The 72,089-nt window shown below is 35.1% G+C and overlaps 1 long non-coding RNA gene and 1 pseudogene across 2 annotated transcripts; one reads left to right on the top strand and one right to left on the bottom strand.

The window, feature by feature from the left end:
• Nucleotides 1–9,189: 9,189 nt before the first annotated feature.
• On the bottom strand, nucleotides 9,190–10,580 carry LOC117718229 (KAT8 regulatory NSL complex subunit 2 pseudogene; annotated as a pseudogene).
• Nucleotides 10,581–13,507: 2,927 nt separating this feature from the next.
• On the top strand, nucleotides 13,508–69,038 carry LOC143444064 (uncharacterized). 2 transcript variants are annotated; one of them, XR_013113598.1, is made up of 7 exons: nucleotides 13,508–17,125; nucleotides 30,119–30,210; nucleotides 30,894–31,049; nucleotides 33,337–33,467; nucleotides 36,823–36,907; nucleotides 59,582–59,716; nucleotides 68,505–69,038. It is a non-coding gene; the product is annotated as an uncharacterized LOC143444064 (long non-coding RNA). The 2 variants fall into 2 exon arrangements; XR_013113599.1 differs by lacking the exon at nucleotides 59,582–59,716.
• The last annotated feature ends 3,051 nt before the right edge of the window (nucleotides 69,039–72,089 follow it).

Below are 72,089 nucleotides of genomic sequence, written 5' to 3'. Positions count from 1 at the left end.
AACAGACAGAGCTACAGAGAAACCCTATCATGAAAAATCAAACAAACAAAACAAAACACCAACCAAAAATTAAATAGGCAAAAAATATCATACTTGAGACTATTATTTTTGTATGCTATCTTTAAAAATATTTAAAAGTAATAAAATTAGTAGCCAGCTATTCATACCTTTGAAAAGGATTGTAAAGGTTATCAAATGATAAAGTTTACAAATAGAAAATAATCTATAAATTAAAGGCTTAGAAAATTAATAACAATGAAGCCAATGATTAGAGGTTTGTAATTATTCATCATAAATATTTCTAATTTTCCCTTAACTATATTAAATTGTACATGTAACTACTAAATAAAAAATAAGAAAAATGTAAACGAATATAGATTGGCAACATGTGAATGTTACCTAAACATATTTTGAAGGGTTAATACTGTATCAACAGAGTTTAAGGTTTTAATAAGCAACAAACATTTTAGTCTGTTATGCTCAGTTATGGTGTGAACTGACTATCTAGAGATAATGCCAGGCTTATTTCTCCTCTGTTGTTTTCTTTCAGTTATTCTCTGTTTTCTGCAATGTTGTGGGCTTTCTTCTTCTCAAAGTATACTAGGCACCAGATGTATATGTAACTTTTGGGGGCAAGATGTAATTGGTTTCAGAGGCTTACTATGTTCTACTTTGATCTTAACTCTGGCTGACTCATTCAACTCAGCTGTTATGGTTCAAATTTCTCTCCAAGCTGACTGATTCAGTCTGGCTTTTCTCATCATCTAAAAGAGAGAGTAGAAATCTCGAATTGAGAGACATTTGAGTGATGGTATAAAAACATAGTGCAGAGGAAAGTTCCTAAAATATATGAAGAAGATCCCAAGAAATTCCCTAAATAATGAGGAAGATGCATTTCCAGATGATCATCTACTTTTTACCAAATGAAACTTCTAGTGCCAGAATTGGGTTGCACTCAATTGAGTTGTTGGGCAAAGAGATCTCATAGAAATCCCCAAATAACACAGGATCCCACAAAAGTAACAGCAAGTTCACATCACAGAAGACAACATCCACACAACTCATTGAACATGAAGGGGCTTATCTAAGAGATACATAAAACTGCAACCCTAATGTTTTACTGTCTTTGCGATAGGAAGGTGCTCTGCAGACTCCAAAAAGGAAATATAAACACCAAACCAGGTACACATTTTTTTATTTATAATCTGCCCTCTCTGGAAAAAATATTGGGACAATGGCAGCACAAAGTTGGTTGGACTAACCAACCAATGTGTGATTTGACTTAAGGCAAATTCTATGTGATTGAACCAATACCCAAAAGTTCTTGAGTGACCAAGAATCAGAGACTAGAGAGACAAGAGATGTAAAGTAAAACAAAATACTACTTGTCTAAAGAAAAAGTATGCCTGCCCCCAGATCCCAAAGCCTGCCTGTCTGTCAGGAGGTCTGTCTTAACCAAGCATACAGGTGAGAGCCCCACCACAATACCCACATCAGATGAAACCTCCCACAGAGAACACCAAAGCTGGGGTCTATTACACTCTGCCTGAGTCCAATTTTTCCATCTTCTGAGGTCTTCTTGGATTTTTTTTCTTGGATTTTTTTCTATGGGAACATGAAGTTCTTGTCATACAGACCTTTCACTTGCTTGTATAGTTACACGAAGATATTTTATATTATTTTTGGATATTTTGAAGGGTTTTGTTTCCCAATTTTTTTCTCAACCTGTTTATCATTTATATGAAAGAAGGCTACTCATTTCTTTGAATTAATTTTCTACCCAGCCGACTTTGCTGAAGTTGTTTATCAGCTGTAGGAGTTCTCTAATGGAAATTTTGGGGTTGCTTATGTATAGTATCATATCATCTACAAATAGTGATAGCGTGCCTTCTTCCTTTGCTATTTATATCCCCTGTATCTACTTTTGTTGTCTAATTGCTCTAGCTAGAATGTATATTGAATATAGAGTTAGCACAGTCCTCCTGTCCCTGATTTTACTGGGATTGCTTCAAGCTTCTCTCATTTTAATTTGATGTTGACTATTGGTTTACTGTATATTGTTTTTATTATGTTTAGGTGTTGTGGAATGCTGTTTGTATTTTCTGCTCCCTTAAGAGGGGTGCCATGATGTGGAGTAGATCACTTCTCAGGTGATGTCAGATGAAATCTTAATTGATTAGCTAAGGCTAGAGCCTGGGATTGGGCAATGGAAGGAAAGGGTAGAGCTGAAAGTTGTACAGAAGGGAGAGAAGGAGGAGAATTTGTGGCAGGGTCCAAGGAACAGTCATGGAGAACATTTTGTATAGGCTATTCTCAAGAGCCTATTTGTACTCAGCCATCTATCTTATGGTCAGCCAAGTTCCTGAAACACAAAGCTCACGACCAAGCTGACCTGCACTCTTGGTTCTGCTCAGCTTGCTAGGAGTTTTTGAAAAATTTTAACCCTTTCACTAGCTGTTCACTGAACATGCTATAGAGCTCCAAGAATGGAAAATATGAGCTGCTATGTAGTATGGATTATTTTCTGAAATTAAAGTCTTTGTCTTTCATGATTTCTAAAAATCTCAGTAAAATACATGCTCAATATATTTACAAAAGTTTGTGGTAAATTAATTAAACTTTAATTTATTAATTTAATTAATTAATCTAATTTAGCAATTGAATTATCTATGCCTTGGTATATCATAAACTTCATTATTGTCCACTTGCTAATATTAGAACAAAAAGTATTCTGTGTTGAACTATATGAATTAATAACATTTAACTAGTTAAGTACTTAACATTTAGTTAAACTATCATATGGCAAGTATACTTTAATTTAAAAAAGGGGATATGTTTGTCCAAGAGAATGTCAACAAAGTTTTATGTATATATATATGTATATGTATATGTATATATACAATCAAATATATATATATATATATTCAATCTTTCAAATGATTACCACTTATTTAAAATATATGTGTAGTAGAGGTATGTGTGCTTTAGTGAAAATTATGGTATCTTTATAAAAACAGAAATGTTATGAAAGTATGTTTTCATTTTAATCTCAGGTGTGTGATATGAGGTTGCTTCAGAATACCCACAACACCTGACTATGATTTGCTTCTTGCTCTAAATAGAAGTATGATTTTGCCAACAGCAGAAAGTTTCTGTGATTTTGTGACTTTTGTAAGTGTAGGGACTCCTTAGAGGGTGTATAAATGCTAGGACCCTGAGAGGCAAGTTGAATTGTTGGTTCTTTGTTGACACTGAAATATATTTGATTCAAAGATAACTGGGCATACATAAATTATATATCTGATTTATTTTATCAATTTGTTTCATTGCAATTTGAACCTAGAGCCTTGCAGAAACTAGCCAACTGATATCCTTTTAGCTGCATCCTTAAGCATTAAACAAGCCTTCAGAATCATAGTTGGTTGGTTCTGTGATAAATGACGCCTTTGCTGGGTTAACACACAGTAGAACCAGGATAAGACAATATGTTGCACTGTCAATGAAAGCCTGTTTCTCATTATATAATCATAAACATTATGGTAAAATAAAAAATAAAACAAATTCTCTCATGGTAAGATTTCTCTTGTTAAACTTTAGTAAACCATTCTCCTGTAAACCCATGGACTTGAACCCTGATCAAGACAATTGCCATTTGGTACAGTTTGCTTCAATCTACACATTTCAACATTATTTTAAGTGAGATTTTTGTTTTATTTTATTTATTTATTTGGCTAAGTTCACTAAAATCTTATTCAGTATGTAGGTTTTTTTTATTGGATATTTTATTTATTTACATTTAAAAAGTTATCCTCTTTCCAGGTTTCCTTTCTGAAAATCCCCTATCCCATCCTCACTCCCTCTGTTTCTATGAGGGTACTTCCCCACCACTCCTGCCTCCCCACCCTGCTATTCCCCTAAATTGAGGTATCAAGCCTTCCCAGGACCAAGGGCTTCTCCTCACATTGATGTCCGAAAAGGCCATCCTCTGCTACATATGTGGCTGGAGCCATGGAACCATCCATGTGTACTCTTTGGTTGGTGGTTTAGTTCCTAGGAACTCTGGGGGGGGTCTGGTTGCTGGATATTGTTGTTCTTCATATGGTTTGCAAATTCCTTCAGCTCCTTCACTCCTTTCTCTAACTCCTCCGTTGGAGACCATGTGCTCAGTCCAATGGTTGATGCCAGCATCACCTCTGTATTTGTCAAGCTCTGGCAGAGCCTCTCAGGAGACAGCTATATAAGGCTCTCGTCAGCAAGCAATTTTTGGCATCCACACTAGTGTCTGGGTTTGGTGTCTGTATATGGAATGGATTCCCAGGTGGGGCAGTCTCTGGATGGCCTTTCTTTCAGTCTCTGCTCCACACTTTGTCTTTGTATTTCCTCCCTTGATTATTTTGTTACCCTTTCTAAGAAAAAATGAAGCATTCACACTTTTGTCTTCCTTCTTCTTGAGATTCTGTGAATTGTGTCTTGGGTATTCTGATCTTTAGGGCTAATATCCACTTTTCAGTGAGTGCATATTATGTGTGCTCTTTTGTGACTGGATTACCTTGCTCAGAATAATATTTTCTAATTCCATCCATTTGCTTAAGAATTTCATAAATTCATTTTTTGATAGCTGAGTAGTACTCCATTGTGTAAATGTACCATATTTTCTGTAACCATTCCTCTCTTGAAGGACACCTTCTTTCTTTCCAGCTACTCAAAGTCCTAGCCAGAGCCATTAGACAACAAAACGAGGTTAAAGAGATACAAATTTGAAAGAAAGAGGTCAAAATATGACTATTTGCGGATGATATGATAGTATACTTAAGTGACCCCAAAACTTCCATCAGAGAACTCCTAAACAACTGCAGCAAAGTGGCTGGATATAAAATTAACTCAAGCAAATCAGTAGCCTTCTTCTACTCAAAGGATAAATAGGCTGAGAAAGAAATTAGAAAAATGTCACTCTTTGCAATAGTCACAAATAATATAAAAAATACCTTGGTGTGAATCTAACCAAGCAAGTGAAAGATATGTATGACAAGAACTTAAAGCCTCTGAAGAAAGAAATCGAAGATCACCGAAGATGAAATCATCTCCCATGCTCATGAATTGGCAGGATTAATATAGTAAAAATGGCCATCTTGCCAAAAGCAATCTACAGATTCCATGCAATCCCCATCAAAATCCCAACTCAATTCTTCATAAAGTTACAAAGAGCAATTTGCAAATTGATCTGGAATAACAAAAAACAAAAACAACAACAACAAAAAAAAAAACAGGATAGCAAAACAGGATAGCAAAAGAAAACTATTCTCAACAATAAGAGAATATCTGGAGTAATCACCATCCCTGACTTCAAGCTGTATTACAGAGCAATAGTGATAAAAACTGCATGGTATTGGTACAGTGACAGGCAGGTAGATTAATGTAATAGAATTGAGGACCCAGAAATGAATCCAGACACCTATGGTCACTTATCTTTAACAAAGTAGTTAAAATCATCCAGTGGAAAAAAAGACAGTATTTTCAACAAATGGTGCTGGTTCAACTGGAGGCCAGCATGTAGAAAATTGCAAATTGATCCATTCTTACCTTTTACAAAGCTCAAGTCTAAGTGGATCAAGGACCTCCACATAAAACCAGATGCACTGAAACTAATAGAAGATAAAGTGAGGATGAGCCTCAAACACATGGGCACAGGGGAAAATTTCCTGAACAAAACACCAATGGCTTATGCTCTGAGATCAGTATGAGGTATCTTAAGACATCTAAAACATTTCTTTTTCTGTCAGAATTCCAGACTCTGTTCCATGCCCTTAGTGGAATGAGTGAAACAAATATCTCCAGTGAAGTCCAAGACGTATATGGCTTCTTGTTTTGTATGAATGTTTACTAATTCTGCAAAGCTGGAGCAAATTTCATGAACTTTTCCAGGTACATTTATTTATTTCACCAGAACATTTAGAAATTAATCAAGACAAGTTTTGGAAATAAGTATCATTATTTATGTTAAAACCTTGTGTTGGACCATGTTATTTTTAGGATTTTCAGAATTTTGTACTTTTTTTTTTTTCTGAATGAAAAGTCTTGATATTTTAGTGATGACAATTCTATCCTGTCAAAAATAAAGTGCCTTTCATTATAAAATTCTCTTTAGTTTCAGAGAAAAGAGCACAGAAAACCTCAGGTTAGAAATTTCTTTTATTCTCAGTGCATAAGCTTATTATTTAATTTAGCATACATAATGCTCCTTAAAGACCAATGTGCTTATATTTCCTTAGTATAGAAATTATGAACTTCATGGTAATGAAATATTTCAGTCTGTGTACTCCGCTTTATGAATTGCTCTGAACATACTCCTTGTCAATCATTGGACAAAGAGTAAATGACAGCACTTCAGTTTTCAGGCTGGATCATTTATTCGGAGCTCACTGATGTGTTCTTAATTCAACTGGATGTCTCTCCCCACCCACAGTTTGTGACGGGAAAGACACAAACATTTTTCTTCATTGGTAGTGGCTGGGGATACATCAACATGACAAATATTTTCCAGGAAAGAAAGAAAGTAAAAAAGAAAGAAACATGGTACAAAATCACAATCTTTCTCTCCCTCAAAGGAAAAAGAAGTAATCATAGTTTTATAACATTTCTTTTATCTCAAAGGTGTCTCCAAGTACTTTAAAATTTTTAAAAATGATGCATTCATCTGAATTCATACATTCAGTCACTGAAACAAAATCATTTTATTTAACAATTCACGAGGATAAGGGGCCCTCAGGCAAGCTGTGTTAGATCCAGGATTGCATCTGACATGCAGTAAAGGAGTCATGTTTATTCTAAAATGCTCGTGTCAACATGTGTATTTAAACATAGTCTCAGGCCTGGGCTGCCTTCATATGTCCAATATAATGGATACACAGATGAAAGTATTGATGAGGTATCAAAGGCTATAGAGCAAACACCTCTTGTTAATGGAAATTAACAGTATGCCTGTTAATAAGGACATTAATAATCACATGAATTTATTCACTGTGTTAAAATGAGTTTATATTCATTGCTGTTTGCATATTTTAAAATAACTGAATATTCACGATATTACATTATGCAACTATTGCATAAATAAGCATAATTATTATTTCCAAAATATCAATAAGCATTCACTTGTGCTCTCTCACAATTCTTTTTTTTTTTTTTTCGTTGAACTGCTGTGTTTATTGGTTTATTTACAGGAGCATGGATGACTCAAAGACAGGTCCATGACTGAAAACAGGTTCCTATCCCCCAAAATGGTGTTAACTCACAAAAGTTGCAATCCTGGAGCTTCCTACACAACTTGCTGAGAGCTGGTTTGCAGTTTGATAGTTTTAAAGTCTCCTCTCCCCAGAAGTTAATTACTGCATATGTATAATTGGGAAGGTGGGACTTGCGAATCTTGTAGGCTTCAGGAACCTGCTGAGATCTCTAAGTTTCACTTACTTCCTGACTCCTTAGGCAGCTAAGAGGACACTGATAAAGAAATGTTAGCTAAGTCCAAAACAGCAGCACAAAGCCCTCAGTGCTTGTATTCGTCTCAGTCAAAAAGACAATGTTGAGTATAGCCGCATGAATAGGAGCCACTATCCCACTGAAGCCAAAGTAATGGATACACAGATGAATGTATTGATTTCCCATCCTGAGGTACTGCTGTGGGACATCCATGTGTCTCAGCAGTGGGAGGATTACAGTGGCTCTAGTTTGCCCTCAGTGCTGTTTGAACCAATTCCCCTCCGAATAATTGGGTCCAGTACTGTGCTTTTGGGCTTTCTACTGGCCAAACCCAATGTGATTATTTGATTGAGAAATGCCCACCAGTCTCTGGCACTCGAACACTTAGTGCCCACTTGGTTGCAGTTTTGGGAGATCTAGGTGATGCAGAAATGCTGCAGGAAGTTATCACTGGGGTTGGACTTTCAGATGAAAAGCCGTGTACCACTTCCTGTTTGCTGTATCACATTAGTAGTTACGACGTGAGCTCACAGCTTCCTGATCCTGCCACCATGCCTTCCTGCCATGATGCTCTATTACCCCTCTGGAACAGTAAGTCTTAGTCATAAGCAACAGAAAAGCATAGAACATCGGACACCCGAAACGGGTCTGGGCTGAGCAAATGATCTTCACCCCAGCATACTTCCTTGCAGGGAGAAATGGACAGCTCATACAGTAAAGGGATAACTGCCCAACCCAAGGACAAGCTTAATCTTTTCCTTTGGTAGTTTTATTAGCTTCTTTCTGTGAACTGTTATTCACAATGAGTAGCTCATTATTTCTGTCTAATGTTCTCCTAGAAACAAATCTCACCACACTGTCTGCTTTGCCACTTGTTCATCATCTCTGGGGCTAAACCAAGGTCCTAAAGCTCCATGTCAGGTCTCAAGCCCCCTACTGAATTAACTGCTAGCTCTCCAATGAACACAAGTTTATCTGGCCCTGGGAACTAGGCACTAAGCACCACCTCTGTCATTAGTTTCTCCAGAGTGCCTGTCCTAGAATAATAGTATACACCTTTCCCATCAGACAGCACTCAAAGACCCAAAGACCCAGAAAATAATATAGACACTCTCAAAAAAATACAATCAATTTAGATTACTTTACACTTTCATAACATTTTAACATTTAATAGAAACTATATACAGTAATTTCACTCTATCTTACATGGAGGAGCCACCACAGACATTTACATAAGTTAAAAGCAAGAATAATGAAGGAGATCCCGGAGCTGTGAGCTGCCTTTCTCAGTCACAGGTCACTAGGAAAAGGGTTTATATTGCCCAGTTATGTGGAGCAAAGGGAAGGTTTAAATATAGGTCTTTAGATACAGCTAGCCAAACACTAAGAGCCAACACCTGAAGAGCACCGTTCTTGACAACAGCCCTGCCCAGACATCCATGTGGATTTCTGCCCATGGCTTAGAAAGTCCCATTACAGAAAGGTCTCTTTCCCAGGAAGTCTCCTATATGCATTGCACCCCAAAGGCAGGGATCACCTCATGCTCTTCCTTGCGAAAATTTCCCGAAACTTAAATACTAAATACCCATTCAACACAGACTTGGACTATGTTTGTCTATAGCACTCTAAAGCCCTGAAGGAAACAATATGGTCAGAGATATCCCTGTTCAGTGAGAGATAATCAAAGATATGCTTGTCTGAAGAATGCAATCCAAAGGCAAACAATTCCCAGAATGAACTGTCAACTGATAGAAGTGGGTTCTGGCTTTCCATTTGCAGTAGCCAATCCACGCTGAGGGAATGGCGTGCAGGTTTTCTCTACATTTCTCAAGGACCCTGGGATCTGCACCCATCCCCAGCCACCAGCCATCTATCCTGGGCCTCCGGCAATTTCTGTGACTGAATGATCTTCAAGAGTTAGTGAAGGATCAAAGAGCAATGGTGACGGAGGGCACGGCATCCCATCACCCATGACTTCCAAGTCATCACTGAACTCCAGTGGTAAACTCTCAGTGGGCTGAAGCTCGGCAGCACTCAAGTACAGATCCACGGGCCGGCTTCCAGACCGTCTGGCACAGACAGTACCTGCTTGGGCTTATACATCTGAAGAGACAACTGGAAATGCAGTGGGCAGCCGGGATTCTCAGAAAGGCTTACAGGAACTGCTTTGTTGCAGGGCACCTCTTCAGATCCCTGGCAGCATTTTAAGAGAACCTGATCTGTGTCCTGACAGATATGGTAAGGCAGTGTCTGGTCATCGGAAGAGACTGACTGGAGCAGCAAACATCATCCACAAAGGCTAAGCACCTCTGATTGGAGCAGTGGTATGAGGGTGTTGAGCAGCCACATCTGTGGCCAGCATTCTGCGTTCTTTCAGCTGCCGGTGTAGTAAGGCTTCTACTCCATAGCGTTGACGGTATTACCTAAGACATTTTAGCCGCTTTAAATTCTCTCTCTCTTTGGCCAAAAGTCCCTCAGGGCCAGTCAGGAGATTACTACCTAATGCTTTGTGTTCCACTTTCTGATTATGTAAATAACGGCGCGTCTTCTCTTTGAGCAGGTGCTGTAGTCCTTAAAACTGATCAATGTACAAAGATTGCAAACGAATGAGCCTTTCTTTCATAATAAGAGCTACTTCTTCAGCTGTATAGACACCAGAATGTCCAGTATCCTGCTCGCTTCACTTCGGCTACTCTCTGGGGTCTGTGCGCCCAGCTCTGATTTAGCATATGAGCTCAACTGGCACAAGAGGGCTTCACCCATAGGGCCTGGGTTGATCCTCTTCATTTGAGCATGAAGTGCTAGGGCATTCCTTCCAGCATGTTCGGCACAGAAAGACACCCCATCTTTCTTCTCCGGCTTTGGGGCAGCACTGAGGCACCTTTTCCCAGTCTTCGTTGAAATGTAACTACATTGTTTGAAGGGTGCAGTCTTGTCCTCCAGAAAATGCTTAAAGCAAAACTCCTGCCCCTCCAGACATGGCTGAGAGCACAGACATTGAGTCAACAAACAAGAAAGGGGCTCCTGAGATCTGGGCACTGGGGTGATCCTCCCCCCCGATTCGTTGGCAAGACGTGAATCCGAATCCTGTTCATACCAAAACCACGTTGGCCGAATTTTCACCACATCAGACCCGAAGAGTGGCACCTGTCCCACCACTGCAAGGCACGCCCCACCCCCACGCCCTGGCATGCCACCTTTGTCCCTGGCTGCCTCAGAGCTCACAGCCCTGGCCCGAGAGCCTAGGCCATCGTCCTGCAAGTGCCATCTTGTCCTACAGCTCCTGGTACCAGAGAACCTGGCTCCCGAGAGCCTAGCAATGAGAGTGACTAGACATACCACACTGAGCTGACAGAAAGGGGAAGCAGCAGCCTAACCGCAAAGGACAAGCGCCCGGCACTGATGCCATCTTACCTCTCTCACAATTCTTATGCATAGTACCTGGGTATCTCCAGCACTGATAACTTGAAATTCTACCATGAAAGCCAGTAATGTTGGCAGTATTACAGATGAAGTGAGAGTAACACTTTTTCTATTTTCAAAAATTTCCAAAACTTATTTATGTCCATTTACACAATTATGCATGGACATTTGTAGTTTCTCCATGATTCAACATAAATTATATGTCATTGTTTACCTAATGTATATATTTCCTACAATGTGTCATTATTGTTGTACTTATATTGTCATTCGTTTAACAGATGAGATTTTTTTTTAAAAGGTAACAAATTTTTTTTAAATATATTCCCCAGTCATTATTAGTTCCTTAATTTTTTATAATATTTTGTTCTTTACTCTTCTTTTTACAGTCCAGACCTTATCCCCTCCTGGTCCATTCTCCAGCTGTTCCACATCCCACACCTTCTCCCCCAGTTTCCCAGAGGATGTCCCCACCCCACCAGACCTCCACAGTCCCTGGGGCCCCAAGTATCTCAAGGGTTAGGTGTCTCTTCTATGACTGAGTCCAGACCTAGCAGTCCTCTGTTGTATATGTGTAGGGGGCCTCATATCAGCTGCTGTATGTTACCTGGTTGGTGGTCCAGTGTCTGAGAGATCCTGAGGGTCCAGATTAGTTGAGACTGCTGGTCCTCTTGTAGAAGTGTCCTCCTCCTCAGCTTCTTCCAGCTTTTCCCTAAACAACCACAAGGGTCAGCATTGGTTGGGTATAAATATCTGCATCTGACTCTTTCAGCTGCTTGTTGGGCCTTTCGGAGGGCAGTCGTGATAAGCTCCTGTTATAAGCACACTATAGCATCAGTAATAGCATCAGGCCTTGGGGCTTTCTCTTGAGCTGGATCCCATTTTGGACCTATCTGCTGACCTCCTTTTCCTCAGGCTCTGCTCCACTTTTGTCCCTGCAGTTATTTCAGACAGGAACAATTGTTTGTTAATATTTTCAACTATGGGATGGTAATCCTATTCCTCACTTAATGCCCTGTCTTTTTACAGGAGGTAGACTCTATAAGTTCCCTCTCCACACTAAAGGGCATTTAATTTAATGTCCTTCTCTTTGAGTCCTGAGAGTCTCTCACCTCCCAGGTCTCTGGTACATTCTAGAGTGTCACCTACCTACTACCTCCCAAGGTTGTCTTCTTAAGTTCTGTGAATGATATCTTGGGAATTCTGTACTTTTTTTTGGCTAATATCCACTTATTAGTGAGCACATAGCGGTATATCATTTTGGCTCTCAATTACCTCACTCAGGATGATGTTTTCTAGTTCCATCCATTTGCCTGCAAAGCTCAGGATGTCCTCATTCTTAATATCTGAGTAGTATCCCATTGTGTAAATCAACCACATTTTCTATATCCATTCTTCTGTTGTGGGACATCTGGGTTGACTCCAGCTTCTGAGCATCACAAATAAGGCTGCTATGAACATAGTGGACATGGAGCAGTATCTTTTGGGTATAGCTGGTTCTTCAGGTAAATCTATCACCAGTATTATGAGGAACTTCCAGATTGATTTCCAGAGTGGTTTATCAGTTTGAAATCCCCCAAGCAGTGAAGGAGTGTTCCTATTTCTCCAGTGCGTAATTCTACCAAACTTCAAAGAAGACCTAATACCAATATTCCTCAAACTATTCAAAAAAATTGAAACAGAAGGAATACTACCTAATTCATTCTACAAATCCACAATTACTCTGATACTGAAACCACACAAGAACCCAATAAAATAATTTTCCTAATTTTATAACTGATTTCATAACCAAGTTTAATTCATTCATTTCTTTTAATGAAACATTTATCATGTATTCATACGTTACTGTAGGAAGCCGTGGTCAGCGGTGATATATTCGCCATTCCAAGATGGCTCGGACATCGTGTCCTCTCCACTAGTAAACAATTAACTGCTCAGATGCAAAGGCAGAAAGTGCACCAAAGTCACTGGCCAGTCCTGAGGCGTAATATTGGGTGATGAGTGAACAGCCAATCAGAAGTGAACACATCACTCTAGGGTGTATTTAAGCTGTGCCTCTTCCTGTCTTTGGCCCTTCTGCAGTCTTTCACATTTGCTGATACAAGTAAAGCCTCGCTGTGGTGATACCCGAATTCTGCCTCTCTTGTTTCTCTTCCACAGGCGGAGGGGACACGGGAGGCAAGCGCAACAACTGGAGCCGAAACCCGAGAGTTTCAAGGTGAAGCGGAGGCCCCCAAGTTTTGGGGTGGGTTAAAAGATTACAGGATCGAGGTACACCTCTGGAAGATATGCCTGGGGTGGAAGCGTTTGTGGCAAGCGGATGTAAACTCACCGCTGCCGCTCCACTAGCTAGCCTCTTGCTTGCATTGCATTTGTTTTTAACTTATTTGTGTTGTGAGAAAGAGGGCCACTCTAGCGTACCAGAACCAGGGTGTATTAGCTGGCATCAGGCCAAAGAGCCTGGGGGTCAGGCCAAAGTGCCTGGGGAGAAAGAGTACTCAAAAGGAACAAGGGCTACTGCAGAGCTCATTAAGCTTATGGAACCTTCACTGGTGGGTGGAGAGAGAGTGGAGGACAAAAGGATCCTCCTTTATGACAGCGGCTTGCAGCAGAGCGAGAGCAAGAGAGCGTGGCACAAAAGACAGGTAGAGGAGGGAGACAGTCCTCTCTGGGAAACAGCATACCACCAGCAGACACACGGGGAGTGCCCCGCAAGCTTAGAGCAAACAATGCCAGTGATAGAACAGATGATCTTTGAAAATGCCACAGCTGAATGCCGTACAGCCATTGTCCCTTGTAAGAACAAGAGGCTACAAGATTGGCTGAGGGCCTGCTGTGGCCCGGGGTGGGAAGCTGTTTGTGCTTATTCCACAGGTGAAAACAATTCAATTTGGGTCCCTACGTGTCTGGTGCAGATTGTGAAGAATGAAGCTAGGTTGCAAGATTATGGCCCTGATTCTCCTGATACTGATGTTCGATTTGGGGATAAGTATACCACTATGGGACATAGTAAGATCTTGGCCTGTTCCCTTGCCAGTACATTCAAATGCTGAAGCACCTCAATTGTTTACAGCTATTGAGTGTTACTTGGTTGCCCCAGCCTCAGGCACACCCTCCAACAGCCTGAGTTATACAATGCTACAAGTTTCCCATTAAATTTTACACTTTGTTTCGTGGCAGCAAAACTTTATAGCATAAAGGTAATCTACTTGGTGTTGATTTGAGAAAAAATAGATTGCTTACATCGTTAAAGATTGTTTTTTTGATTTGCCTATGTTTATAGAGAAAAGATACAACACGTGTCTTTTAAGGTTTACAGTTTAAATTTAAGGTTCAAAGCTAAAGCCAAAATGCACAATTCAGCCTAGCCAAGCCTCAGAGAACAGGCCTGAGGGAGGTTAAGCACATTTACATTTGAATTAAGTCAATGCAGACTGAGCTACAGAAGCCCAGGTGCTAAGCATTCCCTTTTGTCCTAGGTCTTTACAACCAGGTCCTAGAAATGTGCTTACTGGAATTTGTCTCTTGTCTTCATTGTTTTAGTGAGAAGAGGGATAAATCTAAAAACCAAAGACTTTACAACAGTCTGTGGGCTAAAAGTTATGATTATGCTGGAGAAATTAGAATTATGTCTACTTCTCTCCATGAGTATAGCTGTACCTGCTGATAAAATATGGTTCAAATTGTTTTAATTCCTTTATATTTAAAAGTTGTAAAAATGAGATGCTTTAGTTCCTCTAATGTATGTAACAATTATTAGAGAATAACGTTGGCTTTTATCCGATATTCTCATTGGACAAAAAAGATTGGTTATTAAATTAATCCAAAATAAAGTTCAAATTTAAGATTTATACAGCCTAACTTGCCTACTCCAGCTGCCATTTCAGTAAATGCTTATAGAATTTTATAGATATAAAAGATGTTTTATACCATCCCTTTACGTTTCTGGTACAGGTGAGAGATTTGCAGTTTGTAAATTTATTCATAATTTTTAAGAGCCCATGAAGCGATATTTGTTAAAAATAATTGCTTCAGAAAATGGTTAATTGTTTTACATTTTATATATACAAATATTGTTGCTGCTTTAATACAAAAAATTAAGAGGTTAAATCTTTTGGTGTGTATTATTCATTGTGTGATACTTTATTAGTGAATTTCTCTAAAGAAGTTTTTTCTGCAAGCCATTGCTCCAATATAACGAGCTTTAAAAATTTTTAGAGTACTTGTTACTCCAAAAAAGGATTCAAAGACAGTGTCTTTCAATATTTGAGACCTCAGTTATATCCTAATCAGATGGGGCTAGAGAGATGGCTCAGCCATTAAAGGCTAGACTTTTAAAATATAAAGGCTGAACTCCCAGCAACCACATGGTGGCTTACAACCATTTGTGGTGGGGATCTAATGCCATCTTCTGGCTTGTGAGTGTACATACAAAAAGAAAATGGTTTATTTTTAATCTTGATTTCCTCTTAGTGATTTTAAAAAGTTGTTAAGAGATATTATTTGGCTAAAACCTCATCTTAAGCTTACCATAGGAGGATTTAAACCTCTGTTTGATATTTTCAAAGGGGTGCAAGTCCTAAATTAAATCATATGTGTATTTTCTTGAGTTTACCCTGCTTCAACACAATTAAATTATGTGTTGTAGCCACTGTTTAGAATGTTAAAAAAGAGTGTATCTGCCTTTGTCTTGTTGAATGGTGTGCTTCATGAAGTGCAGAATGTTTCGGCTACATGATCTAATGTCTCTAGCCATTTGAATAACATTAAAATTGATAAGGTATTTAGGAATGCATCTGCACAACCGGTGTCGGTGTGTGTGGACCCCCCATTTTTCTTTATGTTATCCAACTTTCAGAATAATTCTGATATCTTGGATTATAAGAATGTTACATGCCTTTTGGCTCAATGCTGGAATGGATCACTAGACCTAGCCATGGTTAATCAAGTACAGCAGCTACTGTTGTTAATCAAAACTCAGAAAAGACTTCTGAGGCTTTGACCATTTTATAGAAAGTGGATGCATATCAGGCATCCTGTTGGTCAATCAGAGAGTTGATTTGCTCCAAGCCCATGCGGAGCAGCTCACGGATGTGGTTCAAATGAGCTGCGTGTCAGCAACCCCATATCCAGGTATTACACCTCTGAGATTTGTGAATGATACATTTATTCAAAGCCATAATCTTTCTGCTTATTTAAAAGAGAATTGGACTGGGGAGCTGGACCTGGTGCAGCAGCAATTGCAAATCCGGATTTCAAGCCTTGATGGAGCATGGATGGACCCTGTTTCCCTTGGCGATTTTACTTCTTGAATTTCTTCTGTCTTTTCCTTCTTTCTTAAATGGTGGGGATAGGCCTGTTTGGTACAGCCCTATGTTGTGGATTGGTGTTCATGTATGGTTGGTCTGTAAGCTCAGAGCCCAACAAAAACGTGACAAGGCCACTATCGCCCAAGCAATCGCAGCCTTGGAGCAAGGATCTCCCCCTGAAATTTGACTATCTAGGCTAAGAAAGTAGCCGATGACTGAGACCCTCAGTCGATGCACCCCAAGGGTTCAACCCATTGCACTTGGTCGATGAGAGGTCTAAGTCCAACCAGCCCTTGCCTAAATAGCTGTGGTACCTGAATAGTAGGTTGACAGCCCTTGCACTCCTGGGAGCTATACTCCATTGCACAGGGACGGGTGTCAATTCCTCTTTACATCCCCTTAGCCCTTGCACCCAGAGGACTTGTTTCCATTGCACCTGGTAGGGTAAGGGAGAGTCTTTGGGCTGTAAGCTCTTGATCGCTTATTCCCCCAAGATGGAGTTTGCTTGATCGGGCTTGAGTTCGAATCTTGATTGGTGCTGCACTTAATAGGCAAAAGGCTGTTTCATTTAATAATTTAAACAGGGAGAGATGTAGGAAGCCGTGGTCAGCGGTGATATATTCGCCATTCCAAGATGGCTTGGACATCGTGTCCTCTCCACTAGTAAACAATTAACTGCTCAGCTGCAAAGGCAGAAAGTGCACCAAAGTCACTGGCCAATCCCGAGGCGTAATATTGGGTGATGAGTGAACAGCCAATCAGAAGTGAACACGTCACTCTAGGGTGTATTTAAGCTGTGCCTCTTCCTGTCTTTGGCCCTTCCGCGGTCTTTCACGTTTGCTGATACAAGTAAAGCCTCGCTGTGGTGATACCCGAATTCTGCCTCTCGTGTTTCTCTTCCACGGGCGGAGGGGACACAGGAGGTGCGTGGAACATATTACCACTCCTCTTACTAGACATTTTAAAGGCAGTGTGTTCCATATAGTTATGGAGGTCAGACTTCTGGGTTAGTTTTAAATATGAAAGTTGTGGATTTTAGTTATAGAGGTTTACATGGATATCAAACAGGCAGTTCATAACCCTAGAAGATAAGGTTGGAGCAATTAAAATGAAAAGACAACAACTAAGTTGAACCTGAAAATCTGAGTATGAGAAACAAAGCCAGGTGCATATATATATAGCTTATATCTGACTTAATATCTATTTCCAGGACTGACATACAGAAATAACAAATTCAAAGTATAAATTACAGTGTGAGTTTCAATGAAATGACAGTAAAGTAATTTTCTAATATGTACCATTCCCCATTCAGATGTAGCTAGCATTTGGCTACAAATTGGTTTTTCAGGACAGGGACCTCTGCTTTCAGAGTAATAGCATTTTCCAATCACAAACTCATTGACTTTTAGCTACCTCATAATAAGACTTCTATGATCCATTTTACTTTAGGATGACTTTCTTTATCTTTGGCCCTTGCCCTAACCTTGTGATGTAAAGTCCCTTGAACTACCATATTTCCTTATTCTTTCCTAGTATTCTTATTTTTTCAGTATTTCTGGCACTTTCATAGTCTTAATTTTCTTTTTTTATTGGATATTTTATTTGTTTACATTTCAAATGTTGTCTCCCTACCCAGTTTCCCCTCTGCAAACTCCCTAACCCATGCCTTTCCCTACTTCTATGAGGGGACTCACTCACCCAATTCTATGAGGGGCTCCCCGCCACCAACCCACTTCTGCTTCACTGACCTAGCATTACCCTATGCTGGGGCATTAAGCCAAGGGCCTTCTCTCTCTGCCCGAGCCTCATCAATAAAGATGTGGATGCTTGTAGTCTTAGTTTTCTTCACAGTTTCCACTAGCCAAAAGGAAAGTTTCACTAGAACTTATAATTCTCTACTTTGGATGAAATCAGTAATCACTATTTTTTTTTTATCATATGCTGTTCTTGAAACCTAAGAAAGCTTTCTGTTCTAATCTGCTTTAGTTTGTTTTGTGGTAAGAAGCTAAGCTCTTCTCTTTATGCCTGCTTTATTATCTTTGTTTATTTTGCTCTAAGAAATTCCCTATGTGAGCATATTATTTTCAGACCACAAACCAACCAAGCTTTTCCAGGGAGGAGTAGAATCCCAAAATAAATAGAAATAAAACATAGGCAGGTATTATGAGCTGACCTGTAATGTTCTTTATAACATATGCTGAAATGTTGACCTGCAGTACTTCATAATATGACTTTTCTTAGAAGCAGAATATTCTGAGAAGTGATTAAGTTGAAATGAGGTCCTTAGAGAAAATGCAGAAATGACAAATCTGAACCTCCAGACAGACATGCACAGAGGGACTGTAATAAGAGATGGGGTAAGAACAGTATATGAAAATAAAGGAAGAGATTGAAATGAAGGAAATTTACACCAAAAATTTTCAGTAAATCATTCAAAGCCAAGATGAAAGTACAGAACAAATTCTTCTCCAATATAGTTAGTAAAATCCTGGCTCTAAAACACTTTAACTTAAACTAGTCTCCAAACTGTTGAAAGAATAAAATTTTATGGCTCATGCCACTAGGCTTGTATTTCTTGTAGTGTAGGAAAATATTCAGAAGATACACTAACTTCCATTTCTTCTTATTTAATGTTGATTGCTATCCAATTTAGGAAAATAAATATATGCATTTTTCTCTCACCATAGATGTAAGGTTGACAATTTACATGTATCATTTCTTCTAGAAATGGTTCCAAACTTTGATTTACAATAATGATGATGTTTCAGTATTCCAATAATGGGATAGCATGGGTGTATAATCATTTTGCATTTCAAATTCGATAAAATCATCATGAAATCCTTTAGATATTTGTCACTCTATTATAAAATAAGCTTTGGTGAGTTGGTTTTTCTCAAGTGTAATGCTAGGATTCTAAGCATTCTGTTCCGTAAGTTGGGGGAATAAGTACATTGCTCTTGTTTGCAGCTGTGCTCATTGTTCTGCACCCTGAAAGGTTGATGTTATATTTTTGTTAAAATATAAAACATTCAAAACAGAAAATGCACTGAAACTATTTAATAAACAATTCCTTGTTTTATAGGAAAAGATGAACATAGAGCAATATATTGTAAATGTACAGGAAATGATATATTATTTTAATGAAATATATATCTTCATATATGCACATGTTTTTAAAAATATTATTAGCATTTATGACCATGAACTTTAAATGAAAGTAGATATATTCTACAGCAAACTACCAATGCCTATAAATTGCAATTTTATGACAGCTTGTATATTTCATGAATATTAATTGTGGTTCTAATCTCAGTTCACATTAATATTACTGAAAGCACAGTGCTGATTATCACATTGTTTTGTATTAGCTCATAAAACCTTCCTGGAAACAGTGAATTTAGCTTGTTTTAAAATATATTAATCTAACTAGGGCCACACATTAACTTAAAGGTTAGTAGTAAGAATATCAAAACTCCAAAATACTATACATAGAAACCCTCATATATTGTAATAGGGCCTATTATTATTATAGAGACTTCTATTTGCTCCCTCCGTAACTTACTTACATGACTAGTAAATTAATTTCATGTTAATCTATCAAGCTATTTGCTGTGGTTCAAGAAAAGTCATGTCATACAGGCACAGAGCCACTGTAAACAAAAGAAGTAGTTGTAATTAGTTTCTTATAAGAATTATAAAATAGTTTATAGAATAATAAGTATAAAAATCCATGTATATAACTATTACTGTCTATGAGAATAATAACATTGCTCAAATACGCCTTAATTCTTATCTGAACTAAGTATACTTATACAAAGATATGCTAGTGAATGTGAGTTTCAAATTGTTTAACAAACATTTGTTGCATTTACAGTTCTGACTTACATAGTGATTTTCAATATTATATAAAAGTAGGCGTGTTGCACAGAAATTTTAGGGCATAGTTAGATGAACATTCCACAGAGCTAAATCTTTACTCTGTAATCTGATTTCTCTTTTCATTAATTCAATATCAAATATTTGGTCACCTTTTGTGCATTTGAAGTTTGAAATAGTAAAAGTGGAACAATGACCTGTCCTGATTTGCACTAAAATATCCCTAAACCCCCAATCAATCAATTTACACATTCAAGCACATGTTATGGAGTGCATTTGAATTTTCAATGTATTGATTTTTTCAAAAATTATAACAACAATTTCCACAGCTCCACTTTCAATGAAATCTTTGACTAAAATGTACTGTCTTCTGGCAGTAATCAAGGGAAGAAATCAATTGAATGACCACTACTAGTTATTGAATGTTGATATATTTTATGACAAATTAATATAAACATAATTTTGATCAGAAGCCTACTTTGTAAAAAAATTCTGGTCATTTAGATATGTAATATGAGAAATTTAACTTAGATATTGAAACTTTTATTTTATTTTATCTAATTTCTATTTATGTTCAGAATGATAAGATGATGATCAGTAATTATTACAACAAAAATACTCCCATTTAGTTAAGTTCACTTAAAATGCAGTTACTGGAATTTAAAGAAATCTTTAAAAAATATGTTTAGTATAACAGTTATTATGACTGAAAAGAGAACAATGAAAGAGATAGGGAAAGCTCATTCATATTTTATGGTAAGTGGATAGCAAGAAGTTCTGTTGTTTCAGAACAGAGTGACTCTGGGTAAAAAAAAATATGTATGCATACTGCAAACAGCTAGAACAAGCAACTTAGAAGTTTTCAAAATTAAAGAATAATATATACTAAATGCTTTCTAAACTGTATGTAACATTATAAAACATGTACTGTGTCAAAACATCACATAGTACCCCATGAATATATGCAGTTTTATGTATCAGCTAAATTGCCTTAATTAAATGTACTTTCATTTGGATAGAAAAGCATTCATGTCAATGAAATCAATATAGGTTAAGGTGTCAGTGAGGTCAATTCAATCATCTGAATCTATTTTGTGAAATTAATATACTAAATAGCCACAACTGAAGTTTGCATTCATATTAAAATGATTCTCTTATATATAATTATATATTTGAGCTTATATCACTATTTACAGGCATTGTTTTTTTAAATGTACATCAACATCTTTGTAGGATGTTTAAAAGTAAAGAGTTAAGCAATTCGGCCACACCCACAGAAAGGGTGAAGAATATGAACGAGAAAGTTTGACTCCAGAACCTTTGAACTTCAATCATATTGCTTTTTATAACTATGAGTACCATAGCTATCAATTTCTTCTTGGTATAAAATAATATGTAGTTCAGTATGTAAATGCTTGGGAATAAGCACATTAGAAGACGCAGTGCAATAGCCAGAGCTTCTCTATGCCCTCCTTCTCTCCCTTCCTTCCTTCCTTCCTTCCTTCCTTCCTTCCTTCCTTCCTTCCTTCCTTCCTTCCTTTTTCCCTCCCTCCCTCCCACCCTCCTTTCCTCTCTCTCTGTCTCTCTCTCTCTCTGTCTCTCTCTTTCTTTCTTTCTTTCTTTCTTTCTTTCTTTCTTTCTTTCTTTCTTGTTTGTCCGTCTTTCTGCTTTTATTACTCTTTTGCTTTCTTCATTTATTTATTTCCTGATGAAAAATATTAAATTAATTTTTGTTTTTAATACATATCAACTGCAAGGTTTCCTCCCCATTCTCCTCCCAGCACCCCCATCAGATCTACTCCTTCACTCTAGATTCTGTTTTCAGCTTCTGAAAAGTCCATAGCTAATTTCAGCAACAATGCTACTACACTTTCCATTTGATCTCACATCCTGTCTTAAATATTTTTTTCATTTCCCATTTTCAGTAGCAAGTTTTTTGAGGGGGAGTTGTTTGGGTATAATAATAGAATACAAATATCAAAGAAACAGAAGAAAAAGAGACAAATCTGGAAGCTATGATACATACAATAGAACCTGTAGAATAACCAAAAATAAAAGAAACCTAAAATTTAAGATATATAAATAAATAAATAAATAAATAAATAAATAAATAAATAAAGGCACTGACGCTTCATTACTGGACAAGGAACCTCTAAAGATGCTCTTGAATTTATTTTCTGTTGGTCATTTATTTTTGGGTATGTGGTCTTAATAGTACCCTTATAGTAGTTTGTTTTGCCAGTGAGACTACCTTGAAAAAAATAAATTTTTCATTTGTATGGTAGCTTCTTGGTTACTGGTGAGGTGAGGGCATTTATCCACTTCTTTAAGCTCCAGGATGCCACCTGGTGCAGACACTTGTAGGCCATGAGCATCGTGTCACAATGTCTTATGAGTTCTTATGTGTGTAGGTCCTGGTATGGTTAGAAAACTTGTTTCCTTAATATTTCCTTCATTCCATCTATTACATGCTTTCTACCCCCTCATGTACATTTTCCCCTGAGCCCCGAGTTAAAAAATTTGATGCAGATCCCATTTAGGGCTAAGTGTCCCAAGGTCTCTGGATGTGACTTTCAGTATTTGTTCTCTTTTGGTGCAGGAGAGAGCTTCTTTTATGATGGTTGAAAAGGCAATGAACTATAAACACAGCAGCATGCTATTAGGAGTCATCTTATTGCTACTTTCCTTAGTAGAACAGTATTATTTTCTTTCCAGATAGTTTCCTAGACTATTTAGTCTTGGGTTCTATGTCATGAAGCACTGTCTGGCAAAGGCTCTATCTCATTGAGTGGCCTTAAATCGGATCAGATATTGATTAGTTACTCCCCAAACTGTGTGCCACCATTGTACCACTAGCATACCTTGTAGACCTAACACAGGTTTCTTTCTTTTGTTTTGTTCTTTTTTACTTTGTTGTTGTTGATTTGGTTTTGTTTGTTTTGTTTTGTTTGTTTGTTTGTTTGTTTTGTCAACTTGACATAGGCTGGAGGAATTTGAGTCAGTTGAGAAACCTCTCCCCAGCTGACATGTAGAAAAGGTTGTGGAACATTTTCTTTACTAGTGATTGATGTGGGTGTGCACAGTGAACAAGAGCAAATTGAATACCTGAGACTTTACTTCATCTTCCATTTACAGTTAACAGTCTATTTGTTAACTGAAGTTAGGACAGGAACCCAGGCAGGGGAAGGGATTGGATGAATGCAATGCAGCTTAGTAGCTTGCATTTTATGGTTTACTCAACTCACTTTTTTATAAATCACATGGCCCTCCTTCCCAGGAGTAGCTGCTCTCACAGAGGTCATTATATGTCATTACAAAATTACAAAAAAATAATACCTAAAAACAACATTGCCATTTATCACTTAAAGCATTTTTATCAATAAAATGGTAGGGAGATCTGTTCTATAATCATTCTATCTCACTCTCTAATCATGATTTCTTTACATGTTAAAAGACATAATTTTTCTGTTATTTTATTCTTTGACAGTAAATTGGGGATTTTGTGAGAAACTACTCCTCTTCCTCTTTCTCCTCTTCCTCCTCTCCTTCCTTCTCCTCCACCTCTACTTCCTCTTCCTCCTCCTTTTTCTCTTCCTCCTTCTTTTCCTTCCCTTTCTCTTTATTATAAACTCTGACAAATCTTCACTTTTTTTCTTTTTATAACTTTTAAATTATTTTTTCAATTTTTATTTATTTATTTATATTCCAGTCATGGCCTCCCTTGGTCTTCCCCCTCAGTTCTTTACTGCATTTCTCCTCTCCATTGCGACAAAAGTGTGCTCCCTCTGCCACCAGGTCTCTCCTTTCCTGGGGTCTCAAATCTCAAAAGAATTAAATGCATCTTCTCCCACTAAGGCCTGACCAGGCAAATTTATGCTTTATTTGTTTCAGGGGCCTTAGACAGGCCAGTGCATGCTCCTGGTTCCTGGCTCCATCTCTGTGAGCTCCCTCTGATATAAGTAAGTTGAGACTGACAGTCTTCTATGGCATACCTCTCCTTTTCTGCTTATTCAGTCCTTCCTGTAACTCAACCATAGAGGTCCCTGATTTATTTATTTATTTATTTATTTATTTATTTATTTAATTTATTATTTTTTACACTCTAAATTTTATTCCTCCACCCAGCTCCACTGTCCAACTGTTTCACATTCCATACCACCTCTCCACCTTTGTCTCTATGAGGATGTCCCCACATCCCACCCCATACCTCCCCTGACCTCCAGTCCCTTGAGGGTTAGGTGCATCATTTCTGATTGAACACAGACCCGGCAGTCCTCAGCTGTATATGTGTTGGGAGCCTCATATCAGCTGGTATATGTTGCCATTTTGGTGGTCTAGTGTTTGAGAGATCTCGGGGATTCAGATGAATGGAGACTACCAGGTTGCCCTCCTCCTCAGCTTTGTTCAGCCTTTCCCCAACTTAATCACAGAGGTCAGCAGCTTCTGTCGATTAGTTGGGTGCAAATATCTGGATCTGACTCTTTCAGCTGCTTGTTGGGTCTTCTGGAGGGCAATCATTCCAGTTTCCTTTTTGTGAGCGTTCCATAGCCTAAGTAATAGTGTCAGGCCTTGGGATCTCCCCTTGAGCTGGATCCCACTTTGGGTCTGTTGCTGGACCTTCTTTTCCTCAGGCTCCTCTCCATGTCCATCCTTGTAGTTCTTTCAGACAGGAACAATTATGGGTCAGAGTTTTGACTGTGGGATGACAACCCCTTTCTTCATTTGTTACCCTATCTTCCTCCTGGAGGTGGGCTCTATAAGTTCTTTCTCTCTACTGTTGGGCATTTCATCTGAGGTCCCTCACTTTGAGTCCTTAATATTTGGGTGTAAGTATCTGTTTCTGTCTCAGTCAGATGCTGGTAGGGACTCTCAGTGTATAGCCATGCCTGACTCCTGACTGTAAGCACATCTCCAGTAATAGTGACAGGCTTTGGTGTTCTTCCATGTGATAGATCCCAATTGGACAGGTCATTGGACTGCCTTTCCTTCATTCTCTTCTCCATTTTAGTCCCTGCAGTTCTTCTTAGACAGGAACAGTTCTGTGTCAGAAAACTGACTGTGGGTTAGTAACCCTGTCCCTCAGTTTGAGGCCCTGTCTATCTACTAGAGATGGGGAGGACTCTTCAAGTTCCCTCTCCCTAGTGTTGGATATTTGGCCAAGGTCACCCCCATTGAGTCCTTAGCATCTCTTACCTCTCTGGTCTCAGAAAATTGAAAATAGTTCTACCTGAAGGCACAACTATGCCACTCTTGATCATATACCCAAAAGATGCCTCATCATATCACAAGGACACATGCTCCACCATGTTCATAAAAGCCTTATTCATAATAGCAAGAAGCTGGAAATAATTCAGATACCCTTTGACTGAAAAATGAATACAGAAAATGTGGCTTATTTATGCAATGGAATGATATTCAGCTATTAAAAACAAGGACATCATGAATTTTTCAGGCAAATGGATGAAACTAGAAAATATCTTGAGTGAAATAACTCAGACCAAAGAGGAAGTACATGATATGTACTCACTAGTTAGTGGCTATTAACCGAAAAGTACAGAATACCTAGGATACAACCCACAGACCATAAGAAGTGTAAGGCCCAAGTGGGATATATGAATTAGAAGGGGGAATGAAATAATCACGGGAGTCAGATGGACCTTGGTGGGAAGAGGGAGAGGAAAGGGGAACAGGATCAGGTATGGGAAGTGGGTGTCAGAACCTAAGCCCAGAAGGCCAAGAGGATGAATGTGAGGAACTTCTCAATGTGGACATATTGATAACTTTATACTGGGTGAACCTACAAAACCTTGAAGATAACTGTAAAAGTAACTTGTATTCACCCGATATAATTGACATTTCAGAAGGTTACTGCTGAATAAACTCAACTGTTCAACTTCATTTTTAACGCTGGCTTGCAGGTTCAACTGAGATTTTCTGGCTCAAACTCCTCCAGGATGACTGATTAACTCTGGCTACTCTCGGCTACTCTTGGCTTCTCACTGAATTGTTCAGTTTGGCCTCAAACTAACTCTGGCAATCTGTTCTAACCTTCTGGCCACTTCTCATTTTGTGGCTATAACCTGGCTCTGAATTGAACCAACTGAACAAAAGTGATCTGACTGCTTCTGTTTTAAGTTGCTTTTCCTTCCTGACTTTTCTAATGAAGTTGGGCATATTCTATCTATGGCTCAATATGCCAAATCTTTTTCTGATTCATTACTTTGTGTGCCCCTCAATTAGATATCACTTTCAAACATGGCTACATTCTTCTACAAGTTAATCTTACCTACATTGTTTGGGATTAAAGGTATACACTTAGGGCATGTCTGTATTCTAGGCAGAAGAATTAAAAATAAGTATATGGCATGTCTGCATTCCAGCCAGATCACACAAATCTAGAAGGTATTTAGATGTGATCCCTTACCAAAGCAGCCATATTGCTGGAATAAAATGTCTTTAGAGATAACTCCATATCTCATTTTTTAAAGCTAGGACTATTGTGTGGTGGTTATTGCATACTTGCCTGGTTTGTATCTGTAGTTTCATATTTTTTAATTACTTGAAATGTTTATTGTCTTCAAGTGCTTTTCTGTTATTTTGGTTTGTTTTTCTCTTTTATGTTTCTTAATTTTTAGCTACATGTATACATCTATTCATCCTCTTTGGTTTTAGAAATTTTATGGTATTATAGAAATAATTACAATAAAAGGATAAATATATTAGTTTTTCATATAAAAACTTGAATATTTTTGAATTACATATCCCAAGAACAATGATATGATTCTCTAGTAACTTATACATTCATTTACTATACTTCATACTTTCCTTACAATATATTGATTTCATTTAAAGTAGAGTAGTTTTTATTATTATGTGCTTCAATATGTAATTTTATAGGACCCCAAAAATAGGTCTACTAAAAAAGAGGTAGTAAATCTATTAAGAAAAAAAAAAACCTTAAACATGTTTTATAATGCTTTTCAAATCATAAGTGTAAAAACTTAAACATGCTTTTCAAATCATTAGTGTAAGTCATGTATAAAGTTAAAGGAATAATGATGACTAAAATCAGAATGACCTCCAGGAGATGAAATATGAAAGAAAGCTAAATGAAATAGTAAAGAATATACTAACTGAAAAAAAAAATCACAATAGAGATTCCAAGAAAGAGTTTATTTAACAGGCCAAACAAAGACTTTGTTACTTGGAAGACAGGGCCATGAAAATTACCATGTCTGTCTGGAAAACAGAGGAAAAAATGCATAAACAAGAACAATAGCAACTTTTCCACTATCCAGGCATAGCTGTGTGAACTTGACACAATAATGTCTGCTTCAGAAAAAGGAATGGCTAAAATATACATTATAGGATTATTATTTAGAAGAAAGGGAGGAATAAGACTATTTGAGGAAGTGATAGCAGAAACATTCCCAAATTTTATGAAACACAGGAGGAGATATAAGTTAAGCAGCTCTGTAGTAGTATCACGGATATGTTGCTTTTAAGTGAATTTTTTTTCATAAATTTTCTTATCTGAAACTTTGCAGACCAGTAGGCAATGATCTCATATCCAAAGTATGATCCTATATTTGACTATGCTATTTTTCCAAATCTAGTGCATTCAGAGATGAACAACTGTAAACTTTAATTTCTTTATCTTTTTATTTTGAGGATTTCAGTACAAAAGTAAATGACTATGATATGTGTAATAGATTGCTGTGTCTGTCAATCAATCTCTTTCTGATTTTGTATATTTTCTATTCTCTTATTGTATGTGTAGCACAATTTATTTAGCAATATATTGCAATTGTATCTATAAATTAATTCTGGAAATTTAACTTCTTGGTTATTAATTTTTTGAGAAATCCATACACTGTGTTTTCATTATTTTTACCCTCAACTTATCAGCACCCATGTGCAGATCCTCCTTCCATATTCGCACAACTTGTGTCCTTATTTTTGGGGAGAGTAATAACTAACAATAGGAAATTTTGAAAAAGTCACATGAAAATCTTCTACTATAGAAATGTCCGTATATATTCATATATGTATATACCCAATTATTCATACATATATATTAGTATATATTATATAATATATCTATTAAATGGAGTTACTTTATAGTAGGTTGGAAATGCCTGTATTAGAAACCACAGACTAACAAAATAAAAATAAAAACAGTTCTAGTACTTGGTTATCTCTAATTGAGTATTAAGCCAGTGAGTTCCTAGAGATCATCAAATGATATAGATTATCAAAAATAATCTTGATTAACCAGCAGAGTCTAATACTAACCCTGTTTCCAAAGGCACCATACATTTGACACATAAAACCTGGAGAAATCATCCTGATACTGTTCTAGAAGCTTAATCTCTACTGTTTTGCTTTCAGAATGTTGAAAATTGTTATACACATTGCCAAAAAAAAAAAAAAAAAAAAACCCAAAAGAATAGTGTACCATATATAACTGTTGTCCATTTTAACATCAACACTGACTAGTCTGAAAAGACTTGCATATGAATTTGGTAACTGCTTTGTGGCTAGTGAATTAAACAAAATGATTTCTTAGGTTTTCATCTACACTGCACTATATACAAGGTTAGGGAAGGGGTATTTGGGAACAAAAAATAAAGTGTAATACTTGAATAAGATACCCTCCATATTCTTAGCCATTTGAATAGTTGATCCACAGTTAAGGGTAAAGTTTGGGGAAGGCTAGAAGGTATATCTTTGCTGAAGGGGTATGTCACTGGAGTAAGGCCTTGAAAGAAAAACAAACAAGCAAACAAAATACTACCATCGTTTTCTTTGTGTTCTCTTCTAGGGGTATAGGGTGTGGGCAAGCATCTTCTGTTATAGCCAAAATATCTGTTTGCTGCTTTCTGCCATGCCTCTCTACCATGAACCACTCACGTCTTTCAGAAATCACAAGACATAAAAGCATATAAGTTGCCTTGGTCATGATGTCTTAATCACAAAAAATTGAAAAAGAATGCATATATGGATCCATTTTTCTAACTTTTCTGATAACTGTGCAGCTTTTAGCCCACAAAATTAACCTTTTACCTACCAGGCATGCCATCCTATATATCCTGATAGTACCCTACATCCTTCCTTAAAATACCTTGTATATAGTAATTATGCTCCATTGTGGATACAGTGTTCCATATTTTCCATATTTCCTATGTCTACCAGAATTAAGAAGTTAAATTTGGGATCATGAATCCAAAACAAATAGCTAAAGAATACAAATCCATAGGAAGAAGCCACTATGCAAATGTCTTAGTACATGTTTTAGAACAATCTATAAGATATGTAAGAAAATATATGCTAATAAACTCAAATGAGAGATGGCAATTATGGATCACAGAGGATTAACTCGTGATTTCTGTTTCTTAATCTCTTCTTCCCGCAGCATCACTTGTGTGATACAATCAGAAAACCATTCCTCCTTCTGTAGCAAAACCTTTCAAAGACAGAAAAATAAAAGAGTTTTTCTCTTTTATAAAACTGCAGTTGTAAAGGATTAGGTCAGTCCTCACAGTGGTTTACACTGAGAAATTACAGATTGACTAAACAATACTATTAAGATCTTAAATAATTTTTCATAATTTTGTGTGATATATTAGAAGAAACATCCCATAAATAAGTGAACCAGCATTACTTCCTCTCTCCCATATTGACGAGTAATATCACTTCATTATATTCTAACTTCTTTCCAATATATGCTTTATTTCCTTAAATGTTCCCTGCTGCAGGATGTTTTTGTTAAGTTTTGTCTTGATATTCTCATGCTGCTGAGAGAAAACTTTTATAAACCCTGTAATATTTTCCCTTTAGAGTTCATAACCAGATTCAGTTTTATGAAAAGATATTTGTTCTTCCAATGATTAGGAATAAACATTCTGAAAAATATATAAGTCAAATAAAAGAATATGCAGAAATCTTAAATTGGTTTTGAAAAGCAGATCAGGGACTATACCAGTTTCTGAAGATAAGTCTCCGATTGTTGTAACTTTCATTTTGTTTTTCCTTTACAGTATGAATCTGCTGAGCATTTAACCCAGTGGCTTTCACATAAACCTCACAAGCTGATAGAAAACACATTTGAAGCAGATAAATGATAAAAGAGGTACATGTTTATTGCTGGTGCTGAAAAGACAGTGTATTCTCAAAGAATACAGGGAGTGGATAAAACTAAGTAATTATGTCTATACATTGTATCAAATATTTCTTTAAGAATATTTTGGGTTTTTTTCATGTTAACTACCCTTGTGTATAAAAAAGTCTGAAAGAAACACACAGATGTCATTTTCTGTTATAGATATTGATGACTGGATTTAGCTTGGCTCTTCTTTTTCTTTTTTTTTTTGCTGTTTAATTTTTATCTCATAAATCAGTGTGGAATGATTTATAGACAATATCGAAAGGCAATATTTTAAGCAAGTGATTTTTGTTTTCACATTTAAGCTAAGGATATGCAATTGCTAATTTCAGGTATCTTGGTACTTGGTACTTTTTTTCCATAACACAACTCAAAAAGTTTGAAAAGAAAATTAGTAATGTAACAATTGATTTAATACATACTTATTGCTCAAACTGAAGTTGGCACAAGTAAAAGATGTCCATGTCTTCCACAAGTGTTTTACTAAACTGTAAATCTTTCCTAATGATGGGTTTGCAGAAGCACACACAATTCATTTTATTTTATGAAATCATCTTGTAGGCAATGTTTCACTGAAGCAAACCTAAGCTTTTTCTTGTTTTTTTTTTCCTTGTTTGTTTATCCTCCATGTTAACTTCTGTTTTTCTCAGCAATTGCATGACCATGGAAAAGAATGTCCTGTGCAGCAGGATGCTGAATGGAAGGAAATGTCTGATTAAATTGTGCTGGATTTGTTTTCTTTACTGACTCTACTTTGGGTTGGAGTATGAATTCAAGCTGAATTGAAACCTGAAGGTAGTCACTAGGTAAATTTCAATCAAATGACTGTGTGACAGATGTGATGATGATTTACAGCCTTATGTTGCAAGCACTTCTTCCTATTGTAGATATGCCCGGGATGATGTCTTTTTCTTATTAGAGAGCCATCATTTTGTAGCAAAGATTTGCTCCCAAACAAGGTCTCCACAAAACATCTTCTCCACGCTTCTAGTTCTTGTGACAGGTGAAATAGAACATGGCTGTCTAAGGTAAATTTTTCTCCAAGATTTCCACCAGAGTTGAACCTGCTACTTACAGTTATATTCATAAAATATTAACATCATTAGAACTGTTTTAAACATACTGATATAATATGGTATATACATTATGGCCTAATATAAATCTAAAATATAGAAAATGTTACAAATGAATGTAAACCCATTTCATAAATCGTATTAAAATATATATATATCATAAAATAAAATTAGAACATATATTTAGTTCTATATTTATATAATACTGAAAATATGGAAGTAAATCTTCATTGCTATTATTTCCATGTTCTCCTAATCATCTATGTATTTTAAAATATTTGGAGAATTATCACATGTTTATAATAAATTATGATTATATATTATCAAAGTGAAAATATGTAGAGAATTTAGCCTTTGGAAATCTCCTTTATTAAAAAATACTTACTAGTCAGTGTTTGTGGATTATTGGTAAAATGTTTTTGCTGCAAATAGTACATAGTTAATCACACATAAAAATGTACAGAAAATTCTTAGTGAAGTAGCAGCAGTAAATAACGGAATTTATCATATAAACAAATTAGTCTGAAATAGTAACTGTGGGAAGGGGAACATAATACATTATAACTCTTAAACTGTAATAGTAAGTTTTTGAAAATTCACTTGGCATTTTCTAGTGTAGACAAGGAGAGTTGTTAAATCCACCATATCTAATCATAGAAGTTAAGTCAACTTTGAAATAACTTTATTATAGCAATTCTCAGTTAAAATACAAGGTTTAGCAATTCATTTGCCTCAATGTCTGAAATATTTTAAATGTGCAATAGTAGTGAAAGTGTTTACACTACATATACAACTTTCTTTATTTTTTACAGACTCAAATATAAGATTATTTATTTTGTACTTAGAACAGTTGTCAGAGCCAAACAACCAGTTAAGTGCTCAGTGGTCGTTTGTGGATACTTCTACTGACATGAAGACTACAAACAGTATTTTATTTATTCATTGGGAAACTAGTTTGGTTAGAATGGCCTATGTTTCACATAGCTAAGTCAACAACACAGAGCACATCTCAGTAGTTTTTAAGGAGAATGAGAAATCAAAGTAGATTAGAATATTGCAAGAAGCCATGACCTAATACAACCCATAGTCTATCAATATATGTGTACATATTATCAAAGTAAGAATATGTAGAGATTATATATATATTATATATATAATATATAATATATAATATATATAATATGATATATAATATATATTATATATATTATATATACATATATATGTATATGCATATATATACATATACATATATATATGTATATATTATATATATATGTATATGTATATATGCTCTACCTTCTCTTACTTCCTTTTTCCTAATACCTTTTCCCTCATTCTCTTTCTCTTTCTCCTTCCCACTCCCTCCCCCTTCCTCTCTCTCTCTCTCTCTCTCTCTCTCTCTCTCTCTCTCTGTCTCTCTCTCTTCCTCTCTTCACTTTAGAAAATAAAACTGCATTCACCATCCATAAGGAAAAAAATTCATCTACCCTTCAAATCCCAGACATAGTTCTCAGAATACAATCATTTGCACTTAGTTTTCAAACCTTGGTGCCATTGCATTCATAACACACATTGCCTAAAATATTCTTAACATTTGTGATCACAGACTGCATCCTCCAGTCTCAGCTAGAGTGAGCCTCATCAGAACAGGAGTGTGAGTGGCCATTCTAGAATGTTGTCTTAGATTTCAGCTTTTATACTATGTAGTAATAACTTTTAGGATAGATATTTTAATCATTTCCTTATTACCAGCTCCTGATACATTGTAGGTACTTGGTAAAGAATTCTTAAAGTATGAAATGAAAGCCTTAAAAATGCAGACATACTGTTAAAATTATTTGTTTGTGTGTTTTTCAAAATTATGTTATTCATAATCATAGGGACTATTTATAATAACATATCAAGAATAAGCTTTAGGGCTTCAAGAATAATGGCCACCATAATTTAAAATAATGCTAATTTCTAATTTTGCACATTTCCAACTGCATGATAATTACTCTTTGTGTTTTGTAAATAGTATAAACCAAAGGAAAATTTGAAAATGCAGTTTTTATGCAACTCACCAACAATAATGTGAAGAGATTGAAATTTACTTCCCATGTTGAAAATGCTTGAAAATTGAAAGGAGAGAGATAAATTATTGATTAAGTAAGTAAGAAACTGAATGTAGTTTTGAAATTTTAAATGACTGCATTTATTATGATATATAAATGACCTTTACTTGAAACTATGTATTTATTTTATCTAATTTCTAGAGAAAAATCTTTCAAAAAAGTGTAATATAACCTGAAATCTGACTCTTGAATTCACATAAGAGCAGAAGCCTAATGCAACGCATGTGTAATGTTTGAAAGAGAGGAAAATTATGTGCACATGAAACCTGCCAGTTTTACTGTTAATTACATTTGGGGTGCAGGATGACATTTTTTTTTACTTTCCTATTTTCACTTACAAATGAATATATTAATTCTTATTTTAAAAAATGTGACAAATATCAATACATCCATTACATCTATTTCTTTCCTAATATTCTTATGAATGTTCAATTTTAGAAAGATTAAGTTAAGGATAATTTACTATATGCTATTTTTGGAAAAATAAAATAATTTAGACTTAATGTTTTTACAAGCGTCTAAGTGTGTACATGTGTATGTATCTCTGTGTCCTTGCAGTGTGTGTGTGTGTGTGTGTGTGTGTGTGTGCATTTGTATTTTTCTGTGCATACACTCATGGTATTGAGTTTCATATAGGTAAGTGAGTTCAATTCTGAGCAGCTCAAGAAATTCTGATTTGTTGGTTATAGATAATATATAAAAAATTTTGTTTTTTAACTGAAAATAATAATTTGAAGAATGATGTTTTCTAACTTTAAATGTTTTTTTCTTCACATATCTCTCTCCAGTTTGAGAGTATCATGTTGCCATAAGATTTTTATTTTATTATATTTTACTAAATTATTATTCAACTTTCTTAAGTTTAAAAACATACTGTACAGTTGATTGTATTTTACCAAAATCATTCCAAAAACTCCATAGTTATGTTACCATTTTTATTTCTACACAGTGACTTCTGTCCATATAAAAAGGAATCTAGCTTATTGGCAATGTCACTGAGACCATAACTACATTTTTTATTTCACTATTAAATTTTATTAAATTTGTATGGGATTTTTAAACCTGCTATGGGCCTCATTCTCTGTGCTTCCCTTGCATTGTATGCAAAGCATTAATAATTACAATGGTAGCTAACACATAATGTCTCTTACCACATGTTGGACACAAAAATATTAAATCATTTTATTTTTAGAAGAAGAGGAACTTAAAGCAAAAAAAAAAAAAAAACCTCAGCAATTTCCTTGAAGTGTAGATCAATAAATTACTAATCATTTTTCTAATCGCTTTAATTTATACATTGTTTAATTAAACTTAAATATTAATTTTATATTTAAAATATTAAAAATAAAAACTCAGATTATTTTTAAAAATCTCTTAACACAATTTTAATCACCTATTACATTTAATTTATTCAGATTAAAGGAATCTAATTATAATACGAAAATTCTATAAACATAGAGAATTTTAAGGCAGGCTGCTAGGGATCCAGGACAATGATTTCAAAACTGAGGCTGATAATCTTAGGAATTAAGATCTTCTGACGTTTCATATCAAGCTTTCTGACACTTCAATACATTAAAGAGTTGATCAAAAATTTCAAAAGCATTGTTTTTTAATATTTCTTTTGTTCTTTTTAAATTTAATTTTGATTTGATGTCAAAATTGCATTAGTATGTGAATACATTTTTAAATTACTATTATTTTGAAGAATGGGGTCAATTGAAACCAATTATCTAAAAAAATGCACCTTGTACAAAATATAAACACACTTCTTTTAAAAATGTAGTCATCAATAGTCCAGGATAAAGCAGTTATTGGAAGGTTGCGAACTAGGAGAGAAACAAAGGCAGAGATAATATAAAAGTTTCAAGCAAGTGGTGCAGTTTTATTTTACAACATATAAAACTTCAGGACTGTGAGTCTACATAGAATATATTTTTGTCACCAGTTCTGCAGGTATCAAGCTGCAGAATTGGACAAAATTTATAATTCAACATGTACACAAAAGGAGGAATTAAATAAGCAAAAGAAAACTGGCTTTCCGAAAGAAATTGGCTAGTTTCTAAGCATGCTCCACTATTATTATATTTAAATCACTTGATCTGACCCCACGTGGTGTTCAGCAACTGCAGTTGAACACAGTATTTGAATGAGGATTATTATAGCTTACTAAGAGGTGCTGAAGGGGATTAGGAATCTGGAAAGCTAGCACTGCCCTTCTGTAACATACATCTCTGCCAGATAATTAACCTTGCTGTTTGTTTAGCATTCAGCGAATGCTTCATTACTGATTCAGTCAATTATCCCCTGGTAATGACCGCTACAGAAGGTAGAATTGCTTAATTAAAATTATTTAGACCAAGGAGGAACTTTGATTGGGCCATGCACATTAGAAAGGCTTGATTAATCCTGATGAGATACACAATCCATTTAAGGCATTACTTCATTATTTCAAAATGCCAAATTCACATTTTTCCAATCAAAAATGAATACAATATTTTTCTTTGCCAATTACCTTTTTTTAAAGAAGCACAAGTCGCCTTGGGCTGGTTGAAAATCTGTCTTTACAAGGTTAATTTTACCATATAAAGGGTTGAAGGATGAATATAAAATTCTAACCTATTTTACCAGATGCAATGGTTAAAAATTAGAAAGTTTCTTGTTACCTTAAAAAATGAAATATACCCAGTCAAGCCAACCTGGCAAATGTACATATGAGTTAAAAGTTACAATAGAATTTGTGATCTTTTTTTTTTTCTGTGAACACATTCACAAGGTTAGTTATCTAGGAGTTTATTCATATGCAAATTAACATTGTCAACTTTCTTACATATTCAAGAGAAAACAATTTGTATTTCTGTATTGGTATCTGTTATATGGTAATTACATATCTTCCCTTGAGAAAAATCTTATTATTTTAAAGAAAAGAAACATTATTATTTAAGTTTATACCTAGATGTAGTTAGATAATGGAATAGTATTGCATCTTACTGAGTTTTGACGATTGTTGTTTATAATTAAAATAAACCAGGGCGATAATTCTACAAATGACTATTTTTCTTTATAGAGTTGGTATTGTTGCAGCTATTTGCATACAAAATAGTAATTTCTAAGGTTCTAAAACTAGGTATGTGTGCAGTATTTGAACCCAAGTAGACTGTAGAAAATGTTTGCTGAAAAGCTATGGTAGAACATCTTAGCAGACCTTTTGTGTGATACTGACACCTCCACATTCCATGTTTTCTCATGAAACACAAGGATCCCCACACATTTCTTCTTCTGCTATGTAAATCTTGACAACACTAGATAATTTTACAATGTTACAGCTAAGTAAAAGTACACAGAATGCTAAATCTTTAACACCTTACTTGCTTTATCTCGATGTCTAGCAAAACTCTGTTCTTGAAACCCACTATGAGCAGAAATGGGAAAAAGGGGCAGACACAGACACACAGACCTAAGAGCCTGGATCAGGTGAGTTGTGATTACTTGGATGATGTTACCCCAAATACAGAACAAACTGGAACCTCAGCACACTTATTACATAGAACAGGTGTGGTGATTAGTTAATCACAGAAGATGGTCTCTGCAGGCCAGCAATGTTGGGTTGCTGTATTAGGAGGAAATAGTGGTATCTGTATGCTTTTGGACACTCAGACCAAAGGAAGGCTTTGACATGGCTTTGAGTCTCACCCTTGCAGAATGTCTTAGCCACAGACATGAATCTGAAGCCTTTGGGAGTCCATGACATGGCCATTCACATGTCAAATATGACATATTTATTGAAGACTTCATCCACGTTATACACATTCACTGTAATCTTTCCTGTTCTTCACATGTTAGGGTTATTTCAGACTCTAAGTAAAATTATTCTTATTTGGAAACATACAAGAAAATTTAGTGTCAGAAAAATAACACAGATTGGTTATAATAGTAAAAAGTATATAATTTATCCACTTTTGTTCTTTTATAATCAATAAAAGGAAATAATTTTTACCATACAAAACAGCAGAAACAAGAAAGAGGTCGAGAAATAAATTAAGTGTAAAAAGAATTTAAGAGCAGTCATCATTACCTTGAACAATAATACACAACCCTTTAAATTATATTTAATTTTAGTTTATCTTATATTAATGCAACAAAATTATTTATGATGACTCAAATACACAGGGCTACTTTTAAAATATTTTAAATTCTTTTTTATTGCTGTTACTGAATACCAGAGCCACGGTATCACATAATGATGGAGGTCCATTTAGCTCTTTGCTCTTTAAATTATGAAAGCCTAGAGCTGAGATGCCATATCTGACAGAAGGCTTACTGATAGTATGTATCTTCTATCATATAGACTAACTCTTACAGCATACCAGTATCTACGTAACAAAAACTTCCTGGTACAGAATAACTCATTAGTCAAAGTAGAACACTCATATCCTAATTAGCCATCATATGTCCTACTTGGTAACATAATATACTACTTAAAAACTGATAATAAATTTCAAAAATATTGTTTTATTGAGTCATTTAACCTCTAGTAAATAATTATTAAAAATAAGGAAAGAAATATAACTGCTTCAATAAACTAATCACACCAGAAAAACATAACTGAGTTGAAAGACCACTTAGTTTTAAACATAATATAGTACAAATCAGCATTTGAAGCATTAAAATGGAAATGATATTTAGGGGAATTTTACTTTCTGCCTTATTGTAATAGGTAAGATAAAAGAATTTATTTGGGAGAATTGGAGGACAAAAACAAATGGTAGATATGATTATATGATTGTATATTTGCACAACTAAAATTTATAAAATTTGCATAAGAATATCATGACTTCATCATTTCTATTAGCTCATTAGTACTGCACTGTATAAATGTACCACATTTTTTGTATCCATTCCCCTGTTGAAAGACATCTGGGATCTTTCCAGCTTCTGGCTAATATTAATAAGGCTTCTATGAACATAGTGGAGCATGTATCCTTGTTACATGTTGGAGAATATTTTGGGTATATGCCCAGGAGTGGTATAAGTGGATCCTCAAGTAATACTGTGTCAAATTTTCTGAGGAACCGACAGACTGATTTCCAGAGTGGTTGTACCAGCTTGCAATCTTACCTAAAATGGAGGAGTGTTCCTCTTTTTCCATATCTTTGCCAGCATCTGCTGTCTCCTGATTTTTTTGATCTTAGCCATTTCGACTGGTGTAGGGGAAATCTCAAGTTTGTTTTGCTTTGCATTTTCCTAATGACTAAGGATGCTGAACATTTCTTTAAGTGCTTCTGAGCCATTCAAATTTCCTCAGTTGAGAATTATCTGTTTGTTGGGCCTTGGGGGTAACTCCGTTTAACCTGCAACCTTCAAACATGTAGGACAGGTAGAGGTCTCCACCTCCAGAGATTTAAATATTAATGAGTTATCTAAAGGCCAGGGGCATAGCTAATTAAGTTATTCCCTCCCTTTTTCCCCTCCCTATAAAACTAGGCTCCTCTGGCCTTTGGGGGTGGGGGGAGGGAGGGAGCACATACCACCTACATCCATTTACCATGCCATGAACCATAAAAGTTTTGGAAAACCAGACTCCACGTGTTGCTTAATCTGCCACCACCAGGTTGCCAGCCTTTGGAAACGTGAGCAGCCCACTGCCAGCCCAAGGCGGCTGTGCCAATGTGGGACCCTCCACTGGCGGTGTGGGAAGCCCGCCTGGGACCCTGATGCCAGACCTCCGGTGAGAGACCTGGTCGCCGGACTCCCTCTTCCCCCACCCCCACCCCCCGCCCGCGAGATTTCTTCCACACATCTGTTTACTTCTGTTCCCTAGTTTTTAATAGGGTTATTGGTTCTCTGCAGTCTAACTTTTTGAATTCTTTGTATATATTGGATATTAGCTCTCTATTGGAATCAGTATTGGTAAAGATCTCTTCCCAATCTGTTGGTTGCCATTTTGTCCTATTAACAGAGTCCTTTGCCTTGGAGAAGCTTTGTAATTTATGAGGTTCCATTTATCTATTGTTGATCTTAGAACATAAACCATTGGTGTTCTGTTGAGAAAAAATATCCCCTGTGCCCATGTTTCCAGGCTCTTCCCCATTTTGTCTTCTATTAGTTTCAGTGTATCAGGTTTTATCTAGAAGTCATTAATCCACTTGGACTAGAGTTTTGCACAAGAAGATAAGAATGGATTGATTTGGATTTTTCTACATGCTGACCTACAGTTGAACCAGCACAATTTGTTAAAAATGTTGCCCTTTTTCTACTGGATGGTTTTAGCTCCTTTGTTAAAGATCAAGTGACCATAGGTGTGTGGTTTCGTTTCTGGATCTTCAATTCTATTCCATTGATCTTTCTGCCTATCTCTGTACCAATAGCAGACAGTTTTTATCACTATTGCTCTATAATACAGGTTGAGATCAGAGAAGGTGACTCCCCTAGAAGTTTTTTTTTTTTTTTTTGTTGAGTATAGTTTTTCTTATCCTGGGTTTTTTGTTTGTTTGTTTGTTTTGTTTTGTTTTCCAAAGAAAACATCATTGTGAGTGAGGTAACCTAGTCACAAAAGAATACACATGGTATGCACTCACTGATAAGTAGGTATTAGCACAAAAGCTTGAAATACCCAAGACACAGACCACATGAAGCTCAAGAAAAAGAAAGACCAAATTGTGGGTGCTCTGGTCCGTCTTAGAAGAGGAAACAAAATACTCAAGGGAGGAAATAGGAAGATAAAGTGTGGAGCAGAGACTGAAGGAAAGGTCATCCAGAGACTGTCCCATCTAAGTGTCCATTGACCTCAAATTCATCTGTGAATTTTTTAAAGTCCAATAAAAATTCATAAGGTTTACTAAAATAAATTAATAAGCAGATGGCTTTTACTCAGTTTTTGCCTTGACAGCTTAACACAAATACATGGTACATTTCAAAAATATATCTCTTATACATTTTAATCTCCTTCCCAACTTTACTATGGATCTTCCTATTTAAAATTCCTTAACAATTAAAATCTAATAAGAAAATTTCCAGAATTATTGTTTTTTTAATTGGATATTTTATTTATTTACATTTCTGATGTTATCCCCTTTCCCCATTTCCCCCCATGCCCCAAAAATCCTCTATCCCATTCCCCCTCCTCCTGTGGTGGTATGCCTCCACCCATCCAACCACTCCCACTCTCCTGCCCTCAAATTCCCCCATACTGAGGCACTACCTTCAGTAGGATGGGCTGCCCTGGTCTGTCATCAGTCATGGCAATCTCATAGGCATGGCTCTGACAAATCTGACTTTGGCATTTTTTCAAATCTTTTCCCCTCTTTCAAGACCACACTTTATTGTGTGGAACTGAAAACAGAAAATATCCAGCACAAGAATAGTAACTGTAAACTGAACTCAGAAACTGAGATCAAATAAATCTTTCCTCCTTAGATTGAACTCTCAGATACTTCGGTTATAGGAGGCAAAATTGAAACTCTCATGAACCAATTGGCAGAAACATTTGAAAGATGGCTTATTTTCCAGAACAATGAAATTAAAGGATTATTGCAACATAATTCTAATCTATAAATTAGTAAAACATCAGAATATTTTAATAATAAGTTGTTTATTTAATGCCAAAGAAAACTTGTACAATCTTCCATGGCAGCATATATAAATACTTTGAAAAACGTTATTGAACCCTGAAGTTAATAAATTCTAGTTATGAGACTTCTACTACTGGATATATGCCCTAAGGACTTTCATGAGCATATGGTCATGCAGACACACATGGCAGTGTTTACTGTCACACTGTTTATAAAATAAAAAGAGAAAAAAGTCTTATATTTTAAATTTAAATAGAATTATCTACAGTAATTAAAAAATTTAACCAACTTGCTTTACCACACAATTATAATGTGTTTTTATAGAAAGCTATGTGATTATTATAAATTTGGCCTAATTTGAGTAAGATACTCATTACATAAATTATTAGGTATTATTTATGCAAATGATGACATGTAAAGTATAAAATTATGAGGACTGTAACATTATGCATAAGAATTATGAACTTGAATTATAAGGAATTTGTTATCGTTATAAAAAATTAGGAATAATTTTAGGAACTAGTTACCTTTATAAGTGATCAGGAATCATATAATACAGCATACATATAAAGTCCACTTCATATTTGGTTTATACTAAATGGAAACATGGAGGTTTCCTGGTTTTATGTTTTCATGTCTTGAGCTTTGGAGTTTCATTAAGAAAAAACTTTTTCTTGTACCTATAGCATGAGGTGATTTCTAAATGTTTATTTCTATCAGTAGCCATATCAGGACTGGTGTTAATATCCTTGGCATGTTTGATCACCTTCATATATATATATATATATATATATATATATGCTACCATTGTAAAGTACATCCCTAGATGTTACCAACAGCATGGAGTTAATGCCACCTCTAGGTTAGGTATTGCAGATGTAACAGAAGAGTGAGGCCACATTCAACTAGAGGCCCTGTTAAAACAGAAGCTATGAATGTTATTGCAACATAATATCCAACCAAGAAACTAATAAATAAATATATGGTTACCTTTCATCTACTTTTCAATATCCAGCCATTATCAGGTAGTTCCAAAACCAGACGGAAGCCAGACAATGTAGAGATTTAGAGATGTACATTTAGCCAATCAATATCCCCTTCCCTTTCCAATCACCTGAGAAAAAGAGGAGGGCAGAGAATGGATATGAAAACAATGCTATAGCTTTGACTTTAATACAGAAAGGACAAGTAAGCAAACTATATGGACAGGCAGTTAGATAAAACTGCTAGGACGACATGTTTTCTTTTATAGAATGTCACTTTACTGTGCTTTGCAGATAATGCAGTATTGATGAAGTGAATGTTTATGGCAACTCTAAATGGAAGGTCTTTTGAAAAATATTTCAAACAGCTCAGATAATCATTAGAATTTCTTAAGATTAATATGTATATAAAATAAAAATATACATTATTTTATAGATATGCTATTACACACTTAATTGAGCACAGTAGAGCATAGACATACATTTCTGTACACATGACTTAATTTATCATAGTATTTATTTAATGCACTATTGCTTTTCTTGCAATTTAAACTGTTTAAAAGTAAACAAGGCACACAAAATAATAGAAAACTGGAAAGTAGATTCATAGCAAAACTTGACAGAAAATGTCCACATATAAGCAAGAAGTTAAATATCCTTAAATTTAAATACAAAGGTGCTCAGGATTGAGATTAAATAAAATAATCACATAATATGTAGGAATATTTTAAAGTATTAGCTTCAAAAATATAAAAGTAAATAAGAAATCACTTATATACCAAACATTTGAGTTTTTCTTGCTTGTAATTGATTTTAATAACTGTGCAATATTTAAAAAGGTTAAGGCTGAAACCTAGTAAAAATTCTCTATAATCTTATCAACAAGTAAATGGATATTTCCCCTTCCCTGCATTGCCTGAAAGTGTAGTTGTATAAAAAAATGTAAATATTAATATTTTTGTGATGATAGCTTCAATAATTATTCATTCATGTGAAAAATTACTAATATTTAATTTATATCAAAGGCCTGATCTTCAAGACTGAAAAAAAGATTGCAGTATTGCATTTATTTCATTTTAGTGTAATATTTTACATGTATAGCAAATTTATTTATCTACACTTATATGTTTTTTCCATTCTTTTAATTGGATATTTTATTTATTTATATTTCAAATGGTATCAACTTTCCCAGTTTCCCCTCATCATAACCACTATCCTGTCTCCCCTTCCCACTGCCTTTATGAGGGTGCTCATCCATCACCCATCTATTGACACCTTACCACCCTGGCATCCCTAAACTGGTGCATTGAGCCTTCACAGGACCAAGGGTCTCTCCTCCCATTGATGCCTGACAAGGCCATCTTCTGCTACATATGGGGCTGGAAACATGGCTTCATCCATGTGTACTCCTTGGTTGGTGGTTTAGTTCCTGGGAGCTCTGGGGGGTTCTGGTTGTTGATATTGTTGTTCTTCCTTTTGGGTTTCAAACTACTTCAGCTCCTCCAGCTTCTTCTGTTACTCCTTCATTGAGGACCCTGTGCTCAACCCAATAGTTGGCTGAAAACATCTGCATCTGCATTTGTCAGGTTCTAGCAGAGTCTTTCTGGAGACTGCTATATCAGGCTCCTGTCAGCATGCACTTCTTGGCTTCTGCAGTAGTATCTGGTTTTGGTGTCTGTAGATGAGATAGATCCCTAGGTAGAACAGTCTCTGGATCACCTTTCCTTCAGTCTCTGCTCCACACATTGTCTCTGTATTTTCTTCAGACAGGAGCAATTCTGGGTTAAAAATTTGGAGATGAATGGGTGGCTCCCTCCCTCAACTGGGCCTTGATTAACCTCTGGATATGATCTCTACAGGTTCTCCCTCCCCTTTGTTGGGTATTTCAGCTAATGTCATCCCTGTTGGTTCAGGAAATTGAACAGAGGTATGTAGCAATGGGTGACAGGTAGCTGGAGGTAGCCATCAGAATGTCTAAGAGGCCAGCAAAGCATCTTTCCTGGAATTAACTGAGATGACATTAGCTGAAATGCATTTATACTTTTGAGCTTTACTTCTTTTTACATTTATAAGTACTACAAAATAATCTGATAAAAATTGTACAATGGTGTTTAAAGGACCTTAAAGTCTTCCTTTTTAGATTACTAAAAATTTAAGGAAAAGCAAATCAAAAAGAAAGTTTCACTCATATATATTGGGTGAATCATAAAATTGATCTGTTTTCAATATATATTTTTTGTTTGTTTAAAAAGTATTTACTGAAGGGAATGGCAACTCCATAAAAAGACCAACAGTATCAATTAACCTGGACCCTGGGAGCTCCCAGAGACTGAGCCACCAACCAAACAGCACACACACACACACACACACACACACACACACACACACACACACACAAATACACATGCACACACACACACATAGAGGCTGCTGGTTCAAGGCACCTGGAAAATTGTAGCAGAGGACTGACCTTTTCTGACCCTAGTGGGAGAGGGTGCTTCTAATCCTGTAGAGACTTGATACCACAGAGAAGGTAGATGCCTGGGGATGGGGGAATGCACCCTCTCATAGGTGAAGGGGAGGGGGGAGGGGTTGAAGAATTCTGGGAAAAGAAACCTGGAGGAAGAAAACATTTGGCATGTAAAAAAGAAATAATTAATTTAAAAACTTAAATATTTTAGTACTTGGATTCATAATGTTATTTTTATTACTATAATTTTCTTTCTCCTCAATATTGTGAGTGTGAGTATGTGTGTGTGTCTGTGTGTGTGTGTGTGTGTAGAGTATTTGTGTGGTGGAGCATAATGTGAAAGTACACTAGCCTATGCATACAAGCATAGTTACCAGAGGTCTAAGCTGGGTTATTCCCAAGCTCATTTTAATTTTATGCATATAAATATTTCTAGTGTGCATCCTGTGCATGATTTGACCCGAGAAATCCAGGAAAGTCTCCAAGATCTCCTGGAACTGGCATTAAAGAAGTTTTGCCCTCCCTCCCCATATGTATGTACTGAGAATCAAATGTTGATCCTCTGGAAAAAATATCAAGTGCTTTTAACCTCTGAGGCATCATCTCAGTGGTTTTGAGACAGAGTCTGTGACAAATTCTATAACTCACTGATTCTGCTGGACAGACCTTAACTATTTCTTGTTTTCTGCTTCACTGTCTTGGATTGGAGGCCTGTACTGATGAACATGGCTTTGAACCAGGCACTGAGAATGGGTATTCATTTTTTCACTATAGTGTGATACCCATTTCACTCACTGAAGCATCTCCATAGCCTCTAGAAGGTTAGTTATGCACATTTGAACCTTTTCTGCAAGTATGTGTGATTATGTTAGTATGTGTTTTTTCATTTATTTACTGACAGACTCATTACTCTGTGTCTTACATATCTTTAATATTTTCCTAAGTTGAAACATAAATCTTATTTGACAGTGACCAATAGATCATACAATAATCAAAGACCTAAAATATAAAAAGTACTGAATTATCATTCATCATGATAAATATGAAATATAAATAAATCCCAAGAATTTTAATCCATACTCCTACACATGCACACATACATACATTTGCAGCATTTTAGCTATAGGTTAAGAAGAGACCCTTTAAAAATTTATTTTGTCTTTAATTATCTATGTATCAACTCTATATATACATGTGAGAGCATCTACAATAGGAGTCCCTAAAGTTGGCAATTGTAAGCCATCCTTCCAGAGTTCTGATAACAGAGGCCTATTCTCCAGTAAAAATAGCACATTCTTAATTTCTGAGACATCTCTTAGCCTAACAGACTTTTTACTTATATTTTTATCCCTGAAATCTTTATTTTTCACACTATTCAATGACTTTTGATGATTCCTCAGATTGTGGGTAATTGTTAAAATGGAACAATGATTTCTCAAATCTGTGTGGACCATAAAAAATATTTAAGTCTCAGATCTAGGTTTGAGTTCTTTCCCAGCCTTCTTCTCATGTACCCACATGGTTTTCTGCCCATGTAGTATCTCAAGTTTATGCTCTCTGCATTATTTTTTCCTTAATTGTATTTAACAACAATAACACCAAAAGCAACAGGGGTCACCTCCATGCAGATTGTTCTTTAAAATATGTACCTAGACAGAGGACTAAAGCCATATGCTCAGACTATTTATGCAAAAATAAAATCTTTCCCTAAAGCTTCTATCCCCCAATTATGTTGGCCTACTAATTTTTAAAACAATCTCTAAACCTTTAAATTTTTTGTTGTTATTTCTAATTATTAGTGACAGTAACTCACACTATGTATTCTAGCATATATCATTTTCTGAGCATGTATATCTATATGCTTACATATAATTACTAATAGTTTCCTATAGTAAAGTCATAACAGTAATCCAGCTGTCAAGTGGTAACAGGATGACAAAGCTTAAAAGTCTCCTTCCTCAACTGAAGTGGGAAATTCAAATATGAAAGCTACTTCTTGTGCATAGAATGCATGGAAGAGAATAATGAATTTAATCTAAAACCCTGTTGGCATGCAATTTTTATACTTTTCAATGTCTAATAAACTAACTCACTGATAAGATAATAAATGCATTAATAATAACTATTAGAATCAAGTGAAGAGAATATAATATGTTACTCATAGGTATAAATATAAAATTTTTCATGATTCACAAAGCTTTGGTATAATTTCATTAAAATTAAGACATTTATGGTGAATTTGGTATTCACTTTTAATATTTCTTCCCCATGAAGTAACTGACTTGTAATGAATTATTTTCCTTATGTTTTTCCTTTCAAAACAGTCAGCTGAAATTAGAAACTGAAGATAAAGAATATATACAAAAGATTCAAGTAGATGTCACAGCTACAGTTCCTGTATTAAAAAAAATAATAATGAACACAATTCAAGGCACTTCAAATCTTATTTCCTTCAGAAAGAGAGTTTAATCAGAGTGTAATGAGCATTGAAATTAATAAATTAAAAATAAATGTCCATAAGAGAAAAGGGTATTTCAATCAGACAGTAATTATGTTTTCAACTTTATAAATTAATTTCCAAAATGAATATATTTCAGTACCCAATTTATTATCATTTCATCTTCTTATTTTAAGCTTAGTGTTTTTAACTTGACTAATCCACATTATAAAAACAATAAGAAGTGTTCATTAAAATATTCAGTAACATTCTATCCACTTGTAAAATATCACCAAGGTTTTAAATGTTGAATACCAGTAACTATTTTTAATAGTTGATACAGAAAAAAAAATGAAGCACCTGGATTTGTGTTAGATAACCCATTTAGATATTAGTATATCAACTTATTGATGACAGAGAAAATAGGTTAAAATATTAAATCACTAAATTGATTCAAGCATTTATTTTCTGTTTAAAAGGTAAATTATTGTGGGGCTTAGTTATTTAAATTCAAAGTCTGTTTAACAGCCTTGTTTTAGTATAGGTATTGTATATAATATTGTGATCTTAAGTGAATGTCTTCCATTTGAAAAATATCAAAGAAAAGTGGGAATATTTTACCTCACAAAATAGTCATGAGACTTTTTCATGAAGCCTTTATTTATCACAAAGAAACATTTTGGTATTATTTTTACTTAATCTGCTCAGTGTGTTACTGCATTTTGTCATGTTCTGTTTTGTTGTTTTGTGCTGCCCAAACAACTAGTGCATGTGATGAATAGTATTGAATATTACCGTGAGACATTTAGAGTCACTGCATTGACCTATGAGACTCATCTTTGGGCGTGTCTCAAAGGATGACTAGTTGAGGGAGACTGCACCTTCTGAAAAGGCATCCAGATATAGAAAATGTGAAGAAAAAAATCTACCTTTTTTTTTTTAACTTCTGTCTAAGAAAATAGGTATATACCTCTTGACATTAGGCTTCAGCTCCAGCTCCTTACGACTTCCAATATGGATTACATACTGGCAAATTTTCAGCAAAAGTTTACCCTGACAACTTCGCATTGGTAATGCTTAGGCAACAAATGATATAAAATGAGCAGCTTCCCAATCAATTAAACAAATTCTTTTATATAGAATTTATACACTCTGTTGGTGGTGTTCCACAAGAAAACTTTGCCGAATACAATAAATACATTCAGGGTGACTTAATGGGAATACATGAAAGACAATAAAATATTATGATCCACTTTGTGTCAGAAATTAATTTCACTTGTGGAATTATGGAATGACTTTTAATTTTGTGAGCAACTTAATGTTTTCAAACATGAGGTTACTTTATAACATATTAAACAAGATTTTGCCATTATTAGACAGAGAAGGCTCAAGAAAGAGACCCACTTGTTCCCACAGTCAGCAATCCTGTAAAAACTATTGAACTGGAAATCATAATATATAAGCAAAGGACCTAGTGCAGAACCCCGCATGTCCTGTTCATGTTGCCTCTCGGTCTCTTTGATTTCCTATTAGCTTTGTTCATGTTGATTTAGAGAACATGTTTTCACGGTGTCTTCTATGCACTTTGGCTTTTGCACTCTTTGAGCCTCCTTTTCTATAAGTCCTAAGAAGAGAAATTTGATGCACCTTCCATTTAAGGCTGAATGATCTGCCATTTCTCATTCTCTTCATGTTTGGCCATGGGTCTCTGTATTTGTCCCTGTATGCTGCAAGATGAAGCTTTTCTAGTGATGGCTGATCAGGGTTCTGATCTATGAGTGAAGAGAATGTCATTAGGAGTCATATTATTATTACTTTTTAATTTGTTTGCTTGCTTTTTAGAGCAGTAGTATTTGTAATCAACCTAAGTACCTGGACTATTCAGTCTCAGATTCTTGTTTCTATGGCACTGTTAGGCATGGATTCCATTTTCTTCAGGGGGCCTTAATTGATTTATCTGAGCTTACTGAAAATTAGATATTGGTGATTACTCTCACAAGTTCTGTGCTTTCATTGACCTAGCAAATCATGCAGACAGGATACCAGTATAGATCAAAGAATTTGTGGCTAGGTTGGTGTTTATATTTCTTTCTATTTACTTTCTTGTTCTTGTTCTTGTTGTTGTTCTTGTTCTTGTTGTTGTTGTTGTTGTTGTTGTTCTTGTTCTTGTTCTTCTTGTTCTTGTTCTTCTTGTTCTTCTTCTTCTTCTTCTTCTTCTTCTTCTTCTTCTTCTTCTTCTTCTTCTTCTTCTTCTTCTTCTTCTTCTTCTTCTTCTTCTTCCTCCTCCTCCTCCTCCTCCTTTTCCTCCTCCTCCTCCTCCTCCTTCTTTCTTCTTCTTCATCTCCTTGTCAATGAAGCTGAAGCATAGCATTCTAGTGTCTATGTAAGTACAAGCTCTACATCTCCATATTCAATATACATGTCTTTTTCATTGGGTCCATATTGTCATCTTGCAGAGAGCAACCTATAGTCTTGGTATGTTTCAAATACCAAGGTATCTGGTATCTTGGTATGTTTCAGATTTCCCATAGGACCACTCTTTGTAATAACTGAATGGAATGTAATCCATTTACAGTACTGAAAGTTTTATTTGGTGACAAGAAATGGCCATTGGAGCGCTGTGTCCCTGTTCTTTGATAATTTCATTTAAATTGCATTATATATGTATATATTTTAGGGAGCTTCTACTTTATTAGATTCCCATGTAACTCTTCAAATGCCCCTTAATTTTACCTATCTCTTCCTATTTTCCCTTTCTCATCCTTCTTGTTTTTTCTCTTATTCAATTGATCCTGCTATTCAGTGTACCCATCCAGCTATATCTATATATTTCCCTTTCCTAATGACACCTATGTTTCACCTCTAGTCCCTTTCCCTATATGTATACTGTGTGGTTTTACTGACAGTATCTTGGTTACTATTGACTTAATTGTTGATATCCACATATAAACAAATACATACCATATCTTGATTTCTGACACTAAAATACTTTGCTCAAGGTGTTTTTATGTTTGTTTGTTTGTTGTTTATTTGTTTGTTTTCTAGTTATATTGATTTGCCTGGAATTTTTATGTTCACTTTTAAAATAGTTTAAAACAGCTCTCTTTTCTAAGTTGCCGTATTTACCACACAGGCATAGTTTTAAATTATGTATATAAATTTTATTGACCCTAAAATTAATCATGAAATGCACTGAGCTTATGTGACTAATTTGTTCTCATATTTTTAATCTTGCTAGAGTTATGTGCTGACACAGTACTGTAAGTAAATTATATAATACAAGAGTAATCTTGGTTGCTAGCTTTTTAAAATATTATATTGCCTGCATCAACTTGGATTTGTAAAGCTATTGTCTATATTTACTTTCACCATTGATTAAGAATATAGAGAAGAAATATATAAATTGTGTTTATTCATAAATATATAAATTGGTTTAGTCATACCAGAGAGAACAGGTTAATGCAAAGGCCTGTCAGTTCACTCTGTGAATAATAATATTATTTTGTTTGTCATGGTCAAAATTTATTCTAATCATATTTTTTAAAAATGCATTTGTAAATGAAGAATTTGAAACAAATATCCCAATCAGCATAAATCTTTCAAGTAGGATAAACTTAACATAATTCAAGTACTTAATTTGTGTCAACATGCTTGTGGTGGTCAGTCCATATACCTGGTGAGAAAACTTACTGTCACACAAATATCTGCTCTAGCCTATATAGCAAATGTGATGTCTAAATTGACAAACTTTGAACTGCAAAATCACAATAAGTTGCATATAAGAAATTCAAAGCAATCAATAATTGTGAATATGGGTATAAGCTGACTTTCCTATTTTCTCCATCATGGGTGATGTTTTGAAAGTTATAAATCTTTTGCAACATAGCATGGATTCAGATAGCAAATTATTTTATATTTCCTATTTTGTAAAGAAAAATTTAATTCTGGATTGAATTTGATCTTTTTCTGTCTACTGCAATTCAGAAGTTTCATGATCACTTCTGATTTCTGATGAGCCTCTGATAGTATTTCCATAGTATTTGGTAGCATTTATTTCTATGTAGTTATTAGAGGAATAATTGAACTACTAAGATATAACTATAAAAAAATACCTGAACTTGATTAGATATGGTCTTAATATTATTCCTTTGAATTTCTTTTTTAATGTGAAAAATTCTAACGTACACACACACACACACACACATATATATATATTCTTCTCAAAGTATATGCATAATGAACCTCTCCTGACTTAAGTTATTTTATGAGAGGGAATCTATCTAGCTATCCACTCATCATTCATCTATGTATCCATGTATCTTTTTAATGCATATCATAAATGTTTTATATCATTTTATAAATGCAATATATTTAATTGTGTTTTAAAATCTCCAATAAAGGAACATATAAAGGAAATTTATACTAGTCTACAAAGTATATGAACAGAATCAGTTATAAAAAATATCAGAGGGTCTGGGACAAGGCTCATTTTGTAGAAGGACTTGTCACATAATTGTGAGAACTTGAGTCTGAATCCCTAAACCCACACAAAACCCAGATGTTTGGCCAAAGTGTCTGTAATCCTTGTGTTCCTACAGTAAGTTTACAGAAGAATCCTAGATACTGATAGACCAGCTAGCTTGACATATGCAGCAAAAAACAACATAAAGACCTGTCTTATGCAAGGTATATGGGGGAAGATCAATATTAGAGGTTGGTCACTTATTCCTGCACATTCACTGTCAAATTCTTACATATATACACAGACACACACAGACAGACAGACAATCATGCATACACACAAATGCATGAGAGAGAGAGAGAGAGAGAGAGAGAGAGAGAGAGAGAGAGAGAGAGAGAGAGAAAGAGAGATGCTTTAAAGGATCTAAAGCACCATGTTAGTGTCAATGTTTTTTTATTTTGATTATCAGACTCTATATCTATTTTAGACACCTGACTCATATATTATGCATAAAATAAAATTACAGCTATGAAACAATTTTTAAAATTCTTATCTTGAATTATTTGAATAACAAAATATCTAACAAAATTACAAAGGTTACTCATGACAGTGTCTTTTATTTATTTTTCCTCATATTATTTTTGATTTTCTTTCATCATTTCTACTTTTAAATTTTACCTGTTAATAAAATGGTAAAATTGTAATCCTTGAGTTTTATAATTTAAAAATCCAAACATTCTATAACAAAGAGAACACATGTTGTACAAACACTAATTTAGTAAGTTACACTCTAAGTTTACATTTGGTAGTAAATAATTATTCTCATACAGAAACAATTAAAACACTAACTTTTTTAAAAGTTACAAGTTGAAATATGTAGAACACAAGCAAGAGGTAAAAGAAGTATGTACTCAGTTCACTTTATAAAACTTGTTTGTTTGCCAATTTAGAACATCTCACACTGTGATAGGCCTGTTATGTTTTCAACTTGCTTATTTGGAAGTTGTATGTTACTCAGAAGAAACAGTAAGACATCCTCAAATGGCTGAAGGCAAAGGGCAAAATGACCAACTCCTGTGCATCAAGATTTCTTTGAATTTTTGTAATCCTGTTCAAATATAGATTGTTTCAGTGATTTTTTTTCTCTTCTCTCTTTTTCTTTTTCTTTTGTCAGTGTGTAGCAGGAATGACAGGGGCACCTCTTTGTAAACCCCAGGGACTACATCTCCTGCAGGAGGACCTAATTGAGGACTGCCTGAGAGACCAATATTGCTGTCACAGACAATACCAGCCAATTGGGGAACTACTGTTTAGAATAGATGTTTACTTGGGACTAATGGGTCATGAGTGGACAGTACTAAAATAGTTTTCAGTAGTGTTCAGATGAGCTTGCTGCAGCATTTCTCAACTGTTCATGCTGTCTGTGTCTTTGACTCTGAACCATCCCCCTCCAACCCCAAGGGCAGGTAGGGTGGTGCAACAAGTAGTCCATGGCACAGGCATCACCAGAATGACTGTGACCAAATACTCAACAAAAAACAACTTAAGCAAGAAAGGTTTACTATTCATACAGTTTAAGCCTCTCATTAAATTAAAGAAAGTCATATATGAGTAAGGGCTACAGGAGAATGTTTCTATGTAGAAACAAGCAGAGCCTATTCTCAATGCTGTTTCTACCAGCAATTTCATCCAACAAGGCTTCATTTCCTCTGGTTATACAGATCCCCAAATGACAGCACTCTTTGGAGATCAAATGCACATTTAGAGAAGCCTCATTATTTTATGTTTTTATTAACAGGAAATAAATAACAATACATTTTAGAAGACAAACTCCTGGAGTCATCTTCAGTCTTTAGTTCTTTGAAGATTAAGTATAGTATCATGAAAATTTATAAGGATAATAGATTAGCTGGTTTACCCAGACTCAATTGGCACATGGTTGCACAATATTAATGGACTCACTAGAAAAACCATTATACTATTCAAGATCCAAGAGAGTAAAAAACTTTCAAACCATGAAGTACATAGGTCTACAGGTGTGTTGGAATAGCAAATATTACCTGGACATTTCAATGTCTTAAATACATGTCTGATGCTCCAGGATGTCAGAAGACATATTAAATATTTTGAAACTGAATCTACAGATTGGTGTCAGCCACCATTTTTGTCCTGAGAATGGAACTCCAGTCCTATCAAAGGATAATAAATGATTCAAACTATTACACCATCTACTCTTTTTTTTGACTAATCAAACTATAAAATCTAAAAAAATAAATTATTGGACAGTGAAAAGTCAAATCAGATATTGAACTATTGGAAAACATGTTAAATGTTTTATACAAATATTTAAACATTATAGAAAAATAATTTTTACTATAGAAATATTTTATGTCTCTTCTAATTTTTCTCTTTCCTCAGGTAAATACAAAGGAATCATTACATTCTTTTTCTTTTAATTTGGCTGAACTTTACAGTGCAAAATTATGCTTGTTAGGAAAGTAATGCACTTAGTGATCCACAATATTGGTCTTCACTTAACAACCCAACTTATGGGCTGATCTTGATAACTACTTTCTTGTAGGAAAATAAAACTTTTAATTATAGAGAAAGTGGTCTCATCAGAAATAGCAGAAAACAAATGTTGTTTTAGTCTTTATATCCATGAGGCTGTAGTGAAGCTACTCAGCTTCACTATGTAGTTTTTTTAGAAAAATTTATGCATGCTATGTTTGATTCACAATGATACAACCAAACATTATTTACCACATGTCTGATAAAACAGGTCTAGTCATTGCTTCTTTAGACATTAGAGCTCAGTGATAAACCACACAATTTTTATGTCTTCATTAGGCATCTATTGCTTCTGAAACACATTTCTTATAAAATAGTTCTGTACACAATGACAAGCAACAGATTTGCTTCCACTAATTGGCCATCAGTTAGTGTGAAACTAGTGTCCTAAAGGAACCAGGTTAGAATCAGAAACATGCAGTATGGACATCTCACAACTCAAGAGTAGAGACTGCATTGGAGCTTGCTAGAGAGACATCAAAGTTTTCTGATTTTCTACAGCTGTGCCACAAGAGGACAAATTGTCCAACTCCATAAAGTGACATAATAACTTTGTGCTAACTATATTTAAGAATGAGACTTGGGTTAGTATGCTTTTAAATTTTGAAGAAAAATAAAATATGTTTTATAGTTAAAGTCTTCTACTTTTACATATGGAATGTTATCATGCATTTTATCTGATTCCAAATTTTCTTTATTGACATTTTTAACATCAACACTTTTAGATTAGAGAGAGAGAGAGTGAGAGAGATAGATAGAGAGGGAGAGTTTCTAATAATAAACAGTGTGGTATTGAACAATCTACTGTGTCTGGATAAGCCCAAGCATGGTTCAGAAAACAGTGGTTAACAGCTAATTACAATTTATAGCAGGCAAGAGAGTTTATCAGTTACACTTGGTAAGTTTTAAATATTGTTTCCCTGTATTCTTTCTACATGAAAGAGTGTAATGTGTTCCCGCAGGCCTTGCTTGATTTATTGGGAAAAATAATATGTATTTTGAAAAATGAGGTCTGTGAACACTGATGAAAAATTCTGAAAGAACACAGAAGGAGTGGTTACAGTTGGCTGCGTAAATAATGCATTAGAAATCTGTTCCCACTCAAAAACACAAGTGACGTTGTTTTTCTAACAGAACTCAAACTGTTACTTCCTGAACAGCTTCTCAATTAGAAATGGCACCATCACTTCTTGTTTGAAAGATAATTAAATTAATTATTTAGAAGCTGAAGGAGACATAAATTTTAACAAATTTTACTGTAACTTAGATTTTAAAGCATCAAAATCACATGACTGAGGTTAAAAACAATGACTTCATGCCCTGTATTTTATTACTTAATGCATAACTTAGAATTTCATTTGTATATATACATTAAGAAATTGCTTTCATGCAATATTAGATAGATGAGCATCTGGAACTATTCAAATTTGAATAAAGAAAGAAGTTGATAAAAATAAGAAAATAATTTTATTATAGGAAATTTATAAAATAAAAGTATAACATTTAATTTGCATAATCATTCAGTTAATTTAAACTTAACTGTGTTAATTTTTGCTTTAATTAATAAACAAAAGTAAAGATAGGTAATTAAATAAATATTTAGGGAAAGGGGATGACATCTGAAATGTAAATAAATATAATATCCAATAAGAAAAAGAAGCTATTTCTTTTAAAATACAGAAAGCTACCTTATAACTGCTTTGCAGTATTCGTTTCTACTTATAGTTTTATTTCAAAGTGCCAAGAGACATAGCTCACTCAGTTTTAGCAAAGCTACAAATTAATAGTTTAATCAGAAAGTATAGTCACAATGTATGGGTTTCATTAGTGTTTTTTTTTAAAGCATTGTAAATAATCAAATTATATTTTTTATTCTACAATAAAATTTATTCAACATGGTATATTGTATTAAATTTTATTATGTTAATTTTGCCTATTTAAAATAAAAGTAACTCCAAATAATTTTGACATTTTTAAAATTTTTGTATTAGGCTTTATATATTTTTCTATCCTCCATCTACCAATAATAAGTGATCTCATTTTAAAGTTTTATATATCCTTTTTTTTTTTACTATGTATTATGACTTAACAAAATCTTTCATAATTGGTGCTGTAGAAAACTATTGTATGAGTTGAGTACACCAAAAACCAAACAGAAACTTTCATTACTAATAGATTAACAGGCCAACCAACAAATCTCTTTACTGATAAAAGTGAGATTGAATTAAATTACAACAAAGTGGAGAAATGTATATTCAAAACCACGCTAAACACACAGAAAACATAAATATCACAAGCAAGCAATTATAGCATTGTATTATTACTGCATGAAATGATTTTTGTTTCTATGTTTAATATATTCCTGCCTCTACCATGTGACATTAAGTAGAGAATTCACAAAACTCTTTTTTCTTTTATTCACAAGACATTGTCATCATTAGACATTTAGAGATGGAAATATAAACTTTTTCTGAGAAAGACCTTGATAATGCAAGCATTGAGACCACCATCTAATAAATGGTATATTCAGTTAATTTACTTTGTTCAGTGCTCAGCCTTAAATGGGTTATCTATACTATACTCCTGCCTTAAGCTTGGGTCTCTGCAGAATAATGTCCAGAGTGATTATAAAAACTAGAGGTGGTAGAAAATTTTAGCAAGACACATTTTCCAGACACAACAAACCTAATGCATATATACTAACATACACAAGACATGCATAAACTCAAAACTGGATGAAATCATAGCACAAGCTAGTAACGAATGTTAGTTTCTGGAGTAGGAAAAGCCTGTTGACTTCTATGGAGTGACAGAGGATTTTTTTTTTTTTTCCCACAAGACGCAGGAAACGAGACAAGGCAACAGCGGGACTTGAACCCGCGCACCAAGAGACGGTGCACCCTCTGTGGGCAGGAACCTTAAGGGCCGAGCCACAGGCGGTTCGCTATGATAGAGGATTCTCAACTACATTCCAGACCATGCCTCATTTTCAGGAGTAGTTAGCCAACACTAACTAGACTTCATGTATTTTAGTAGATGTTGTCATGTTTTAAAGATAAAGAACATGAAATTGCTTGGCTAGAGAGTGTTCTGGTCAGAATTTCTGTTGCTATAAAACACTATGCCCAAAACAACTTAGAGAGCAGAGAGTTTATTGGTCTCACTAGACCACATCACTGTTGATAATTTAAAGGAGTTAGAACAGGCACTCAAACAGAAAAAACAAAACAAAACAAAACAAAACAAAACAAAAAACCCAAAAGCCCAAAACCCAACAAATAAACAAACAAACTTGGAAGCAGGAGCTGCCTAATTCAGAGGCCATAGAGGAGAACAGATTATTGCTTTGGTCAGTCAGCTTTCTTATAAATTCTAGGACCATCAGTTCAGAAATTACACCACTCACAATGGGCTTGACCCTCCTCAATAAATCACTTATTTAAAAAATGCCCTACAGATGGATCTAATGGAATCATTTTCTCAAGTGACTGTCACCCCTTTCACGTTATTCTAGTTTGTGTCAAATTAACACAAAACTATGCAGAGCAGAGAAAGAAAAATCTTACAATATTTATAGATAGCAATAAATATGATAAAATTTTCTGTATAAAATTCTTAAAGAATAAGTAAAAAGAAATAAGAAAAGAGCTAGATGTTTCTCTTTTCAGAATTCAGAAAATGAACAAACGGAATTCAAATTCAAATTCAAAGTGTGATCCAAACAGCATTAAAAATAAATCTGTCCATACTCTTTAGAATACTTCCTTTTTTTCTAATTACACATATCAGGAGTGGCCCCTTGGCTATTCCTGACCCTATAACCTACTTCGATATGTCTATGGTGTCTAAAGCTGTCCAAGAAACCAACAAGAGAAATTAAAATAAATATAACTAATGACATAATTTTGTTTTAAGGGGAAAATGCATACAGAACTATCTCTTAGAAAAACACACATCCTCTTCAGTGCCCTAAGCAGGACTTTAGCTATGCCTGTGAAGAAGAAGAATTTGAGACAAGGTTGCTGCTCTATCAGGACAGATGTTTCTCTCCTTCTTTACTTTTCTTTTCTATTCATCCTTCAGCATGCCACTTATTTCTTTGCCCTTTCTTTTTCACCTTATAAGATTCTAATGATAAATCCTTCATTTCATGGCACCACTAAAATATTTTTTAAATATCATGGGCATTTATAGAGACGAAAAATTAGGGAAAACCACCTGAAGCTGGAAGTGAGGACAGATCTATTAAATTATCCTTCACAGTAAGCAGAAAATGTTATCATATACTACAGCTACTAAAGAGAAAAAAACAATCTTTGTAAAATATACATACATGGAAGATTATAAGATGTTTACTACAATCTACGCTAAAAATGAACTTTTCCTTACATTGTGCTTTATTGTGGGTTTCATTCATAAACCTTGTTCAGTGCCTACAACCTGCTTTTCTGATCATTTCAGTCATTCCCCAAGAGCCGCAATTCCCATGGGAATTTTTTATATCTTGTTTCTTAAAAACAAGTATTCGTAGTTTTTTTTTTTTTTTCTGAAAACAAACAAAAAATCAGTTTTCAGGCCATACTTAAATTAGTGATACAGTAATGCATTCTACAAAGTTTTTCCTTAATCATGGAACTATAATATCTACTTAAGTGATGCTAGGGAATTTCTAAATAAGATTTATGGGCTATAGCACATAGTTGGTAAATTTTTCTCATTTGCTTTCATTCCACTAGTCTCTGCTTTCAGTAAATTATATTGGAAACTGTCCTAGGTTTCAATGAGCTTTAAAACACAAAGATAACTTTGTAGTTAACATAAGCAGAAAGTCAGAACCTAGAAACAAGAGTCAAAAACTATGCCTGCAAGTATTGCAAGTTATTTGTCAACTAATTCATGCAATTCAAGGATACAAAAAGATTGAGTAGCCAGTGTGCTGTGTATGAAGAGTTAAAAGTCCTACCAAACTATCCCCTTATCCTTCTAAGAAAGCTCCTGTAAAAAACAATAAAAGACTACTAATACAATTACTGCAGCTAGATTCTATTCTAGAAAAATAGACTCTATTACAGAATCAAAAGATAAAGGACAATTTGGGGATGAAAAAGATGAGAAAATATATTCTAACATGGGCCTACTGGTGGAGAGTTTTATAACAGTAAGAAATTAAGTATTTCAACCAGTGGCTGATCTATTCACTTGCAGTTAATATAGCTCTATTTACCACTCATTCCCCACTAAAATACAATTTTGCTCAGTAAATAAAAGTCTAGACCAAAAGTCTATTGAAAAAAGCTTCATTTTGCTGTTCTCTATCTATGACAACATTGGATAGGATTTCTGGATATATTCTTTGAACAGCATGTTTGCTTTGTTACCTGAAATAATGTTGATCACTTCTTGTGCATAGTATCAATTTTCATAAATTTTAAGTCAGACATTATTAATCAGATTTATACTCATCTCTAGAAAAAAAGATCAAGTTATATATCATTTGGTCATTCTGATGAATTTTTTTATTGTTTTATTAATCTTTAATCCTTTAAAACCTATAATAAAGTGAAAGCCTTTAAAATTATAATTTTGGTCATATTTGCTTCAGAAAAAATTAAAGAAATAATAATTAAACTTTTTCTTTCTGGATTCTATTCTAGAAAAATAACTGTATTACAGAATCAAAAGGACAATTTGGGGATGAAGAAGATGAGAAAAAATATTCTAAAATGGGCCTACTGGTGGAGAGTTTTATATCAGTAAGAAATTAAGTATTTCAACAAACATATATTTATGTAAGTTTATAATTGGAATAAATTAATACTCCATGTAGAAAATGTTAATATTTCCTTGCTTGCCTAATTCATTCTATAGATTTTTGAGTTACACATTAAGCAATTTATGTAGACTTAATGATCAAACAGAAAAAACAAATTTTATTATTGCTAGAGGTTACATTTCTGGAGACTGCAAACATGGGCACATTGCCTCTTTCATTTGCATGACCCAGGATTACTTAATGGAAAAAAAGCATTCACAATACAACATGCTCTTAATGGGCACTAGAGTAGCTAAAATCAACAAAAAAAAAATCCTATGACAGCATTCATCAGTCTTAAGTTTTATGTTATAAAAGCTGTGGTAATTAAGGTTCATAAGGAGAATATTTTACAAGATACTCCCATCTCATCCCACCCCACCCTATGCCACAATGTACATTCCTTCTTAAAAGGTCAAAATTCTCTACCTATTTCTTTTGGAATACAGAATTTTAAAACTTTTACATAATATTTTGTAATCTTTATTTAATAATGAAATTTTCCTACAGGTCACTTCTCTCTTTTTCTTTCTTTCTTTTTCTTTCTTTCTTTTTTTATTTTGATATGCAAGATAATTCCAATGTTCTTAAAGGTAAAATTCAGCTTAAAATAGCAGAATTTCAAATGTTAGTATATTTTTGACAGTATAGACCTATTTGTCCTTAATGTGTCACAGTTTTCTTATAATTCACTGGCAGTTAATAGAAGTGGTGTCTTTTAAACAGATTAACATCACAAATCTCATACTAATTTTAAAAGACATTTTTACATATATTGTTTTACCTATAAATATATCATGATGTAACCCTGTCCTCAAATGTGTAAGAAAATATGGTCTCAGGACTTTTAGCCTCATATCTTTTAGTAGACAATTACAAGTTTCAATCTATCTTTCATCCATTACACTCTTTCATTATCTGTAATTCATATAGTCCTTTTGGCCACTTTAGTAGACTACTACCAAGGTCAGTAAAGTAATAGGCAAGATGGGGAACACTGATAGTCAGAAAAAGAACTCTGGCTCATTCCAGAAAATGAACAAAAAAAGCAAACAAACAAATAAATAAAACACCACATTGATTGCTTTCCCTCCTGAGGGGCCCTGGAAAGACTCAGGTTACACTCACATTGCCTAACCCCTGCATGTTTTGACTACCTGAGCACAGCCAGTAGAGGTGAGCTGTACAGTGTCCACCTTCATTTCAGCTCCATTCCCACCCTAGGAGGCATACCTGGTTGGAAGAGCATCCAGAATAAGCCTCTCCCAGGAAATGTCCTGCCTGTCTGGTACACCTGGAGCACAGATGGCCTACAGAACCCCAGAAACATGCAGTTCCACTTGGGGCACAGTCAGCAGATGTGAGCATCATACTGTTCCCTGAGCTCTATTTTCAGGTTCAAGATCCTTCCTGCCTCTCCAGCAAGTCCTGTTAGTATTAGGAATATCTAGCCAAGACCAGGGACAACTGAATAGCTAAAGGCCAAAGAACACAATCAATCTGAGCCAGGGCAAAATGGTACCACTAGAACTCAACTATTCTATTACAGTAAGCCTGCATATCCTAACACAAGCAAAGCACAAGAAGATGGCCCTAAAACCAATCTTATAAAGATGATAGAGTATTTTAATAGGACAATGAATAAATCCTTTGAATAAAAACAAGAAAATTAAGTCAAACATGTGTAAGAAAATGAATAAAAATGTTGAAGACCTGAAAAATAGATGCAGAAAAAAAAAACACAAACTGAAGGAATTTTAGAGAGGAAAAACTGACAGAAAAGAACAACAACTTCAGAAAACCTCACAAAGAGAATACTAAAGATGGATGAGAGAATCTTAGGCACACAGCATGATTGAAGAAATGAAAACATTAGTCAAATGAAATCTTAAATCTAAAAAGTTTCTGACACAAAACATCCAGTAAAACTAAGACATTAAAAATGACCAAACCTAAGCATAATAAGAAAAGAAGTAGAAGATGCCTAGATCCAAGGCCCAGAAAAATACTTTCAAAAAAATTGGAGAAGATAATATCCTGAACCTAAATAATGTGAGATCTATAAACATACAAGAAAAATAGAGAGCAATGAATGGAATGGACCACTCAAGAAAATTCTTCCCCATATAGTAATTTAAACACTAAATGTACAGAACAAAAAGAAGAATATTAAAAGCTGCAAGGGAAAAAGGACAAGTGATATATAATGGCAGACTTATCAGAATTACACTTGTGTTACGGCCCGAGCTGCCCTACATTTGGGGGCCAAAATGTCACAGGCCACTCTGTCAGTGTTGGGACCTACACTGCCAAAAGCCTTAGGGACTAACTTGTTAGCCTGCACTGCCCCAGGTTGCTCTGGTCCTCAGGTCAGGGTTCAGCAAGAGAGAGAGTGAGGATGGACGCAAGGAATGGAGACCAGACTGAGTGTGATTCAATCCTGTTTATTCTTCAGTCTCTCTTCTTAGTCCAAGTCCCAAGTGTTGAGTTCCTAGTCCCTAGTTCCTAGTCCCTAGTGCCTCCAAGTTCCAAGTTACTTCTTTCAAGTGCTAAATGCCTAATGTCTAATAATCCTTCTTCTGAGTTCTCTAGTTCAAGTGTCTTCTTCCTCAATGCCTAATTCCTACTCCAAGTTGTACTGAACTCTTCTGTCTGCCTCTTGTCTTTTATATGTCTTACTTCTATGTCATGCCTTTAGGTCTTATCTCTAAATCTGATATCTAAGTCACATCCTTAAGTCTCAGCTCTAAATCACACCTTTAAGTCTCACACACCCAAGGGAAGATCCTGGGTATCTAAAACAAGATGTTATCAGAGTGTGCTCAGCTGTTGTAGGCTATTGTAATCAAATCTCTTGTCAGGGTATATGGCTTAAGATGGCTGCAAGGATGATAGCTGCCTTCTGTCAGCTCCCCACACACTTGATTTCTCAACAAAGACTCTAAAAGCCAGAAGGGCATAGACAGATATATTCCATACCTTAAGAGGCCACAGATGTCAGCCCAAAGAACTATACACAGCAAAATTTTGAGCAAAACTTTTGATGGGGAAAATAAGACATTCCATGATAAAACTAGTCCTACAGATGATACTAGATGAAAAACTTCAATTTAAAAAGGCTGAGTACACCCAAGAAAACATAAGAAATAAAAACCTTACACAAGCAAAAGTTAAAAATGAGCAAAGCACACAGACACAGACACACACAGACACAGACACACACACACATACACACACACACACACACACACACACACACACACATACACACACACACACACACACATACACCCCTACCACTATCAACATCAAACTAACAGAAATTGCCAATCACTGGCCATTAATATCCCTTAACAGAAATGAACCAAATTCCCCAAATAAAAAACCACAGGCTACCAGAATGGATGCTAAAACATGATCTATAGTGCCACTGCGTTAAAGAACTGCAGCTCACAGAATAGACATTGCCGTGAGAAAAGGGCTAGAAAAATGATTTATAAGCAAGTGGACAAAGAAAGGTACTGGTGTATCCATCCTAATATCTAATAAAATAGGCATTCAACCAAAATTAATCAAATGATATTGGGAAAGACTTTCATTCTCTTCAAAGTATTCTCTTCAAACATCATCTTCAAAGATGATGTTTCAGTTTTGAATGTGCCAAATGACCAAACCTAATGTCTATGCTTCAAATGCAAGTTCACCCACACTCATAAAAAAAGCATTAGTAAAGCTTAACTCACTAATGGGTTCCCACAAATTTATAGTCAATTCAGCTCTCACCAATGGAAAGGTCATCAAAACAAATCAAAGGGAAATAATGAAACTTACCAAAGTCATGAATCTAATGACCTAACAGTTAACTACAAAACATTTCACCCAAAAAGAGAACAATATACTTTCCTCACAGTACCTCAAGGACCCTTCATCACAATTAACCACATAGTCAGTCACAGACAGAAAATTTAAATAAGTTCTTGTATCCTATCAGACCTTATAGATTAAATTTAGACCTTAATAACAACAAAAGCAACAGAAATTCTACAATTCATGGAAACTAAACAACTATCTACACAGTAACTACATGGTAAAGGAAGAAATAAAGAATGAAAATAAAGTCTTTTGAGAAGTCAATGACAATGAAGGCAGAACATACACAAACTTATGAGACACCATGAAAGTGTGGCCAGAAGGAAAGTTCTTAGTATTAAGTGCCTTAAGAAAAAAATTGAAGAGATTTCACACTTGCAAATAAAAAGCATATCTAAAAGCCCCCGAGTAAAAAGAAGCAAACACACAGAAGAGAAATGGATGGAAGGAAATAATCAAACTTAGGATAAAATCTATCAATTTTAAACAAAGATAACAATGCAAAGAATCATGAAACCAAGAGCTTGTTCTTAGAGAAAAATCAATAAAATAGGTAAACCCTTAACCAAATAACTAAAATATGAGAGAGAGAGAGAAAGAGAGAGAGAGAGAGAGAGAGAGAGAGAGAGAGAGAGAGAATCAAAATTAACAAAATCAAAAAGGTAAAGGGTGACTTAAACAATAGACACTGGAGAAATCTAAAGAATCATTAAGTCCTAATTCAATCTTCCAAACTGTACTCCAGAAAATTAGAAAATCTAAAGAAAGAAACCTTTTAGATAGATATGATAATACATAATATCACAGTTAAGTAAGATCGGTTTATATAAATTATCCTGTAACCCCTAAGAAAATAGAAGTAGTTATTAAAAGTCTTTACACCAAACAAACCAAACCAAACCAAAGCAAACCAAAACAAACCAATCAAACCAACCAACCAAATAACAACAACAAAAACAGGGACAATTGGTTTTAGTGCAGAGTTCTACCAGACTTGCAAAGAAGAGCTAATTCCAATTTTCCTCAAATAATTCTTCAAAATATAAATAAAAGGAACAACTCCAAACTCACAAACTCATTCTATGAGTCCACAATAAAACTGATACTTAAACCACACAAAGAATAAAAGGAAAATAATTTCAGATCAATTTCCCTTATGATATTGAAGTAAAAATGCACAATAAAATACTCACACAGTGAATTCAAGAATAAATCAAAAATATCATCCACCATGATCAAATAGGTCTCATCTAAGGGATGCAGGGATGGTTCAATACACAAAAATCTATCGATGTAATCCACTATATAAACAAACTGAAAGAAAAAAGAACATGATCAGCCCACTAGACAGTGAAAATATTTTTGACAAGATTCAACACATTTTTCTGTTAATATTATTGAAGAGAACACGAATACAAGGTACATACCTAAACACAATAAAAGCAATCTACTGCAAGCCAATAGACAACATTATATTAAATTGAGAGAAACTTAACCCAATTCCACTAAAATCAGGGACAAAATAAGGCTATACACTGTCTCCATATCTATTCAAGATTGAAGTTCTACATAGAGCAATAAGATGATTGAAGGACATCAAGAGGATGCAAATTGGGAAAAAGAGAAGTCTAAGTAAAGGTATTCACAGATGATATGATAGTATATATCAGTGACCCCCAAATATTCTACCAGAGAATGCCTACAGCCCACAGACACAGTCAGCAAGAGGCTGGATACAAAATTAACTCAAATACATTAGTAGCTCTACATTATACAAACTATAAAATGGCTGAGAAAGAAATTAGGGAAATAACACCCTTTATAATATCCACAAATAATATAAAATACATTGGTATAGCTCTCACCAAGAAAGTTAAAGGCCTGCATAAAAAGAGCCTCATGAAATAAACTGAGGAATATATCAGATGGAAAGATCTCTCATGCTCATGTATTGGTAGGATTAACATATTAAAATGATCCCCCTACCAAAAGCAATCTACAGATTCAGTGCAATTCCCATCAAAATTTTAAACAAACTTTTACAGATCTCAAAAGAGAAAGAACAATGTTTGAAGATATTTAATCACACTGTGAACCCCGAGGTTGTGTTATTTAATGAAAAATAATTGTTTTCAGTTGTTGTGTGGTTTCACCATTAGCATTCATCGTTAGTAATCTGTCTAGAAAATAGACATACTTTTATTAAACATATATAACCCCAAATAACTTCAAAAGTGAAGTTAATTTGTAAAAGGAAACACTCATGTTGAAATTTGATGTCTCATTGAGTGGCAAAATGAAGAACCAGGGAGAAATTTGAGAAAAATAGGATATACCAAAATATTACTTAAAGACAGAGGAAATGGAAGCTACTTGAGTGGCAGTGAAGAGAGAGAGGAGGAGGCAGTTTTACCAGAATTGTTGTACACAAAGTGGTTGCAGAGAGAAAACATACTAGATACAGGTGAAGTTAGAATAAGCCAGAGAATTAGAAGGATCCAGAAGATTAGAACAGAGTTGATTTGAAACAGCTAGAGTTTAGAAAGGTCAAGAAAGGGTGAGCTTATTCAACAGTAAATATTGAAGGCTGAAAAGTTTGTAGGCCTAGAATAGACTACAGGGTGGCTAGAAGCTTCCAGGACTAGGTTTATGTTAGCAGATAGAGGCAGTAAACCTCAGAGATGACAATTCTATTAGGTAAATAAATGTTACTTTAACATAGCAATTATTAACTTCATATGGAAAAAATAAAAAACCCAGGACAGTGAAAACAATCCTGTATAATAAAAGAACTTCTCAAGGTAACGTCATCCCAGATTTAGTAAAGCCTGCATGGTAATAGCATAAAAACAGACAGGTTGACCAATGAAATCAAATCAAAGCCTCAAAAATAAATCCATACAACCAGGCACACTTGATTTATGACAAGGAAGCCAAAACCTTACAATTGTAAAAAATAAAGCATCTTCAAAAATGATGCTGGTCTACCTATATATCTCCTTATAGATGAATGCAAATAAATTTAAATCTATCAACCTGCAGAAAACTCAAGTTAAAGTGAATAAAGACCTAAATATAAAGTAAGATACACTAAATCTGATAGAAAAGAAAGTGTGGTTTAGCCTTGAACACATTGGTATAGGGGACAACTTCCTGAAAAGAACACCGATGGCTTAGGTTCAAATAACATCAACAATTCATAAATGGAACCTCATGAAACATCAACAACAAAAAAGCTTCTGTAAGGCAAAGTAAACTGTCAATAGAAATAAAAACATCAGCCTTCAAAGATGGGAAAAGATTTTTACCAATCCTACATCTGACAGAGGGCTAATATCCAAAATATATGAAGAACTCAAGAAGTTAGACACTAGGAATTGAAATAATTCAATTAAACTATGGGGTACAGAGCTAAACAGAGAGTTTTCAACAGAGGTATCATGAATGACTGAGAAGCACTTAAAGAAATGCTCAACATCATTAGGCATCAGGGAACGCAAATCGAAATGACTTTGGACTAGGACAGGGGAGTAGGTTCAGATATTTATTTCATCCTGTTAAGCCTTTAGAAACAGTGACCACTGGAATGAGCATGGAATTTTGTGTATTTTTCTTTGACTATTTGTGTTTATTTTCTTGCTTGTTCCTTGACTATTTGCCTTTATTGTATTGCTAGTTCCTCAACATAGAACTTACATATCATTAAAATGGTTATAAAAGCAAAAGCGGGAGGAGGGATGGGATAGGAGGTTTCTGGGGGGGGGGGGTGGAAAAGGGAATCACATCTGAAATGTAAATAAATAAAATATCTAATTAAAAAGAAAATTTGACTTTGGGATTCCATCTTATACCAATAATAATAACTAAGAACAAAAACTCAAGTGACAGCACATGGTGGCTAGGATGTAGAGAGAGGGGAACACTTTTCCATTGATGGTACAAGTGCAAACTTATACTACCACTTTGGAAATAAATCTGGTGGTTTCTCAGATAATTTGGAACAGTTTTACCTAAAAACCAGCTAGACAACTCCTGAACATATACCCAAAAAGATATTCTACCATACCACAAGGATACTTGCTCAACTATGTTCATAGTAGCTTTCTTGGTAATAGCCAGAGCCTGGGAACAACCCAGATGTCAACTTCAATGGAGTAAGAATGGATAAAGAAAATGTGGAACATTTGCACAATAGAATACTTCTCAGCTATTAAAAGAAGGACATGAATTTTGTAGGCTAAGAACATAACTAAGAATGATCCTTCTGAATGAGATAACCAAGACCTAGAAAGGCACTCATGGTATGTCCTCACTTATAAGTGGGTATTAGCCAGAAAGTATGGGATAACTGTACTACAATCCACATGCCCAAAGCTAAATAACAAGTAGGACCCAAGGGAGGATGCTTGAATTTCACTTGAAGGGGAAATAAAATAGACATCAGAAATGGAGGTGGAGAGGCAACTAGGTGGGAGAGAGGATTGGGAAGGGAACAGGGGTGGGGTGGGGATCAGATATGGGAAGAGTGGAATTGTGGCAAGATCTGGGAAAGGAGGGGAAGTCAGGGTGGGGGCTGGAATCTCTGGGACAAGCTGACGATCTGGGATTTAGGAGGGTACTAGAGGGATATGGGTTTACTCTAGCTGAGACTCCTAGCAGCTGGGAATTTTGAGACTGAAGTAACTACCTCCTGTAACAGGGAGCTTCCAGTGAAATAAGGAAAATACCAACCAGCCACAAAACCTTCAATCCAAAATTTGCACTACTTACAAGATGATCAGGCATAAAGATGGTTCAGAGTTTGAGGTAATGGCCAACCTAGCAGATCTTGAGATCCATCTCACGGAAGAGAGCCAATTCCTGATACTATTAATGATATTCTGCTATGCTTTCAGACAGGAACCAAGCAAGGATTCATTCAGCAGCTAATGGAAACAGATGAAGAGACCCACAGCCAACCATTAGGCAGAGCTCATGGAGTCCTGTGAAGAGTAGAAAGAAGTATTGAGGAAGCCAGGAGTTCAAGGACACCACAAGACTTAAAGAGCCAACTAACCTGAGCGCATGAGTGCTCACAGAGTCTGAACCACCAACCAAAGAGCATACATAATATGGACCTGGGCTCCCTATTTAGCATATGTGCATCTTGGTCTTCATGTTGGCCCCCTAACAATTGGAATGGGGGCTTTTGATGACTCGGACTCTGTTTCCTGCTTTGCTCCCTGTCTGCTAGCTAGGCTACCTTTTCTGGCCTCCATGGTAATGGATGTGCTTAGTCCTAAAGGGACTGATGTGCCAGGGTGGGTTAGTACCCAAAGGGGAGGTCTCTTCTTCTCAGAGACGAGGGCAGATGAATGGAGAAAGGCAGAAACTTGATGGGACTTGGAGGAAAGAAGTAAGTGGGGCTGAGATTGGGATATAAATAAATAAATTAATTAATGGAAAAAAACACTTTGTGTCTTTACTGCTGTTTATATATAGTTTGTCTAGCTATGTGAGATATTCCTGCAAGCAAAGCTTGAACAGTCTTGTCGACTTTCTCTGAGTCTGCCTTCTGAACTTCTCTTTCTATGTGTTCTTGTGTTGCCACATGGAACATTTCTCCTAGTCCTTATCTTATGCATGCATTTTTTTATAGTCATGAATTCCTATAAGGGTCAGGATTCATGTCAGAGAAAAGAATTTGAGACCGTCTGAACCCCAACTGAATCAGAAAACAAAGTTATCAGAATGTGTATTTCATTACAAAGATAGTAATGTGGGCTAAAGGATAACTGAGAATTGTAGAACCTGTTCTGGTTGTGTAAAGGAACTGAGATTTGTTTTCAGAAACCATACTACATAAGTGGTAACTTCCACTAACTCCATAGTATTTAATCTTCTGGTCTCCACTAGCACTTGTACACACCCACTACCAATATGCATCTAATTTGAAAAATTAAAAAAAATTAACGCTATAAAATATGTGAGTAATTGGAAATAATAAAAGAGTGACTACCAATTACAAATGTTCAAACATAGCACTTTCTTGCAATATCTAACATTGAGGTTGACTATTTAATATCTGTACCTTAAATGTCACCAGAGAAGCTTCATCCAGCAACTGATGGAAACAGATACAAAGACCCACAGCCAAACATTAGGCTGAGCTCAGGAAACCCTGTGGAAGAGGGGAAGGAAGAATTATATAATCAACGATGGTCAAAAACATGACAAGAAAACTTACAGAATCAATTAACCTAGACTCACAGGAGCTCACATAGACAACTAATAGTCAGAGAGTTTGAATGTGCCTGACATGGGCCCTGTATATATTTCCTGGTTGTGCAGCTTGTTCTTGTGTGACCCCTGACAGTGTGGGTTTGGGGCTCTCTAAATCTTTTGACTGCTTTTGAGAACCTTTTCCTTCTACCATTTCCAGCCTTAAAATGAGGGGTGCCTAGTCTTATTGCAACTTGATATGTCATTTTGATAGACATGTCTTGGAAGGCAGCCATTTGGTGAACAGAAACGGAGGACTATATCTTGGAGGAAAGATGAGTTTTGGGTGAAACACTGGGAGAAGAGGAGAGAAGAAAAACTGGGTATAATATATGATAAAATAATAAAGAAGAGAAAACTTGTAAATGCAAACAAGCATATCACAAACTTACTTCAATAATTATACCTAATATTTGGAACTTGTTTCACAATACATATGTACTTCACTTAAATGTCCTTAATCATCACCCATTAGTTCATTAACAGACAGAAAATGTACAGCTACTCAATTTTATAAACAGCATTTGTTTAAGATGCTGGCCTTTACCCAATGTGTATTGTTGTCTTTGTCAAAAATCCAGTGGCTGTGGGTGTGAAGCTTCATAGTATAGTAAAGTGTAATATCCTTGTCTATACTTATTTTTTCATGTAATTATAGTATTCATGAAATATTCTTCAGGAAACTGACAGTAGCTACCTAGATTTACTCACTAGCTATACACTGAATGTCTTCACATATTTAGAATCTAGTTTTCAATCTTTAACCATAAAAGTAAATAGAGATATTTTTTAATATCTAAGCTAGTTGTACAGATATGTATTTTACTGATTGTTACCATGCATTGACATAAGATTTCTACAGTTTCTAGGTGATTATATGAGAGATTAAAAATTTCTTCACACATAAGAACTGTGGAAATAAAATAGCATATAGCTTTTTTACTGGTTGATATTATATATGTCTCACAGTTCTTGAGGAAAGAATAACCCAAGGGCTCTATGAAATTTGCTTAATGGATCCCTGGTGGAGGGCCACAGCAGAGTTCATTTTCATTTTATTTCATCTTACATAACCTACATTAGGCAAACACCTAAATAGCTTGGCAGAAGCAAGTCCTTATTGGCATAAACTATCTTGTTGTTCTCACAGATGTACCATGGACAATTGATTTGTCCATCTTGTTACAATGTATTTCTACCTGAATAAGCAGAACAATATTTAGCAGAAACAATACAGCTTTGGTTTCATAAACTATATTCATTATGTTCCTTCCAGTATTTAAGAAATAAGTAGCATTTGACTGCATAGAGCTATGCTCTGGGAAAACAAACATTTAAAACATATCTCTTGTTCCACCATTCAGAACACTTCATTAATTCATGCATATTCATTTCCATTGAAACTTTTACCAAAAGATAAAAGAACTCTTTATCTATCACAACAGCATTGCTTCAAAGAAATTAGAAAATGTCTTATTCTGAGACAAAGGCAGCTAAACATGAATGATGAACACAGATTCAAGTTACCCCAGATGACATGACCTAATGCATAAGCAGTTTCCCAAACTTTTAAATCCATGGTTTGGAGGAAAGTAAAAAAGTTATCAGTATATTTATCTTTTCCATAACTGATTGACATCACAGAGTAAACTGTAGGAAAGGGACGTGAATTTTGTCTTTCTTAATATACACTGGGTCATACAATAATGGCTAGCTTCAAAAGAGGTATAGAGGACCAGTGGCTTCTTAGTTCAAAAGCTTGGGTCTTGGTAATCTCATCTGAGCTAAAGGCTGGAAGATCCCTATGAAGTTGTTAGTATTGGATCTCCATCCTGAAAGCTTAAAACATTTGGTGTTCATGGAGGATGGTGGAGGCAGAAGCAATAACATCAACAATAGCAATCACAAGTGGACTCACTTAGATGAACAAAGTAAGACAAGTTGTTGTTCCATGAGTGAGAGTTGGTGGATTGGGGGCTCTGTATTGTTATTGTCAATAATTCACTCTGAGGGTGGGTCTTTTCAGTTCACACTGGAAAGATGGTCTGAGAGGTATGTGCTTTAGGTGGTTTCTCCATCCAGTAAGATTGCAAATGAAGAGAGACTTCACAATGCAGAAACATCTACATGTGTCATGTACTGTCTTTCAAGATTTATAACTTTGCTTGACAGAGGCTAGAGAAGACTAAGGTTAGTGATACATTTATAAATTCTTATAT

The sequence above is a fragment of the Arvicanthis niloticus genome, chromosome 12 (genome assembly GCF_011762505.2).
Source record: "Arvicanthis niloticus isolate mArvNil1 chromosome 12, mArvNil1.pat.X, whole genome shotgun sequence".
Classification (NCBI taxonomy): Eukaryota; Metazoa; Chordata; class Mammalia; order Rodentia; family Muridae; genus Arvicanthis; species Arvicanthis niloticus.
The sequence above is the reverse complement of the archived record's forward strand: the minus strand, read 5'-3'. Positions and strand labels throughout refer to the sequence as shown.